The sequence below is a fragment of the Hippoglossus stenolepis genome, chromosome 21 (genome assembly GCF_022539355.2).
Source record: "Hippoglossus stenolepis isolate QCI-W04-F060 chromosome 21, HSTE1.2, whole genome shotgun sequence".
NCBI classification, from domain to species: Eukaryota; Metazoa; Chordata; class Actinopteri; order Pleuronectiformes; family Pleuronectidae; genus Hippoglossus; species Hippoglossus stenolepis.
In genome coordinates, this window is record NC_061503.1 from 16,422,311 (window position 1) to 16,494,399 (window position 72,089).

The 72,089-nt window shown below is 44.6% G+C and overlaps 2 protein-coding genes across 2 annotated transcripts; both read left to right on the plus strand.

Annotated features, from left to right (window-relative positions):
• Positions 1 to 7,203: 7,203 nt before the first annotated feature.
• LOC118100866 (protoheme IX farnesyltransferase, mitochondrial) lies at positions 7,204 to 36,767 on the plus strand. Its single transcript, XM_035146373.2, has 7 exons — positions 7,204 to 7,341; positions 8,573 to 8,715; positions 8,822 to 9,209; positions 9,370 to 9,494; positions 29,902 to 29,972; positions 33,076 to 33,308; positions 35,665 to 36,767. Exons 1-7 carry the CDS (start codon positions 7,311 to 7,313, stop codon positions 36,099 to 36,101), a joined length of 1,428 nt encoding a protein of 475 aa, XP_035002264.1. The 5' UTR covers positions 7,204 to 7,310; the 3' UTR covers positions 36,102 to 36,767.
• Positions 36,768 to 40,333: 3,566 nt separating this feature from the next.
• hs3st3b1b (heparan sulfate (glucosamine) 3-O-sulfotransferase 3B1b) lies at positions 40,334 to 58,301 on the plus strand. The gene is made up of 2 exons (XM_035146529.2): positions 40,334 to 41,178; positions 55,947 to 58,301. The coding sequence occupies exons 1-2, from the start codon at positions 40,598 to 40,600 to the stop codon at positions 56,563 to 56,565; spliced, it is 1,200 nt and encodes a 399-aa protein (XP_035002420.1). The 5' UTR covers positions 40,334 to 40,597; the 3' UTR covers positions 56,566 to 58,301.
• The last annotated feature ends 13,788 nt before the right edge of the window (positions 58,302 to 72,089 follow it).

The following is a 72,089-nucleotide window of genomic DNA, read 5'->3' on the forward strand; positions in this document are numbered from 1 at the left end:
GAGATAACACAGCAGCAAAGCTGATTTCAACAACCACCTGTATTCTGTCAGGTGCAGATAATACTTCCAGATGCAAATGTTGTTTTTGTCAAAAAAGAAAATATTGATCATAGATCAGAGAAATGTGGCAGCAGGCGGGAAACTCAGAGGAGAAGCGAGGAAGAGCCGGGGCCGTTTTTAAATGAGAAAAAGCAAAATGAATTACGTTAAGTCTCTCACACATCCACCCTTTACTCATTATGTGGAGCCGTCTGAGTGCTAATTAAATTCATGCACTGATGGGGTTCCCTCGTTTTCTGCCGCCATGCTTTTCTTCTGCACTTTGTCATTCTGGCACCTTCCAAAAAAGGTGGAGGGGGCGGGGGGGGATTTAGTGTCAGAGGGCTGCTGTAACAATGGAATGTGCTTCGAGGTTCATAATCTTACTTTCTTTACTCTTCTTTCTGTACTTTCAAAAATGTAATTTCAGAGAAATTAATAGAGTTCTTGCTTTAAATTGCAATCAGGAACCAAATCTATTGAAGTAGTCAAACGTGGATTAACTATCTTTGCAAAACAGATAGTTTAACCTCATTCTAATGCATTAAATGGTTTGTTGGTATAATTTAGACGTAATTTGTGTTTCATTTAATTTCAATCAACTGCTGTTTTGCAAGTGAAGAGTGCCACCAAATTAATTAGTAATGCTCTCTATGCTGCATCCCTGTATGGGCTGTGGTTTGGGGGGTTTGAGGAGTTGATGAGAAACAACCAGCAAAGTACAAACGGCCCCCGACGGTCACAGAAATGAGTGGAACAGCTTTGTTCCCACAGACAAGAGCAGCATCCAGACTTATTCCATATTATTCTCCCTTTTAAGAGACCACAGCTACCAGGACTCTGTCACACAACCAGCCATGCACAGTGACCTGCACTCAGGAAGTTCCTCCTCCGGCCTGGCGACTGTGTAAAACTCGCTGGTTTCCACTGGGAGTTGAACACTTTTTTTCGCAGAGACAAAAGTTCCTCGTCATTACAGAGACGGTGCAGCACAGGGACGTGAGAAGTTAAATGTGCTGAAGGTTCAAGCCAATTTATTTGACAAGGAGACTGGGATAAATTAGCTTTTCATAAAAAATTTAATAACGTGTTCGAATGACTCAGCCCATTTCAGCTGGATTTTACTGGATATATGAAGTAAAACCTTTTTTACGATGTTTAAAGATGAGGTTTAGTTTTATTGTATATATCTGTGTATTCAGTAGAAACAGCACCTTATAGTTTTGTCTGCTTTTTGTTTTCCAGAGTTCAGTTTGCCAGAGGGGGGAAGGGCAAGCCCACATTCATATTTTCCATCTTCTCCAAGCGGGTGAGTTCTTTTGAAGATTTGTTTCCAGCATTGTTGACCTAAGAGATGCACATTTTCCCCATTGATTCACAGAGTTCTTACTACAGGGACCGAGCTGCAAATCTGCATCTGATTGTATGAAGAAAACGCCTCGAAACCCAACATTAGTTCAGTGGGGACGAAGAGACAGTAGATTTTGCATATTGACTCCTTAGGGAGGCTGGGGTCTCGATATCCTCGCCTCCGCCCGTGTGCTCCTCTGTTGGGAGATGCACACAAGGCAGGAAACCGATCCTGTGAAGGCGGCCGTGGATTTATGACGCGGAGGCGAGAGCGACAGAACAAGGCCCATTCCCATCTGGGCTGGGAGCCACTGCCATATTTTTAAGATTTATAGCGAGGATGACACAGCTGATTACTCTTGGTTACTGAAGAGAATTGGACGTGGACTGGCTTCAGCCCTTTTTACCGTGTGGATTTGTGTTCACGATGGGGCAACCACAGTAAACCCAGATTTGTTTGTGGTCGTCGTCAGACTTGATCTTCACCAAACCTCCAGGGTGTCGATCACGGAAGTTTCCAATGGACAAACATCAGGAAACTCGACATGTTGTGGAAAAACCAAGGAATGAAAAGTATTAGAAGAAATGAAGGAAAGGAGAAGTGAAGGGATAAATAAATAACACACCCGGACTAATGGGAAAAACACATGGAGTGTTGTGCATGATGTCTCTGGATGTGAAGAATTGTGGAGACTTTGCTGTGACCCCACAAACCGCATGTGCTGTGGACTTTTTCTTTATTCCTCTTGACAAATTTGTGGGTTCGGGCATTATGCTGGGGCCAAATCCTGGACTTTGAGAGTTCAGCCAAACCAAATAATGGCTGAGGAGTTGTCATGACCCCTCCGACCCCGTCTGGATAATGTTTCTGGGTTATGGTCCCTGACACTCTCAGCCAACATAGTGTAGCACCTTGTTGAATGTCACGTGAAATGGCTCTCCGCCCACCTGCCAGGCACCGCCGCCAAACCGAGACAGTAAAGCTGAATGAAAGAAATTGTCTTGTTCTCACCCGCACAATAAATCACAATGAGGTCAAGTTCAAGCGAGAACAGCAAAGTGAAGCCAGATGTTTGTCTGTTTTCCTCTAGTAATGAGATTCAAGCTAGATGCACATTGAATGTGTAGAGCATCCTGAAATAATCCATATCCCTGAATTTTATCCTAAACTGCTATATATTTATATTTTCTTCTTGGTTTAATGTTCGGGGTAAGTATGTGAGAAAAGACAAAGGAGAGATGCACGCATTGGTTGACACAAACTTGGAATAAGTGTGGCTTTCTCACAAAACACTTTTCCCTCCCAAAGCCTACTTTTAGGCCTTTGGGAGGCATGGAGTCCATTCCACGGATCTCATTTCCCTGAGCTGTTTGGATGAGACTTTGGGTGAAAGGGGTTGCTCTGTGTGATTGATGAGCCATGGCCAATTAGAGGCTTAGCCTCAGAGGCCCACAAAGACACCCGTGATCTCAGACATAAACATTGGCCGCCATAGGGCCTGAGAATACCTGTTTTCCGTGGAAAGAGGGCAGGCCTTTGGCCAGCAGCTGTGGACAGCAGCAGCTCTTCTCTGGAGGTTTTGGATGCTTCACAGACTCAAAAATAACTTTAAAAAGATGTCGTTAGAGGAAGAACAAGAGTCTGTCCCACAGAAATTCCATTGGTGATGTCAGTATTCCAGCGTGGTGCCATCCCGGTGGGGGGTAGGGTGGTGGGCCGCTGCTCCATCAGACGCCATGTGGTTGATGAGCAACAGGGCGCCAGGCAGGGGCTTGTTAGACAACCTTTGACAACAAGATGTTGCCCTTGAAAATCAATTATAAACAGGGAAGCATCCCTGCATCTGTTTCTGCTTGGAGTTATGTGGTACTGTCTGTTTTTTTTAGGAGGTCTGACTCCACTGCCATTCAGATGGTCATCCCTGTGGGATTAGTGATGGCACTAAAGCCTGTGGGACAGTGCTTGTAAATCAGAGCAGATGAACTGGGGCGATGACAGGCCTGGGAGGCCTCCGTTATTTCACTAGGCCATTTACTGGGGCTTCCAGGGAGGGGGTGTCTCATTATAGGCGCTTAGTGTGTTCCCCAGTGTGAGACATGTAAAACTAGAATAAAAAATTATGTGGCCATTTTGTGAGGGCCATATGTGGGCGGCAGGCTGTTTGCTCGGAGTAACAGGGCCTTTCTCATTACTGTCTATTAATGGCCCTTCAGCACTTTGCTTACACAACCTGGGGCCCATGCTACCTTCAATTGATTCAACATGTCACCTTTTCACCACTAAGTGCGAGGGAGCTGTGTTTTAAATAGAAAACTGAGTAAATTCCTGGACCCTTGAAATGACTTAAGAGACCTGTTTTCCTCCGGCCACACCAGCCTCGCAGTAAACCAGACAGCCAGAGACCCTAATCCACCAATCTCACTGACATCTGCTCTCCCCTTCAGACTCAGTTTGCTTTGCTTCCCCTGAATGTAAAATTGTGGCATTTTGAAAACATTTGGCTAAGATAACAAAGGACCATTATTTATGTTGACAGGGAAAAAAAAACATGGACCCATTTCCACTGTCTTCATTCTGTCTTTTGAAAGTTGTCGTCAGTAAGTTGCAGTTTTTTTTCAAGTTCATTTACTTTAGCTATTCAAATTAAAAGTCTGACATTGTTTTCTCTGAGCCCTATTTTACTAGTACTCCAAATACAATAACTGTGGATCTACTACTCCAGGTCGAGTATCCTCCGGCTGACATCAGCCTACTTTTACTCTGATAAACTACACGTCATCACTCTCGCACAATACGAGCCTCAACTCCCTTTGTGTCTTTGTTTCCCTCTGGAGAGGATGTTTTCAGCCATTTCAAATTCTCAAGATGCAGTGAAAGCACCGTGATAAACGGCCCCCATACGGAGACCACCACCAGAGGTAGTAACTGTAAAGGTCCTCTGAAAGACCCCTTTGGGTTGAACAGGCCTCACAAACTCCTCCTATTGTTCCTGAGCCATTCCACTCCACTCTGCCCATCTGTCCCCCAGGTCCTGCTTTTTAGTCCACCTTATGGAGAGAAAGCTTTAAAGGCATGTTTACCTTTGTTTCTGTCCAATGGAGTGAAATGTGGAATTATCCAAACAAGTGGAGCTTCCTGACTTTAGGAGAACAATTTACCAAATCCCGAGAAAAAAGAGTGTCAGTGTAGCTGTTTTGAAGTCCAGAAAAAGTCTGGGGAATTGGATGTGGTGGAAGAACGCAGCAGGAGATTGTCTAAGTCAAATGTAGAAACTTTTGGGTTTCTCAATAACTTTCTAAGGTCTCATTTTGGGGCTTAACAAAATTTTTTTTATTGAAAATTAAATTAAAATGCGTTCACAACAACAGAAATCGTCTGGATCTTTCAGGTAAGGGTGTCAGGGCGTTGGTTAGAGCGGGACATGATGTTTACAGAACATTGACTCCGGCATCGGCCCTTATCACCAAAACCTTTTGAATCCCGTCTTTCCAAGTTTAACATCTTCGTTGGCAGGATAATGTCCAGGCTTCAGTGCCTGTCTGAAAGCAGCTTTATGTCTTATGATATTCCATCAAACTCTGAAAAATACATTCTATTTTCCACCTTTAAATGAAAGATGTACCAGTAACAAATAAAACACCAAATGATATGTTAGCCTGAGCTGCCAGCCTAATGGCCGGGCACAGGGATGTGGAGAGCTGCTCCTTGGAATTCATTACCCTGAGCTACTCACACTCATTGGCAGAGGATAAACTATTCCTTGATGCAGTAAACAAATATTATTCCATTCCAGTCTCGAGGAAGAGGGGCGGCCGCCTGCTCATGAATGAGCCTGTTTGTGAATGCGAGGCCCGTGTCAAGGATGTCAGTCATCAGTAGTAGTAGCCTGCAGATTGCTATACCCTACCCTACCTAGCAACTGTGGAAGGAAAATGAAGTGACCGTAGAAGACAAAAATTGTATTACACTACCCCAGAAATAAATAATATAGTGTAAAACAAGGCAATAAGCCTCCTTTTCAGCACTCGCATCAAATCTAAACCTATAGAGGTTGACCTGGGTCAGTGCAGAATGAATTTGTGTACAACGGCACATAACGGTTATCTCCTGTAATAAAAGTGCTGTTGTGCTGGATCCGCGATGGCCTTGTGTGTATTGTTGGCATTCATCAGCCGCTGCATCTTGATGGTGCATGAAGATTACACCATGTAATCTTGGCAGGGAAGGAGGCGCTGGCAGTAGAGGAGAATGACTGAGATGAATCAGGGGAATTGGATGCTCGGCTCGGGTTGCAGCGGGAATTAGAGTTCATTGACAACAACTGTGATTGTAAAGGATATTTGCATCATGCCCATTCATAAAAAACAAACCATACGTCGTATGATTCTCTGTAAATACCAAATAATCAACCATGTGACGACTGCAAATTTAAATGACCTTTAAATAAAATTAGAAGATAAACAACATGGAGTGTTTTTCTCATATGTTGAATATGATCTCGCCAATCAGACAAAAATAATAATCATCCTCCCGGGTCAGTAAATGTTATTGTTCAAGGAAATGAAACACTGAAACAGACAATCATACTGTTTTATTGTCTTTGTTTGAATAAGCTCAGGCTGCAAAGTGAAACCAGTGGTGAGGGTATTAATCAGAAGGGTTCCATCTTGTCGGCCGCGGCTGCCAGGGCCAACAAGATGATCATACACATAAATAACGGGCCAAACAGCGGGGCGAGTCAGAGGACACACAAGGGCGGGAGGCAAGAGGCCAGACATTGAATTAGACAGCAATTTTGAATTAAATGAAACCCATCTTCAGCTCAGATTTATGGCTCCACGACAAACTGACATCGCAAAACATAAAACTCCAACTGGTGTTTGTTACGAGGGACCGTGTTGGGTTTCACGTTAAGTCTGAGCCGAGCAGACTGAAGTTCTTCAGGTGCAGAAAAAAATGCTTCATCTTGAAACTATAAACTTGAAAAAAACCCTCAGTTGTCACTAATGTTATAAACAATGGCTCCATTCTATCCCATAGCCACTCTGTGAAACAACCCATTTATACTGTATTTCCACACGTTTCTAGTTAAATCCCACATTTATAGTCTATAAAAGACGTAATTTTAGAGGTACTCTAAGGACTCTAATTATCACATTATTACTTCACAACAGTTGTGGATGAAGTACTTTAACTTTGCTAAAAATAAAATGACCAATTAAAGACTTTAAAATACTCTATTATTACAAGTAAAACCCGTGAATTCCATGAAGTACAGAAATATCACAATTTAATCAAATCTTTTTATTCGTTTTGCTAGTTTTAGGCTTTTATATAAGTCTTTGTTTTATTGCTAACGTGTTGTTATTGATACATTTTATTTCACGTCTTTGGTTTTATTGTAAAGCACAATGAGCTGCATTTTATCTATGAAAGGCGCTGTATAAATAAAATGAATTATAATTATTACTCCTATTCCTTGCATGTTGATTGTTATAATATATTATATTATTATATATAATATATATATATATATTATATTCTTATAAATAATCAAAAGAAAAAGCAGAAAGTGGTTGTAAATGAATTTATACTGAATACTTTCATCAGCACCTGCAGCCAATGGAATGTATTTTATTTATGACTAAAACATCACATTTGATAAGTTCACATGTTTTGAATAAAGTAGAAAGTATCAGAACAATAAAATACCACTTAAACACAGTAGTTAAGCAGCTCCGTGTACTTTGCTGAGTACATTCTACCTCTGATACTTCAGATACTTCAGATACTTCTCACTGCTGCTGCTTCCCTGCGGCTCACAACCCGGAAGTGCTTCTCCTCTACCCAACGAGGTCAAAATGGCGGCTCGCTGCATGTGAAGGGGACCGGACGGGAGCCGGCTGAATGATCGGAGAACATGTATAAAACGCCGTGTAGCCGGCTGTCAGGTACCCGGGGGTTTTCTGCTTCTTCCTCTGACGCCTCGTTGCTTTTTTAAAAGACGTTTTACATGTTCGCTCGCCTAAAACAGCCTTTGAAGCTAAAGCCGGAAGCTAGCAGGCTAGGCTAGCATGTGGCTAACCGGTGGGGATGTTTGGCAGAGAGGCAGTGACCTTAAGCAGAAGTCAGCCACATCTGCAGAGACTGAAACAACACGATTACTGACCCGGGTTCCACTTCTTCAACGCTTCACCTGTGTTATAATCACGTTGTGTTTTCTAACAGCAGGAAAAGTTAGCTTCAGGGTCACGGATATACAGTAGTTAGGGTTGTTATTGATGCTGTCGGTATGCTAAGGTGTTGCTTTCCTCCTCTGCATTGAACTGGTGGGACATTTCAGTGTGTCCTCACTATTGCATATGTTTTATGTGCAATCATACGAACATGATGTAGAAAAATGAACTGAGTGAAATGACCTTTCACGTGAAATCAAGTCTTTTTCTAAACAGTTTCATCTAAAGCTGAACATTATAACCTCAAGGAAGATGGTATTTATTCAAATTAGTGGTATAACCCTTGTTTGAGGTCAATACTCTATAGAAAACTACCATGGGCGTGTGTTAAGTTTGATAGTCAAGTAGTTTGTTTTTTATAGCCACTTAACTCAGTTGTTTGGAATTTGCCCAGGACAAGACAACAATCACAGCATAACACAAAACCAGAAAAGAAACAAAACACACAACCCCCTCCCCATAAAAGCATGACATACATCTGCACTGTCTGTCTTCACTGAGGCTTATTACTGTCAGCTACCCCATGTTATTATACCACAGCAAAATCAAAGTGAGGAAAGAGGAAGAGTGGGGATGTATTATTATCAATTATCAGCATCAAAATGAAGTTTATTGCCAAGTAGGTCTCCACATGAAAGGAATTAGCTTTAAAGAACAAGTCTTCTGAGTGTAAAGCGAAAGATAAAGACAAGAATATTTAGTACAAGAGCAGAATCAAAACATTTTAAATATATACTGTCAATTCAAGAGAACAGAAAATGGGCCTGATTCAAAAGCCTCCATCATGTTGTCATGATTTTAATCTGGAAAGGCCAGGACCATCATGGGAATCAGTATTCTCATTGGTTTCTATTTTGTTTCATGCACAATTAAACATGTTTTTTATAGAACTGAAACGAAAGTATTGACTCTGATAACAAAGCATCCTGTCTTGTGTGTCCTGTAGGTTTGATCGGTGCTAGTGTGAAACAGAAATTAGCTCAAAATATCCCTCGATGTGATCAGACGGCCCGGGGCCTTATTCAGCTGCACAGAAGAGATCCATCAAAGTGGTCGACCTATCAGCAGCTCAGCTTCCTTAAACGCCAGGTAGCTTTCATTGGACTTAATATTTCATTGTTTTTAGATTTTAGTAAAAGAGTACCTGTTGCTTGTTGTTAATACAACAGTTATTTATCCCCTGTTTTCCTTTCAGTATGTAGCAAAGAACAACACTGAGCTTCATCAACGGGCCGTCCCGAAACGGGCACCGGTCCTGACCATTGTGGATGAGAGAGATGACAGCATTGAGAGGCAGGTGGAGAGAATACCAACCATCGCTCCTGTGGTGACAGGCCCTGTGCCACAGGTAGAGGATGTCACCAGTCAGACGCAGCCTGAAGCAAACACAGCTGCAGCAGATGTGGCTGCGCAGAAAGATTCTGTGTCCGGCACAGCTGCAATTTCAGATGAGACTCCACATATCCAGGTGGAGACGGAGGAGGCGAGGGAGGCTCGTCTGGACAGACAGTGGAAGCAGGTGAAGGTGGATGTGGCCGACTTACCGGATATCTACGCCAGACTGGCCAAAATCAAACTTACAGGTATTGTGCATTGTACATTTTGACAACAGGCCATAATATTAATTATTTAGAGAGATGTTGATACTAGGATAATATGCTTCTACAGCAACAGAGCATATCATTTAAGGTGTTCTGTACTTTTTTAAGTTCCCTCTATAATATTCTTGCTTGATGGTTTCAGCTCTGGTGGTTACGACTGCAGCAGCTGGCTATGCAATGGCTCCGGTGCCGTTTGACCCAGTCACCTTCTTCGTGGCCTCTCTGGGAACAGGCTTGGCCTCTTGCGCTGCCAACTCCATCAACCAGGTCAGTTATCCTCAGAACAAGGGCTTTCATGTCTACCTCAGCATGTTTTTAATTAGTTTGTGTTTTGTCTTCAGCTTGTTGCTCACCACATGTCATGAATGCAATTAAACCCTCACTATTTGATCATGGAGTTTAAATCAGCACCTCTTGTACACAAAGTCACCAACGATGGAACATTATGGGCTTCACATAGATGGGAATTACTGCAGGATTATAATAAACCCTGTGTATCTAATAAACTGTCCACTTTGTATAAATGTATGATTAACAACAGCTGATTGACTCAAACTACAAAGACGCCATAAGCCAAGAAATATTAAACACTCGGCCTGTGTAATTGTTTCAAGAATTGCAGTAAACACTTGAAATGTTTCTGGGCTTAAATCTGTTTATTTTTAAGAACCAATTTCCTTTTGGAAAGAGCTAAACGACGACTAGTCACAGAGCTGGCGAGATGTCAGTATAACAGATTTTTGTTGACGTGTTTTACAAATATGAACATTCTTGTTGACAGACACACCCACCCACTAGAAAGAGCCAAGAGACCCAGAACACATCAATTTTTTAACCACTCGACATTCCTCTTTTGCTGCACAGCTCAAAAATGCATTGAGCTAACTGTAACGCTGTTATTATTTCCCTGCTGAAAGCTTTTCTTGAAGCTAAAGACAAAGGGGAGCTCGTGCACCTACACACTTAAAATACCTGGAATAAGTAGGGCCTCCCTCTGCAGTCTAGTGTTGACATTGTGCGTTGGAATTTGCTCCGTGACTTAAGAATATTGGTATAATAGGTGACCTCTCCCTCAGCCGTGGATTGAACTCTTCTTAGTTGTGTCTTTGGCCTGTAATTTGGCAACGATCATGATTACACTGCAGGTTCCTGGCCTCGGGGGCAGCCCCAAGCCTACCATCAACGGGCATGTTCTGCACTTTGTGTGTTTTTGTTTTACAACAATGAAGTGCCTCACCAACCCACGCATAGTTTGTTCAAACAGCGATCATTCTGGACCTGAACTTGCATCTGTCAAATACGTAGGTGCAGTCAAACCCACACACCCCCCCTGTGCTTGTCTCTATGGATACGCATGTGCAAATGTTTACACTATGGTGTTTTTGTTGTCAGGTCTGAATAGTGTCAATCAGTGCTCAAGTTAAAATTGTGTGGTCTCGTCCGTGGCGTTAAACAGAGCTCTGCCCCGATTCCTCTGAGCACCTCTACTGCACACTGAGCAGGTGTGTAAATATTCTTCAGGTATTTGAAAAATGTCCCCTTCTCCTCACGCTGAGGAGAGTCGCCCCGACTCAAGCTCCAAGGCGTTCAGAGCGCTGAGTGATGTAAGAGGCGGCAGCCACTGTTCGTACCCTGGGTGTTCCCTAATCTGTGGGCCCACCCTCACATCAGGCCCGTCACTCTTCATTTTGTCCACTAACTCAGCCCGAGCTTAGGGTATGACATAACTTAATATTTCATAGAAACGGTGTTATGTGGCTTTCAGTGCCTCTGTCTTGGTTTCCTCCGTCCAGGTCTGGTTACACGCCTACAGTCAAGGTGAAGCGTGGGCAAAGTTCACCGCAGATGTTGTCCCAATTAGACAAGTGTGGAAACCTGCAGGGGCTTCTATCACTTTGAAAGAGTTCATCTTTTCCAGACTTTTTGTAACGGGGCCTCGCATTTTTAGAAAAGCCTTTTCTAAGACAAAAATGTATAATCACAATGGAATTTAGAAAAAATATAACAAATGAAGCTGGTTCAAATCAACAATAATATATTTAAGTGATTTTATTTTATATTTTCACCTTATAACAGTTATAAAAAGTAGGATTGAAGTCATGAAAGCCCTCAGATGATATTAAAGGGGCAATATGACAAGTTTGAGGGTGAGTGAAAAGACAGAGATTGAAAGTTTATTATACATGTGGCTAAAGTTTGCTTTGGTAGGATTTATGGTATTTTCGGGAATGCTTCACATGGTTACTGCAGATAAATGTGGAGTGAACAGAAAAGAGATCCTGATGGAATATCACTTCAACATTTCTCTTTGTTTTCACAAATGGCCTTGTGTCTCCTTGGCTGAAAGTCATCAGCGTTTACGCCGTTTGAGACCAAGAACTCCTTTTTTGTGGCTAGTAGCTGGTATGCGAGCCCGAGCCTTCACACAAGTCAGATCCATTCTGCTTCCTCGTTCCCTCTTTCTCTGTGGGTACGTGCTGTGTGTCATCATGGCCGTAATTGACAAGAGTTAGAGATGGGAGTATTGTTTCAGGCAAATTAGCCACATGTCTTCAAGCAAGGCCGACTTTGAAGTAGGTTATAAGACAAAGACACGCAAGGGCTCCATTCTTTCATTAAAGAGGTCATACGATCATCACCATTAACAAAGTAAACTTGTGTATTGTTGGTATTGTCCTGTCTCCCTCTGCTTGTCTGGTATGGAAAGTATATGTCTGTAAACATACAATGTAAGAGAAGTTGTTCGTGTTGCTTTGTTTGGAGAAGAATGTCATTTTCCTCAGTGTAATTACACACACAGAAGGACAGGGGCTGTCATGTGTGACAAGTAATTGCCTGTTGCGCTGCCTCTGTGGCAGTACTAACACATCCAGGATCGTCTGTCAGGTCTTCTTGTCAGAGACACACCCTCACCTGTGTGTGATCTCAACACTTTGTTCATCCATTTGTTTTTCATAATCCTGTAAAAAAGTGGAATGGTGAAGAAAAACATCCGACCTTCAGATCTGATGCCAGGGTTTTTTCCTCTCTTTCATCTTAAAGAACTGGTGCATTAGTGTGGCTGGTTTTGATCAAAGCTAGATGTCTTTTTATATGAAACATCTAACGGAACCTTGACAAACGAAGATCACTGCCTATGGATTGTACCGCTCCTCCCTAAATCCATAATTCTCGGCATCTAAAAGGGAGTGTGCAAGCTTGTGACCACACAACTGTCAAATTACCTTGAGGAAAATGTCTTGAGGGGGTGAAAAATACTTTGGCTCTTGAAAGTGGCAGCCAGGCCATCAGTGGAGCTGTCAAAAGCCAAGGCTGCTCTTTGTCCCATCGGGAAGTGCCCGTAGGGCAAACAGAAACGTTGTGGTTTCTTTTCAAAATGTTACTCTACTTAGGAAACTGTCGGAGAGATGTAAGCACTTGGAGTCACGTAACAATGGCAAGTCAACATCTAGAGTTTCACGCCACAGTCCAAAACCGTAACGCTGTCATCTCCGTCTTGCTGTCTGCAGAAGATAATCAAGTCTAACAGCTAAGGGATGTAATTATTTCATCTCCCAGTCCAAGTGACTCTCATGCATTGAACGCAAGAACATTTTAGCCTGTTAGTTTTAGTTTTTCTTCTGCCTCCATCTTGCTGCTCATCCAGCCTTAAAAGCCTGTGTAGAGGTGTTCGAGCGTAAAACGGTTAATACTCTGTAGAGAACCTAGAAATAGCTCAGCCTGTTCAAGGCCATACCTAAGGTTTCAATACAGAGTTCCCTCTGTTCCTGCAGGACAGAATTGAACTAGGTAGCATTAGATGAAAAAAGTGCTGGTCTTTATGCCCCCTGGGCCCCACACCAGGCACAACCTCTGCAGGTGTTCCAGCCGTCATCACCTTCCAGTTTGGCCACTACTTCGACTAATTGGATAATTGGGTCAGATGAGACTTTTAGGCTGGAGCCTTAAAGACCCCGGGGAAGTCTGAGGTCCCCTGCGGTGCAAACAAGACCCGATGTGGCCTTTTACTCTCAAATAAGCACTGCTCGGCTATTTTGACAGCAGCTGGTAGTGTAAGTCACACCGTGTCTGCTCGCGTGTTGGTTCTGATGAACTCTCAGGCAGTTTTTTTTTTGTGGCTGCCTCGTGTCATTTGTATTTTCGTGACGGTGACAGCAAGCTTGTGTGTCTGAGTATCTCCTGTGGTGAGCCGTCTCGAGGCTGGCACGCAAATGCGAACCCCCACAAGCCCCCCAGCCCGTCCTGTCCTACCACTCCGAGCTACACCCTTCTCTCCTGTCCTGTGCAGGCATGCATTATTTACACTCCTGCATGTTTCCTTCTGAGTTCATCCTGCTCATGATCATCCAGTGCACAGGTACATGACTAAACATGGGTACAGGTTATGCAGACCAATCGTGTGTTATCAGAACATGATGATAACATGTTTGATATACTTCTTTTAAACCTTTTTAAAAGCAGAAATACTTTGGTTTACCAGGTTTCTTTAAAATCCTAGATCTCCTGGTAACCAGGGTCAATCATCACCCACTTGACGGGAGGTCATTAACCAGTTGCGACATATTGTTTCTTAACTTGTGTACAGATGATCAGCAGAATAATAGGAATCGATTAAAATTCGTAGCAGTTGAATCTTATTTTAATCTGACAACACAGTGTAGTATTTAAACTCTCTACTCTTAGCTGAAGATCATACTTTCAACTTTAAAAGCATTGACAAACTCTGCTGACATCACAGTCTGCTGTCTGAAGCACATGCTCGTACAATGCAGGCTTGTTCTCGCAGCTGATCTCTTTATCTCTGATCTCTATCTTTATGTTGTTTGCAGTGGCAGTCATCTTGTTAATCATATTTACCCAAGTGTTTGGAGGTCAGATTGGTTCGCTGCCATGTGAACTTGTTTCTAAATCGAGACTGGAAATTCCCTCATGTTGTTATACATATTAAATAATCCCTTGAGGCATATCTAGTTTTCTACATAAATCTGTGTGTTTTTGAACTGTAGTGATGCTAATTTATAGGCCGGTCTCAGTGAAAGTCACACTTGGTTGAATTACAGTGGTATAGCAGTGTGTTTTTATTACTGCAGTCAGAAAGTATTAGGGTTGCGACATATTTTCTTGTTTTATCTCTGGACTGAAGCGTGTCTAATTGGAAATGGAAGTTTAAAAACTGACTCTGTGCTTTGATGACATCTACTATTGAAGGAAACTAAAAAGTAATCGGACAAATTCACAAACTTATGTTGAGTCAAAGAGTTCACGCAGTAATGGAAAGCTCCAAATAATGAGCCAACACACAATTAACAGGATAGCATGCACTTTCTATGTAACGTCACAACAAGGGCAGCAAGACATACAGTGAGCTTTGTGTGGAATACTTTCTTAAATTGATTTATGAGATTCTTTCTGCTGTGGATATTTGTTTCTAAATCATGTTGTCAAGTCTGTACTTGACCACTACAATTTCCAAAGGTAGTAAGTATGGCCATAAGCAGACCTTGCCTTCTGTAGGTACTTTTCTTCAGTGTACATTCCGTGTACTCCTCTTAGTTCTAAGATGGCCGTCCGTGATTATGTTGCTCTTTGCCGATGACGTCTATATTTCTGTTGCTGTCTCGGTAGTTGTCCTACTCGTGCTGGGTTGGCGGCAGACTCGATGGTCCTTCACAGTCAAGGCTGCCTAAGCAATTTTCCAGAATTGGGCTCCTCATGTTGTACTTTGGGGTACCTCACAGGGCATGGTACCTCTGGAGAGAATCATTAGTTGTAACAGGACCTCATAGCCACTGAAGCCCCTCTTACCATTGCACTCTTCAAAGAGGGTGAAATCCTTCCACTGGATTTGTATCTGCCGCCTGCTGAGAAGCAGCGACAGAAGATACGGGTTCAAATGGACACCGTAGAATACCTCCTGCGTGATGACATTGCTGTCTATTATGTGCAGTTTATTTTTATTGAAAATTACCCCCCCGCCACCCTTGAATCCCTTTTGATGAATTGCAGTGGGTGTCTTTCAAAATGGCCCCAATATTGAGGGGGTACTCTATTTGTTTTTCTTGTGTGGAAAGCTTCAAAGATACCGTCAGGCAGCTCGACTTTTCAAAGGACGACATGTTGGTCATTTTTTGTGGAGTGCCTTTTTTGAGTTAAAGGTCAAACACATTAGAAACTAAGCCCAATGGTCCATTTGACTCGAACGTGATCCCTCCCATTGTGCAGATGCTGCTCTCAGGATCTTGTTTTCCAGCAGCTTAGTTAAAACAAAAAAGGGCCGAGCTGATCTTTGACACTGATAGTTGTCTCACGTTTTGTTTTGATTGTCTGTACCGAGCGCGGATGAAGGGATGGAAATTCCTTTTTTAATTGCCCATCAAGATGGCACGAAAAGGACACGATGGGTATCTCTCCTTTTGGTGCAGGATTAAAATGAATATTTAACCAGACAGCCCTGTTTAATAGTTAATTTCTTTAAAGCCTTTTGTCTCTGTCAACCACGGGGTGCCAATCCGTTTCAAACTGTACAACTGGGTCTCTTGCAGCCTCAGATGGGAGACAGATGCTTTCCTCTGATAAAGTCATGAAGGGTAAATCCAACGATTGAAACCCCCAGAGATGATGCCTGTGGGGAAGCGAGAGCAAGGACTGTTGCCAGGCAGGCTTAAATACTGGGATGTTAATAATAATGAATTTGTGTGTGTGTGTGTGTATATGTGTGTTTAATTTACAGCCTTTTTAAAAGACTTGCATCAGTGTTGCACTTGAGTGGCTCCTTTATTCATTATCTTATGTCACTAACACTATTAACTTCAAGTACTTAGTCAAGTACATTTAGAGAAATACTGGTAAAACACAGCGAAGAATGTTCTTTCTCAGTATCTGCTTTTAATAATTGGTCACAAAATTCATGGATATGTTTTATCAAGCAATGTCAAATATATAATACAATGAGCCACAGCTTAGTCTTTAACACTCCATATATAAAACAGGTTACTCTAATAAAGAAATATATGCTATTGAAATCAAGAATCGTGGACATTTTACGGTGTCTGTATTGGTTACTACTAAATCTTTTGTCTTGGATCAAAATACAATATGTACATTACATTTCCCCTTAAACTACATATTCCTTTTGATCCCAAACTAAAGCCTTTACAAGTACAGGGTGTCCTTACTTCAAAAGAAGAGGAACACAACACAGCGTCCACAACACGTCTTCATCTTTGTGTTAAGATCACACTCAGGAGAGATGCACTTCTGCTCACACGCAAAGTGTCTCTCTGAGCTTTCAATGTCGTGGCTTGTTTGGGCAACCACACCTCACCACAATGGAGTTGCCTTCACCCGAGGGAAGGAACATGACTGACTGATGGGCAGGTGGGGCCCCTCCTCAACACCTCCCTGATTAGCCTTTAGTTTTTCACAAAACACTGTGATTATGGGCTTCAGTGACCTACAGGGGCGAGATGCAGACACTGTTGAAGCTTGAGTCAGAAGGCGGAAACCACCCACCTCACTGTCTGGCACCAGTGAACCTTTCTACACCTCGCACTGCATTGGGCAAAGACTCATGCAAGCTGAGTTAGTGCTGTTACATCAACCCGAAGTATTTTTTCTGTCTTGCTTGTCACCGGTTATGTTTTCACCAGGATCACACAAAACTACTCAGTGGATTTTCCACAAAACTTGGTGGAAGAATGGAACAAACGTGGCACATTTGGTGTGTAATTTAAAAGGGCTGTTAGGCATTGATGGACATATGATCTTTACTTGGTGCCATTCTAGTTGTTGCTAGTGTTGCTAGAGTTTTCAGCAGGTGAAAAGTAGGAGATATTTATGGCCAACAGGTTAGGACTGTGTTTCTCTGAATCTGAGACACTCACAACACCAACATAGGCAGTTTTTCTCAGTTTCTTCTCAGTGTCCTTTTCCAGTTTAAAAAGAAGCACGTCAGCACCTCCAGGATTCACCGTGAAGGTATCAGTGAATAGAGACACTCAGTCTAGAGGACAAACCGTCTCTCTGGTACTAATGTCACGCTGAAGTAGAATGTGGACGGGGTCGCTGAAGACACACTCATCTTGGAAGTGGCCCTCTCTGTTTGTCATCAGCCCTTAGCACTGTTTGAAATTAGCAGAGTGGTGCCAGAGGTTTGCATGCCTATACAGTGGATGTAATATCGCTGTGTTTTGCCAAGCCTCAGCCCCGAATGTTTTTTTGTTTAGTTGAGCAGCTCAAAATGACCCATTATACAAAATAAGAAAGTTAAAGTATTATGACAGGAAATCGCAATGACTGGGCAGTAACGCAGAACGTCTCTCGTGAGGCTAACGATAGTCAGATGAACACACATTGTGTTTTGATTCGTGGCACTGTATTACATTAAAGTCAGCGACAGAGAGGTGGACAACAAATTTCATGAACTGACCCGCTGTCGTCTGTGGCGCTGAAACTTCATAGTCAGCTTGTTTTATACGTTTTTGACCTGCCTGCCTCTGTTAAGAGATAATTGTACATGTGGGCTTGTTTTACAGTAGCTAAACAATGAACGAGTGGAGAAATGAATGTGCATGCAGGGATGATTAGAGAAATACTTCAATTTTATTTCAGGAAAGTACGAAATCACATTTATGTATGTGTTAATTGTACAGTTTTTTTCCTCTCTCCATGAACTCAAGCAAGTTCTACCCTCTATCTGAAGGTAACTTGGCCAAAGGCAAGTAAGGAACACTCTTTGTAATACTGAGATCCGTGGATAATTAACAAAAGCAGCCCTGTTTATGGCGTGCCCGTGAGCCAACACTGCATGCTAATTTTATTCAAACCGAGAAGCTTCGGGGGCAAGAGCATCATAGCCGGAAAACAAAATGGTTACCAACGAGGACCAAGACTTTTCCCGAGCTTTGGGTGTATATCACATACTCAAAATATAGGTACAAAGTTTTGATTTACTTGTTTGGCCTGAAATTAAGTTTGTCTCATTGGGGTTTAGAGGAAATTTCTATGATATATATATATATATATATATATATGAGTTTTAAACTTTTCAACTGATTAGCAGGATGAAGGGTTAATTCATTAAGCTTTTCATCTTCTCATTTGCTGAATGAGGGACTTATTATCTTAAATCTTGCTTGTGGCAGGATTAATTAAACCCAGATTAGCATTTCATGTGGTCAGCTGGTCACGTTTCTTTAGGCAAATTGACACATGAAGACAATTTGACTGTTTTGTTGTCTATTTGCCATAACGTCTTTCTTTCTACTTGAGTATGGTTTTCTAAACCCCTCTAGACTGTAAGTAAAGGTTCTTCTGAACAAGTATTCATTGTAGTTCATGTCATCCATTGAAACTAATCCTCAGAGATCCTTCTGCCACACTGCTGAACAGTTCTGTCTTGTCAGAGCATTATGAAGACAGACTTCATATGTAGACTCCAACTCCTCTTGTAGTTTGAGTAATTTTCTGTGCTTCTTAAACTTAACTTCAAATTTTAAGAAGGGATCTTGTTTTCTTTTCCACTCATTATTATACAGACAATATGTCCTTAATCTTAACTGCCAACCAAGACCTTCATTATGCTATAACACGGCTTATCTCAAACACTTGAAAAAAGCTCATAATAGTCTCATTAAAGGCTCTATTGTCGTGACAGTTATAACCATTTTAAAACTGTTCTTTGTTTGTGTCAGGAGACAGTTTTGGGCATTTTTGTAATACTCTTAGAGGTGATTTTGTAATATTTTTGTACGGTTTTGCTTTATCTCCTTTTGTGCATTGACTCCTGCAAACTGATCTGATTCTTTAACATCACATAAAGCTTTTTAGTGTCTTACAACATCTATAGTGATGCCGCCACTTCACATGCACTGAAGTAAGTCTGCCTTTGTCTCTCTTGTTGAGTATAGTATTACTTGTGCTCTGTCCACATGTCGATTCCACCTGTTCTTCGCCACCACTCATTCCTTTCTCGTGTCTGAGAAAGTCATCCTGCTGGATTGGCTGTGAACACGCCTGTCTTTGGTTTAACTGGAGAAACTGCAGCTAGTTTAAAAGATTTTCAGACATACTGTGTGATGGCACGACTTAAACTGTACCTATTTGTGTCTCCTCTTTACACGAGGTAATGCTTCTGGATCACTTAGGGATTGTAAAGCCTCACTTTGTTGTCTTTCTGTGTTTATGCTTGCATGTCTTAATAACTGTTTTCTGTTATTGCCATGGCTCCTGTAAGCCAGGAGCCAGCAGAAACATCGCAGCATTGTCAGCCCGTAAACAAAACTGACGTATCCCCTTTAAGTGAGGCTGTATAACTTGACACTGCTTTGAAGCGGCTTCTGTCATTAAGTCCTGTGTTGTTGTTTTTTTTTTTACATTCCCTAAATTACTGGGTGAAGGTAAACTGCATTTTATTTTTCCATCTCATAAACATTTTTTGGCCGTGATATAAAAGAGAACCTGTGTGATGCTTTAGACCCAATTCAGCAAAGACTCGCAACTCACTCCTTGTGGTGTTATCTGCCTCCTACACAACAGCCACGCTCACACAACAAAGACCTCGAAGGCCCCACATGTGTGTTTTCACCCTGAACACAATAATGTCACTGTACAGTCACTCGTTCAAGTAGCAGGAAGTAACCACGGCTGTGGACCCATTCATTTTACACCCACACAACTTTAATCAATATGAAAATGTTAAACAGCTGGGTGCAGTGGTTATACTGGTGGGTTTGTGACTTTTTCTCAACCTGGGGGTCCCGACTCCCACCGGGGTCGGTAGATAATGTTTGGAGGTGGTTGTGGAGGGAAAAATAACATAATATATATTTATAATAAGGTCACATATTTTAGACTAGGAATTAATCACTCAAAATATATGTGCACATGTGATGGTGCTATAAAGACTTTGGCAAAACAAGCCTGATTATAGTGGTGGGAAGTGACTCAAAGGTTGAGTTCCACTGGTCTGATTTACCCAGATCTGAGGGATTAAACATCTCTACCGTCTGAGCTGTGCTTGTCGCACTGTTGAGTGGGGGGTCCTCATGCTTTTGCACTTCTATCCGTGCTTCTGTTGTAGTAATTGCCTATGGAGAGACAGGATGGTGAGGAAAAGAAATGGCTCCAATTCCACTATCCCACAGTTTTAATGGCACTTAACCACGTTCAAATGGCTGTCTTTGTTTAAGATGCAAGGCTTTTATGTAGTATACTGTAAAGCAAATATAATACTCTCTTGAAGCACATGCAATAAGGTTGAGCTGTTCTCTCAAAATTTTAGTCCCCCCATTTTTTGTTCTATAACAAATAAACCTATATATGATGACACATCATATATATTTAGATGAAAGACGTAAACATTGTGCTTCAGTGTTTTGTCAATCTCATGCAAAGCAGTGTCGTTCCTTTTATTTGTGCCAATCCTCGCGACTTCTCTCGGAGGAACTGTGCCAGCACTTACTTCTCCCCCATTCAGACACACTGGAAGCTGTGACTTGCCACATCCTGACAGAAAGAATTTCTGTTACTTTCGCGGGGACAGATGGTTGACAGCTCACTCCTGGAACCCGTCGAGGAGCTAACTGGTTGCTTTTCTACTTGAGAGGATAGCGAGGGAGGCGAGAGGATATACGGAGAATATGGCAGAGGAAAGGGATGGGTCTCGGGGGGGCAAAGCTCTGGCGACGGAGGACGACTGACTCTGACAGGAACTTTGTTACCCTCTTCTTACAGTCTCCTCCCATTTGCTCCGGCAAACAAGATTGAAACTCATGGATAAATTATTTACCCTGCTGCTTTTTTGCCACTGTTTACCATCTGCTCCCTTGTGTTGGGTTTGTCAGCAAGTGTTCTGCCTCCATATAAACATTGTTCAGATTTTTCCCTTATTCTGTTTCCCGTCAAGTATGATACTAAAAAGAGAGGGTTAGCACAACAGGAGATGTTTTAAACAGAGTTTACAGGCTGGAAACCACAACTCTATAGTTTATAATCCGGAAATCCAACTGTTGGAGTTTTTGGTTGTTTTTGGTTTTAAAACTCTCACCCTCTTCTTCTTCTTGAGGTTAGATCAGAGCAGACCCTCGACATTAACCCTGTGCTCTTTGTCTTTTTGTATTTGGGTCAAGAAGAAGGTGACTTTGAAGCTCTGTAGGATGTGATTCAATCTTTTAGTAGGGAAAGAGACAAAGACTCCATATCTACATAAAATGTTTTTGCATTGGATTATAGGAAGAAAGCTCGACAGCTTCCCTTTTTTTTTTTTTTTACCGTGTCCCTGAACTAAACAGCTCTGCACGGCACCACTTGAGCTGCATCTGTTATCAGACGTCCGGTTTACAGAACATGTTCGAGTGGGAGAACAAAGATGCTGATAGAACAATGTAAAGCCGATAATGTATACTATAGAACTATGTTAAACTCTCTTATCCAGATTCACACACAAATTGAATGGGTTCCTCTGTTAAACATACTGCACCTTTTCCCAGTTTGGTGGAAAAACCCATCCGGTAGTGTTTTATGTAATCTTACTAACAAACAACCAACAAATGGACAGGGGTGATAACATGACCCTGTGAAAGCCATTGGTTTTAAACATTGAAAAGGTCTGTTTTAGTCTTTGCTCTACATGATATGATCGGCATCTTGGGGTAAAGCTGTTTAGAAAGCGTTTGTTTTTCCACCAACTTGACTTATTTGATTAATAGGTAGTTGACCTTCTTCCAGAATTGAAATTGTACTTCTTTATAAGGTAATGCTGTGAGCGAGTGGCTAAAACACTGGCTGCACACAGATCCAGACCTCACTGCGCTGTCGTCCTCTTCTGGGGCCCTCATTTTGATTTGAAAGGCTTGTTGAAGGAGCCTGCCGAGATGAAGGGGGGGATTTTGCTATGGGTCACCGCTGCAAATACAAATATTCCAGAGGTGCTGATGGCTGCTGTCATGTTTGAGAGAACAGTGCGGGCCTTCATAAGCGTCTGCTGCTTATCACTTCCAACTTCCACGGGCTACATTTCTTCGAAATCTTCACGAGCAGCCCTATCGGAGCTGTATTGAAGCTGACACACATACATACACACTCATTCCAGTCTCCTTGTGGTCAGACACAGCTGCGGACCAAAGAATCTAAACACCCACATTCCCTCGAACATACACATCGACATGCACATGCCTCGTTTTCAACGGCACCTAAACTGTTGAGAGGCTTTTCAAACTGCTTGTCATGTCAGTCGCACCCTCAGTTATTAGCAAATGCCCACTGATGGCGGAAAGGACTGTTTATTTCTCTTAAAACAATTGGCCACACACACACACAGGCCGGTTCTATGTGTTCAACATTTCACTGATATGGTTTTCCCACAGTATGCGAGAATGAATAGAAAGCACTTAAGTGTGTGCACAGTACATGGTGATCAGGAACTGGAGGGGAAATACCCTCATTAGTAAGAGCGTTAACTTATCAGGCTGAGACTGGAGATATGGTCGGCCAGCTCTCCAACAAAGGAATTTGTCTTGTTTGCACAGTCGATGTTTACAGTGGAAGGAAAATGAACGTGTTAGCCAGTGTGACCCAATGTCTGGGTCTCTGGCAAATTATATCAAACCACTTTTTAAAATTAGTCTCATTATTTAAAACCCATTTCACCAAAGGAAAAAATTATAATAATTAAAATAAACACGCCCTGGAACGAAATATATTTTTAACGTTTTTTATCGACATGAACTTGAAAAAATTGGGTCCAAATATTCGATGGAGTTTGTTCTTTACATATGAAGAACGCAGCCGGAGATCGTTCCGATCAGACACGTTGACAACAGCATGAAAATGTCTGGAACACTCAGACGAGGGGGGGGTGCCTGTGTAGAGCACGCAGGAGACAGGACATGACGTATAAATCCCCTGGTTTTTGTTAACAGCTTTCAAGTTTCACATCGGTTCTTATCATCAAAAGCTCTCCAATCTTGTTGGCTTTCCAATTTGACTTCCTATACGGCGTCTTTTACGTGCATGGCACCTTTTTCATCCTGAGGTATTCTGGTAGGAAAAACTCTGTCAGGAGAATGTTAGGAGCAACCGACTCGGACATTTGTGTTCCCACTTCACAGCCCCTCCGGATACTTTCAGGACAAAGTTTAGACCAAGTGTCCTTGTCCATAAGTCCATCCTCTCTGCCATCTACCAAGAGCTTGGCTCGAAACCTGATTCCTCCCGCACACTAGGAGGCACTGTTGCTCGCTCACAGTGCGGCATAAACGATGAGAACGGTGATGTGATACGACACTCAAGGCATGCGTGATAAACTGCGGCATCACTTTTAAACAAAAGGCACATATTCCCCACCAGACTCCCCTGCATTAGTGATTTAAGATGTTCCTTTGTGCAGAACAGAAATAGACAACGCTCATTTATCTTAAGTTTCGCACCAGAAACTTTTCTTTGTGGAGGTAAAGCAGCAGCTGCCAACAGCCTCCTTTTGATCAGACGAGCTGGAAGAAAAACACGGAAAGCAAAATGTAAGAATGATGCTCTACCTTTTGCCTTTTTGGGTTTTTTTTTTCTCCATTTCATACTTCATCCCTCTTTTGTCCCCCCCCTCTTTGTGGCCCGGGCAGCGAGAGTGAAACATGCTCCTGCCTTGCGGTAAGCTTTCCCATATCTTCACAGGCAACGGGACTGATTATCGGCAGGGCAGAGGTAATGCGGCTCTGCACGGCATTAATTGGCTGATTAACATGAGGACAGTTTAGCGCTTCACTGTCTCACTCTCAGGCCATTAATCAAGAGGGAAGCGGTGCCAGCTGAACGGCTGCCAACAGCTCCACACAGCCCACTATAAAGAGATGGAGAAGAGGTGTGGGTTCAGCACACAAGCTGAAAGGGAGACGTGATCCACTCTTTGGCCGGACGGAGTACTGCAGTCTTTACACCGCTGCCTGGAGGGAACGACGGGAGACTTTAATATATAGTAGTGGGATAGAGCGGTTCTGGAATTTTAGAAGACCAAGATGTGGTGGTTGCTTCAACTTGGCTACTTGCATTCGACCTTTGAAGGTCTGAAGTAAAATGTAATGATCACGTACACATGCATGAGTCAGCGTGGACTCCCTCAATTGTGAAAAGATGTCTGGCTCGGAAGGTTTTTTGATCTTAGTTTGTGCTGTTTTCTTTGATTTCTTCCCTCCTTGAATTCAGCAGTGCAAACAGTCCTGGCTTTTCATGTCTAATCACCCACCAGCTGATCCCCTGTCATTTCATCACAGCACAGGAATCGCAGAGGGCAAGAATCCACAGCATCTGCCAGCTGTTCATACTCAGCATCCCAGACTCCGGCATGCTTCCTGTTTTTAACTATAGACTATAAAAGATGAACAATGCATGTTACCTTCCTCCCATAATGCGCAAATTAAGCATCCCGGGTACAGACGCTGCCACCTTGTGCTGTATGTGTCATTTGGAATTCAGAGTCTGTGCAGTAGTGATTGTGGCGTGGAGCCGCGGTCTCAAGGTCCTGCCGTCATGTAGTCGTCCAATCGCAAATCAGTGTCATATAGCTTAAAGTAACTAAAACTGAGCCCTTAAATGTTCCTCAATGTAAGAAGAACAGAAACCATCTTTGAGAAATTTTTATTTAACCTTTATTTTGACTTTATTGTTTGGCCCATGTCCAATCTGCTAACATGGAGGAGGCTGGGTTTTTGACCGGCCAGCTACCAGGGGATAGCTTTGACTTCACTTTTTGGGGAGCTGTCACATTACAATGCACAGTGTTTGATGACTGTCTACATTCGACCTCTGCACATTATCCCACGTTTCCTCCTTTTTGAGTTAATCTACTTGCTGTTTTTTATCATCTCTACCATCCACTCAGGTTCATTCTTACAGTTTAATGAGTACTTTGCATGTGTTTAACAGGTTCTTCAGGGAATTGGTGTAAACTCACAGCATTGCTCACATAACTCCAAAACTACTCATTTGGCTTAAGAGACATCAATAGCATTTTTGGAGTTCGAACAGCCGCCCAGCTTCCACCGTGCAAACACCTTGAAATAACGTTGATCTGCTCTACCAGTGTTTTTTTGGTGTGTTATGACTAGTCAGGTTGCACGCGTTGTCTGTTTTGTTCCATTTCTTTTCTTTGTCATTCGACTTCAAAACGTTGTGAACGTCTGCCTGAACCATCGACTTGACTTCTGAGGGCGGCCTAATCTATGTAAATCTGCGCCTGCTTGTTTGTCAAGTGGCTGATCAGAGACTGTTCACAGTTGGAGTTGAAGGGGCTTTGAGAGCTCTCGAGCCTTTTTTCAAGTAGACTTGGCTTCGCATGCGTCGGAGCACCACCCACCCCCGTGGAAGTCTGAGTCTGCCACTCTGCTCGCTGTGTGCAAACAGTTGACAAGCCGACAAGTGATGACTCGGTCGTATTTTTGGGTTCAGCCCGCGCACCTGGGTTTCCCTCAGCAGAGTGAGAGAGACGCAGTGTTTAGGCCAGCTGATGGTCCTGTGAGCCAAAGCCATCCAGCTGCTCGGCTGTGTGTATTCCTCTGCCTGTGTTGAGGCACACTCTTGCCTCTCGAGTAAACACAGTGAACGCACAGTGTGTAGTTGCTGCATCGCTCCTCTCCGACCTTCACCTCACTTCCCGTTGTTGTTTTTCCTGGCTGATAGGAGGTGTGCTTATCGTGTGGGCTCTGTCAGGCACAAGCACTAAAGGAGGGCAAAGATTTTAAATTACACACATTGCCAAAATGTACAAATAAAGTCCTCCTAAATGATTGTTTATTTGCAGATACATTTTATGGGTAAGCGTCACTATAAATCAAACCAGGATACAATGCCAAGTTATCCTGTTTAGCTTCAACTGGAGAGTAGGAAATGGCTCCCTGCAGCCTGTTATCAATTGAGCCCTGGTGGTTGGCACTGGATCACGCTCTGTCTTTGATAGCTCGGAGGATCTGGCAACTAAACACTCCCACCTCTTTGCTTCACACTTTGGTCTTGCCTGTTTTTAGCCCTCATCATCTGGCAGATAATTGCCCCTACGGTTATGGGGTTTGTGTGTGTGTGTGTTTCTGTCCGTAATTGAGAGCAGCAGCCATAACTTCCGGTTTCATTCTCTCCAACCTCTCTGTGTATATCCAGAGCTGATCCATAAGGCTGGGATTGGTATTGTTCCAGGCAGTTTTTTTTAATGGATCTGAAGCACGATCCATTTTCAAAGCTTTGTTTGCACGCCACCTTTTGAAAAGTGCCACACTCGGCTCTACAAACACTACAGCCTGCAGTTTCAATAGGCTGTCATTGTGTCAGTGATGCGAGCACACAAATATATCAGGAACAAAAGTCTGTTTGCCTCTATTTCCTGAACATTGTGCACATTCATTGTGTTGTTCATGCTGAAGATGAAGGCTGTTGAAATCATGTCCAATCCCTCCTTCCACAACCAGCCCCACTGACGCTCCCGGCCTATCTCTCTTTTTTACCAATAATATTCAAAATATCAAAGCCTAGATCAAAGCTGTAATAGAGGCTATATTATTAATGTAGAGTTGTTCAGCTGTCAGACATAAACTACTAAGTTTTATATACAATTTAATGAGATTTGTTTACATTTGATATTCAATATACGAGAGTAAAGAGACATTTTGCCATTTTGTTTCTTTGTTTTAGCTTTTTTTTTTTAATATTGGAAATATAGTATTTATATTACACAGTGTAAATACTATATATATTTGCCTATTGATAGTAATGGGGTCACTTATTAAGTATATTAAATCATTCCCTATATATTCAATTATTAACACTTTATTGATGACATGTATAATATACTGGTCAAGTTTCCCTGCTGGAAATTGATTTTATTGCCAAACATCCACCAAATGCTCTGTCAGTCAGTTTCACAGTCAAGTTACTTCAAGTCAACGCAGGTGACGACCTGTGAAACTCTCATCAACTCTAAACAGATCCACTCTGAACCTGGAGACCTACCTGTTAGCAGCAGACGTGCACGCACACAAACGGCCCAATTATTTAAATGCCATCACTGTAACACCGTGGCCGTGTTGGGGCGGAAATAATGACAAGGGCTGATGTGAACCAGATGAGGCGCTCTGACTTAAAAGGCAGAGACGGAGGAACGCGAGCAGAATGTGACAAACTGAAAAGACGGGGCAGCGCGCACACAGTGGGAAGGACTGAGTGACTTCGACGTTCACATCAAATCATCCATACACACTGACGACAGGTTCACCCAAACAACGGCAGTGCTGTGGATCTTGTGTTTTGAAATACTCGTCTCTCTCCTCTTTGTTCTTGCACATGGTGCAGGTGCCTTCTAATCCTGTAGGGGCACAATGCAACGGTCCTTTTTTCTCACATGTGGAATGATGTTCTTGGAAACTGAGTGGATCCGTTTTATGTGAGCCGAGTTGCAGCGAGCTTGGCCCTCGGCCCGCCTGCGCCCTGTTTCAGCACTGCTCTGGCCACAAAGTGCATTTCTCTCTCATGCGGCCCCTGACCTCCTGACGCATTTCCTGACCCAGGAAATAGAATTAACACCTCAGCCGGGGCCTTGGGGTCCCACAGCCGCATACACAGCTGCGCTCTGCCCTCGCCCAGTCCACTCAGCCAGCTAGTGCTCCATGACAACTCCATGAAGCCAAGATGGAAAAGGGAAGCGGGAGATTTTCTTTGGAGCATGTGAAGAGCTTATTCCACCGCTATTTTTAATATCTTTGGTTGGTTGAGGAGTTTTAGTGCTGCAACTTCAGCAGTAACAAGAGCCAAATGAGATATATTTACCTACTTTATAATGTGTGGCCGGCACCACCATGAAAGGCTCCGCTTCTTTTATTACTTATGCTAATTTTGTCCTCAAAATAATGTAAAAAGAGGAAGGCAATTCCTCTTTGACTAAATGTCACTGTGATCCATTTCTCGCCTGAAATGAAATCCTGAGAAAGGGCAATAACAGCTCATGCAAACCACGCTAAAATATAACACTAGCAACGACCAGCAACACATTCGACCCGGACGGAGATTCAAGGTTGGAATTTGGAAAGACGTGGAATCCCAGTCAGGTGACTCTGAGCAGCCCACTCTCCTAATGCTCTTCAAAATAAAAAATCTATATAATATGAAATGCAGTGCCTTCCACCAGGGGTTTTCTTAATAATGTCCAGTGTCATAAGTGCAGTAAATCTGAGGACTGGGCTTTAAGGAGAGAAAAGTGGATTATCTGTTTATTAGACATTTTATGTGAACCATATATCAGAAGAGATGGATCTTGATATTCTGAAGCCTTAAGAGCTTTATCTGTTTTCTTCATTAGTCGAAGGGTCTTATGCAGGCAGGCAAATGCACACACTTTCGGTCGCTAACACACACACACACAAAGAGGGAGAGGGAGATTAGCCAGTTCCTGCATATAAGCGCCCCATGTGTTTGCATTTAAGTCACACATTGCCAATCTCATGGGAGCACTTTGAAGCATACTCCTCCAGAGCAGATCATAAAACAGGAGTATAAGTAGTTTTTCACATAGTTGTATCCCAGAACACCCCGCCACCAGCGCCACCTCCCACCCAACAGCTCGCCGCCACCGCCTCCACCTTCCACCTCCAGTCCGTTTACTCTCCCGAGTGGTGGGGCGAGCGTTTGGCTCAGAGGTTTCGGATGTGACCGTGCCCCGAGCCGCTCCTCTTCCGTTGTTTCTCTCCACATGTGGCAGGGAAACACTCACAGAGCCGGAAGTGGTGGAAGTCTCCCATCTTTGCTTTTCCCTGTACATTTTATGCGGCTCTTACCAAGCTGACTTAGCAGGTCTGTGCTAACAACAGAGAGCAAGGAGGCAGAGAGAAGATGTAATGTGTCATAATGGCTGCTTGCTTTCAAAAACTGATTTAAAAGAGAAAAAGGGAATGAATGGAAGAATAAATTATCTAAAAAAAGGAAGGACAGACGTACCTTGGTTAATGGTCCCTGGTTTTGAGTGTTGTGAATATTGTTGTTAAAGCAAAAAGCTGCAGATGAGTTGCAAATGTATAGAATATTTGTTTATTTTGATTATGTTCAAGTAAATAAAGATGCTGTAAATATATTTCAATAAGTAAATAAGAGTTAAATAATAGGTAATAAGTAAACATTTGATTTTGAGAGCAGGTGTTTGTGTACATTATCTTTTTGTTTCTTTAAAATGTTTCAAACTTATCAACTCACTAAAACCAAACTGAAACAAAGACCAAAGCAACGTAGAAGTGGTCTGAAAAGTAGGAAGTTGTCGTGTGTGTACTTTCGGGTGGACCAGGCTATTTTCAACTTTGTGCAGGACTTGACATTTGTTTTTTATTTGTTTGCATCTGCAGGAATATTGCAACACAAACATCTGTGTCTTCGACCTGAACAGCTCATTGTTGAAAACAGAAAATTAGCATCTGTACCTTTTAAACGTTTGGTGTAGGAGGTGTGCAAGAACTGCATATGAAACACACACCCGGTTAAAAAGTGTTAAATCTAAATTCAGCTTTAAACCACAAAGTGATGAGTTTTCATTGCTGTATTATACATAATGTGATGTGTGGGCATGAAAAGAAACTGAGTACGTTTCCTCCCTTTTCTTGTCTGAATGTGTCTGGAACAGCATTTGACCTTTTAATGTGTTCCTCTGTCTCTGCAGTACTTTGAGGTGCCGTTTGACTCCAACATGAACCGTACGAAGAACCGTCCACTCGTCAGAGGACAGATCAGGTACAGCTTTCTCTCTCTTCTCCTTATTTAACAGCATTTTTCCCATGATGTTGTGTATCAACTATTTAGCGTAGCAGGCCCATCTGCACTTTTTTATTGCTAAAAAAAAAGAGCGTGACGACGGACTGGAGAGTGCGAGAGGCACAGAAACAGCTCAGCATGTTTCGAAATTCAGCTCAGTGCAGACGAGCAAACAACACTAGCAAACTGAATTCATACTGGAACGAATGACAAATTCTGTGACTGCTGCCTTGCTCACTGACAAATAAAACACTAGTGAGCACACATCCAGCACTGATTTAGAGTCTTATTCTTACTTTTGCATACATGTTGCAGCTTTAGTTATTGAGTCATTATGACACTGGAAGACGAGGACTGTAGCTGCCAATAACAGAGATACATGGCAGCAGTGAGGTCCCTCTGCGTTACACCTGTAAGATGTAATGTGAGCTTGTTACCAGGCTGTGGAGGAGGAGGCGGGGGGGGAGGTTGAGGTTACTTGAGCACAATTCGCTTTGTTACCTCCAGTATTTAGATGAGAAATTAGCTCTGCGTTGGTACTCGATGAACTGCCTGCATCACCGTGTCGATACAAATCTTTGTAAAACTGCCACAGGTGTTTCACAAATGCCCGCTTCACCAATCGTCAGTGGTTGTTTTACTTCTCTTACAGGAAAAGCTCCACATCTCCTCTTTCATTTTTATTCAGGAGCAAACAGCTTATTATCTCACAAGCAGCCAGCAGGATGCTAAATACCCGCGTTGCCTGCTAATAGCAACGTAGTCACTTTATGACTGAACACTTTGTCAGTATCATAACAGCTAACTCATCCCAAGTTCAGGGATTCTCCCCTGACGTGCTGTTTAAAAGTGGCCTCTCCTGCTGCTGAGCTGGTAATTGAAGATGTTCTCTCACTGTCTAAACACAGCCTCTTCTCCCCGGCTTTTAGTGTGTCGCTGACAAAAAGAGGTGTGCGTCTGTATGTCTGCGAGACACATGGAGACTCTGTGTCTTTCGCCCTGTCTCCTTCCCTCTCTCACACATGCGGTGTAGAGTCGGCGAGCAGATGGGAGGCAGGGACCGACCTGTCAAACAAGCCGTCAGACGGCCGTATTTTACACATTTTCCATGTTGTTTTCAGGACGAGGCTTTTTATGAGCCAAATGATGTTCCTCCACTACATCTGCCTCCCCGCGCGGGACTCTGTCTGCCCAGTGTGATGTAGCAGCATCTGAAATAGTTTCTCGTTTTTATGTCGAGACTACAATAGTGTTTCCCCACCTTTTATTGCTCTTCTGTAAAATGTGAAGTACAGTTTCCCATCCTCAGTTGTGGTTTTTTTTGTAGAGTTTGAAGCTTCCACATGTGGTTTGATGCTAAATAGCTTTCAGATTCGTAAAAGGAAGGAAACACAGAAGATACATTTTCTTTAAAGACAGACTGTGACACACAAATCATGAGTCACGACTGTTGACCTTGCTGGATCAGGTCATTTAGTCTGGAACAGTTAGTCTCGTCAGTTTGGAGACAAAGTGATACGTGTTGTTTTGAATGATTCTTATCGTTTGTGTTCTCATGAACTATCTGTGTTTATTAACCTTTGTCTTCTTTTACAAAGATAGAAGAAAAAAACACTTTAAGGCATTTGATTTTCATGACTGCAATCGTGATGATCTGAATCATTTAACCAGGAGAAATAATGATGTTCTTTAATGGCTGAAAATGGAGAGCAAACAATGAACCAGTGCAGCGTGCTGTGAATAAGTATTTAATTATCCAGCTCTTAGTGCAAATGTATTAACTCACCTTCAAGTCTGGGATTTGAATTTCTTTGTCTAAACTTTCCAGACAAATCGCTGCAAACACTAAATATTTTCACTAGAATCTATAAGTTGTACATTAGTCCCTAAAGGCAGCGTGACGTAGTCCAGACGAGTTTGTTCTCTGCAGTTTCTTCACCTCGTCCTCTTTTACCTCTTGATTATTTAACAGTTTTAAGTGGATTCATCCGGTTTCTTTAAGCTAATGGGTAAAAATCCCTCACGTGTCACATTTGGATCCAAGTCCTTGATTGTTTTCTAAACAGCTGCCGACTTCGCTGGCGTTCTGTGTTGACTTTACCCACCTGACGTTATGACTGCGGCTGCATCCGACTGTAAGCAGAGGACAGTAAACCCACCTCAGGCCATGTGACACAACCCCCCGCCGAGCCAGCCCACAGCCAGACTGTCAACAGCCCATAGCCAGCCTGCACGGCCCCACCTCAGCCCACATAAAACAGACATAACACCACTAATCACATTAATGCACCAATCTCTCTGCTCGGCCGCGCCACCAAAATAAAAGCCCCGTTTGCTTTTTGAAGAAGAAGGCCTGCGTTTGGTCAAGATTTTAATCTGCCCTCTCTTTAATTTATGGAGCATTTACTGGTGAATTTGAACCAGACCCGACCATCACTGCTTTCAATAAAAGATGAGGGGAGGAGGAGGAGGAGGATAAAGGAGGAGGAGGTGGAGGAGGAAATCTTCATCCGGGGTAAAAGCCTGAGCCACAGCGGTTTTCTTCGGCTAGTTTTGATCTCTGGTGTGTGCACATGCTATTCATCTTGCAGGGCTACTTTTATCCCCGACAAACTCTTATCAGATGAGCTTCCTCTAAGCCTCCCGTTTTGAGATGCAGCCATGCAGGGCGGCTCACTGTCAGTGTGTGGCCTGGGTGTGTGTGTCTGTGTGTGTCTGTGTGTGTCTGTGTGTGTGTGTGTGTGTGTGTGTGTGTGTGTGTGTGTGTGTGTGTGTGTGTGTGTGTGTGTGTGTGTGTGTGTGTGTGTGTGTGTGTGTGTGTGTGTGTGTGTGTGCGAGAACAGGTTTGACTATCTGGTGCCTGCACAAGCCCACAGACGTTCATCATTCCGTAGTTCCTTTGGAAATCAGAGGCTTTTGTCCCTGCCTGTATTTTGTGTACTGTAACCTGTGTGTGTATATATATATATATATATAAAAACATCAGAATCTCATCTCATAAACCTGCTTTTGTAAATATTGAATGGTTTCTTTGCTGATTTAGCTGATTATCATATCCTCTCTCCCTCCTGTCTTCCATCAGTCCCCTCCACGCCGTGTCCTTTGCTCTCGCCTGTGGGATACCCGGGGTCGCTCTGCTCACGCTGGCTGTGAACCCGTTAACAGGCTTCCTGGGCGCCCTCAACATCTTCCTCTACACCTGCTGCTACACACCTCTCAAGAGGCTCAGCATCACCAACACCTGGGTGGGAGCGGTGGTGGGCGCCATACCTCCTGTCATGGGCTGGACGGCTGCCACAGGTTGTCTCGGCCCAGGTACGACCACATATAGATGATGCCACTGAAACATTAAGTCCACTGAAGCATTTTCAACACATTGAAGTCATTTATGAAGCAAAGAAACCAAATGGGTGGATTTGCTGCTTTTCTCTGTTTTACATCACTGTAAATTAAACATCTTTGGGTTGTGGACTTGAGATGAAACAAGCACTTTGAAATAAGACACCACTCAGGACTATGAAAATGTGAAGTGGGGCTTTTCAAAGTATTTAGAAATTCAATTAAACCAAATGGTGGATTAGAACAAACTGCCAACATTCAAAGTGAATGAGTAGCGTTTGGGTCGGAGCCTCCAAACCCAAACCTGTAGAGTCCTGAGTTAGTGGCAGGTTTCGTTTTAATCTGCAGCTGAAGCCAAGAAGCCATTCAATCTATTGAAAATACTTTTTTCGATTTAACAGGTTGTAGTTTTTCAAAGGAGAATAATGTGCCATCTTATTTTTCTTATACGATAGTACATCGAATATATTTGCGGTTTTTGAGGCAAATAATTTCAAAATGTTACCATTAAACAATTAATAGAGAAAATGAAGAGCAGATGAATCGATAATGATGATAATTGTTGCCGCCCTTGTTTTATCTCACGTCACTGTCTCCCTGCTCAGTGTGAATTGTTGTTCTTCACTGGGTTCACTGGGACGTGTCGAACCAGGCTGGATATCACACCACACAAAGTTTTATTTACACACAGGCCAGAATCCCTGTAGTGCTGTTAGTTGTCCTTGTTCCTGCAGAGTTCGACGGCACTTATTCTAAGTGGCTTTGCACAAAAGCATCTGCCAGATGAATGTTAGGTTAAGTGAAGAGACGGAGACTTATTCAGCTTGTTGGTTGCACACATTTAAGTTTTCTGTTATGGCAACTGTATGAAATGTGTTTTCTCATGTTGCTGCCATTGCCCAGGGGAGCACTCGCTCAACTTAATATTTATATTAGTGGCTTCATTCAACATCATGTTTATTGAGTTTACTGGCTTTTCATCTATGAATTAAAATACTTTTATTCCATTCCATCACTGTGTTTATAGGAGAGCCACTAATTCCATAGCAACTGGTCTTCTTCATTAAAGCCACAATCTAGTCGGCACCGAGGCTCGGCCTTTGACATGAAGTTGCCCTTTTGAATGAACTGCATGTTATCAAATGATTAACGTCGGTGGAGGAGGGAGAGAAAGAGAACGAGAGAATTTGAATGATACGGAGCCGGCTGCGGTGCACACGCAGGATAGTAACCGCAGTAACAGACGAGACCAGAAAGACAACACGCACACTGCAAATTCACTAATGCAATAACACAACGCTAACCACCAGTAATGGACAAGCTAACATTAGCCCGCCTGTGCTATGCTACAAACTGAATATAATAATGGATGAACAAAGTGAAGCCAATGCGGAATTGCCAGTTTTATAAAATATGCCACAAAAGGTATTTTATTGAAGCAAATGTTCCCGACTGCACCTTTTTAAATATAGGAAAAGTATCTTCCTGTCACTCTATGCACTGATTTATTTAATAAATAGTAACTGTTGTAATAACAAATAACGAATTAAAACCAATGTGCACTTAAACGAACGTCAGTGTGATGAGAACAATCTAAAACGACAGAATCCATCTTTGAGAAAAATGAATGTAACCTGACTTTTTAGTTTGGTCCATGTCCCATCCACTAACATGGAGGAGGTGGGGTTTATGATTAATAGTGCAGCCAGCCACCGGGGGGCGATCAACATGCTCATGTTGTCCATCTTTATATACGGTTTATGACTGAGACAATATTCGTAGTAACTGTACGTGTTGGGAGGTTTTTCAAAAGTTTTAACTCCATAATTGAATTTCCATGAGTTAAAATTTGATTCAGCTACTTAATCAGTAAATCATTCATTAAATAGCTGTGACACCGAGTTTTAAATATGAGATTATACATGAAGACGACTTTTCTGGCTCTGAGTATTATTTTGAAATACTTGTTTTTCCTTTTTAAAATAGACCAAAGTGTTGATGTCTCCCACTGGGTGTAATCAAACTTGTTTTCAGAAAAAGTCAAAGCACTTTGCTAAATATTGTTTGTTTTTTTTTAATTAAAAACAATGTTTTGCAAAGTGGTTATTTTTGTGCTTTGAATATATAAATGTTAAAGTTCTCTGTCTTTTATTGCATTGTGAGATTAATAAGAGGAACTTTTATCCAGACATTGCAACATATTTCAGCACTCGGTGTAATATTTGGCAGCTGAGTATGAATTAAAGAAGCGGCACATTAGTTTGACTCCCTCAGACTCTGCTTCATTAATCCTCTCCCCCTTCCTCCTCCTTTTATCTCCCTCTCCCCCCAGGTGCTTTGTTGCTGGGTGGTTTCCTGTACAGCTGGCAGTTCCCCCACTTCAACGCCCTCAGCTGGAACTTGAGGGAAGACTACTCCCGCGGCGGCTACCGCATGATGTCCGTCACCCACCCTGGCATGTGCAAGCGGGTGGCCCTGCGCCACAGCCTGGCTCTGGTGGGCCTGTCCACCTTAGCACCCGTGCTGGACCTCACCACCTGGACCTTCCCCCTCATCTCCCTGCCCATCAACCTGTTCATCAGCTACCTGGCCTTCCGCTTCTACCGCAAGGGCGACCGCAGCAGCGCCCGCAAGTTGTTCTTCTGCAGCCTGTGGCACCTGCCCATGCTGCTGCTGCTGGCGCTCACCAGTAAGAAGCCTCGCAGGGAACCGGAGGAAGCGGCGGCTCTGCCTGCGGCCGCTGCTTTAACCGTCACCCTGCAGAGCTAACTCCTTTAACGCCCCGACGCCTCTGACTGAACTGAGCTGCTCCCTCAGTGTTGCTCTGACCACTCGTCCTGCCGAGTCGGGGGCCGGATGGTGGCCACCTTATCTTACCTGTTTAGTGGCAGCCAGTGGTACTCACTGCAGATCAGGAATGATTGTGATCAAAAACAGCGGATTTACAGAAAAACACACTGAATCATTGCACCAGTTTGTGATCATTTCAATGTGTGTGTACTGTGTATATTCTGTATTTATTTGTGTAGGGGCCCGACGGTTCCTCTGTGTTGTACAGCGTAAATTGCTCCTATGGATCCACGCAGCAGCTGCGTCTGCAGATTTATCCAATGCATCGTCGAAATGCAATTAAGAAGATGGACATGAAACCAAAAGATTTATGTTTGATTTTAGAAAATGGGGGCAAATATAATCATGTTCAGAAGCAGCTATATCTTCGCACCAGATGTGTGTGTCACTTGATCCCGGCTACTTGACAGTTATAAAAGCCTCGTCGCATTTGTCCACTCAGCAAATGCACCGATGGGTCTTTCTTTAACGTAACGGTTCATGTCAACACGGTTCACCGGCACCAAAACGAAAGGGAACAGTTCCCTCCTGTCGGAAAAACAAGGGCAATCGTTCTCTTAACAATAAACAAAGTGATGATTGTGATTCTGTCTGTTGTGTCCTCATTGACTCGTTCACTGTACCTGAAGTGTGAGCCTCGCTCTCATCAAACACACAAACCTTGTTAGGTGCTGCTGAACCAGATTAAAGTTCACTTATAGCCTTAGTGGATGTGTTCGCTTTAAGCACAAACGGCCATCCGTCCAATAAGCGCCGCACCTGTCAGTCAACATGTGCTCCCCTTCCGCACTTCACTCCTAGTTTTGGTATTTGGTTTCGTTTGCGTCGCTGCACTTGAGAGAAGCAAGCGTCCCCCCGTTCCCCTCGCCGCCATCCTCCCTCCATAAAAAGGGCTGAGGGATTTAGTCAAGGCCGGGAGACCTGAAGCGGATCGACATCCTCGTAAAGTGTCTGACCGGACACGGCGTTTCATATCGGAGGGCGAAGGGGGGAGAGATCCAGCCACCTGTTGCAGTCGGGCGGAAAAAACACACACATGCACCAAACCTGTGTAGAATGATGTCACCATCCTCCATGATGTCACACTATCTGCACCTCTGGACCTGCAGCTGGAACTGCTGCCGTCTTTTAGGAGATTAAATATGCACACGAAGTATTCGAGTTAACTGAGTTTTCAACCGTTGAGTCTGGTTCTCGAGGTTTCTTCTTATTAAAAGAGTTTTTCTCAACAGTTGACAAAGCGCGTCGTTGGAACTGTTGTGTTTCTCTATAATATTGTGAGTCTTCGACATTACTATGTAAAGTGCCTGGAGATAGTGTCTGTTGTGTCTGGTGCTATTTGGAATAGAATTGGAATGAAGACACAATCTGAAGAGGTTTGTTCTCCTGGAAGTAAATTCATCCTTTTTGAAATTCTCATTATTCAAAGTTAACTGTGAAAGTTTGGCTGAAGTTTATAAACTTAGGAATTATCCAAAAACTCCTAAAAAAGAATTACTTTTCATAACTCTGCTTGGACGTTATTCTCCAGTTTCATGTGCTCACCCTAAATCTGAGTTTATATCTAGTTGTATCTCAACTAGTTTGACAGATTCTTCACTTGTGCTCATAGGAAAATTGGTTTGCAGCGATAATGACATAACCAACTCTTACGTTAAGCATTTAACATTTTTGCATCCATCAATTTAAGTTTTGAAATGAACATCTGCATTTTTATAAAAAAAGAAATCTGGATTTTTCAGTAGTTTGAGAACTTTTTATTCAGGAGGAATATTTTAACATATTTATCTTCAGAAAAAAGTATTTTAATGACTTACATCATCAGCTAATACACAAAGTGGCAGTTGACCACAAAATAATTCGGCATTTTGTACTTTAAATTTATCGCATGAACTCTCGTGCAGGGTGAAGAAAAACTTGAGAAAGTTCAGTGTGTTATTATTTCATAAGCCAACAATATTTCACGAGCTCTCTCTGGTTTCCGTGCACGGACACATGGAGCTTTCTCTCTTTCCCACTGATATCAGCCATTAAATCATTGATGTTATTTGCTCCGTCTCCGAGTCTCTGAGCTTTTTTTCACGCCAGAGTCAACAAAACTGAGGAGGGGAAATATGCATCTGTAAACAGGGGAGAGGGTCCCTGAGCGGCAATGAGCACTAGAGGACCCCCACCACCACCACCTCCACCACCATGTGCTTTCATATCCGCACACATCAGATGAATGTGGGGGGGAGAATAGTGAGGAACAGATCAGATTCCAGGAGTCTTCAAAAAAAAAAAAGAAAAGAAACCTATAGGCAATGAAACCTCAGGATGACGGATGACCTCTGGCCTCTCCTCAAAGGTCGGCTGTTGCCAAACAGGATCCAAAGAGCTGCAGTATAATCCTGAAGCAACATTTAACACAAACTACACAACGAGACCGGCAGCAGCAGTAAAACACCCACAAGTTCCTGCAGGATGAAGGACAGGAGGAAAACTCTGTGGTGGGAAAAAACGGATAAAGATAAACTTCAGGAACACAAGCAACAGCAGCCCTTTATTTTGTACGTGTTTCAAATTAAATATAATATACACCTCTGATTTAAAACATGCTTTTCTATGGGACTCAGTGTTTTAGGTTTGGGTTTTTACATGTTCATGCTCGTGCACAGTCCCAGTGGATGGCGTGCACGTCTTAAACATGAACACACTCTTCGTCAGTGGATCTATTTTCCTTCAGAAGATCCCGAGGTTGAGTCATCTCCATGTTTCCCATGAAAAAACCTCGCTTTATATTTATTTCTCCTCCACATTTGAACATCAAGTGCATCTTCCCACTTTTCCTTATTCCGGAGCTTTGCAGGACTCGTCCTCAGATATGTGGGGAAAAGTTTAACGTGTAAAAGTTTGAATGACGAGACCAAACTATTATTTACCAGCTATTAATCTGATTCTATTTGTTGTCACAATTTTTAATGTGAAATAACCTCAGCGGTTTTAAGAAGAATACAAATTAATTTACAGCCTATTAATAATTAAAAGCTCTTAAAAACTTTGTTCTGCTTGTTTGCTGCAGAACTTCTTCGAGTTTAGAATCACAACACTTAATAAATAAAACAATACAAAACTATAAAACCACGAGACTTTGTTCAGGGTTTAAGTTTTAGTTTGTTCAAGTTCAATTTGAAGTAAATTCCAGATCCACGCGAGCACGGAAATGGATTTTAACTTGTTGACGAAGTGATTTCAACTTTACACTTTTACACCAGAACACTTTCATTTATTTTAGCGCCGAGAAACAGAAGAACACTCATATGTAAAAAAGTACCTACAATTATTTATAATAATTATTATAATAATTATTATTATAATCATAATCAATTAAGACTAAATGAAATATGAACCTAAATAAATAAATACATTATAAACAGTCTCTACTATCGCAAACTATTATTATTATTATTATTATTATTATTATTATTATTATTATTATTTAGGCCTGTTACTGTTCCTCCAGTCGATTCTTCAGCCGTCAGGGTGAATAAATACAGTAAATTAAATGATTATAAATTAATTAAGTAATTACATAATTAACATGAATTAATGAATCATCTGTCTGACTTTACTTTGACTCGTTTGAATGTAAAATTATAAAAGTGAAAGTCTTGACCTTCGCTTCAGTGTCAGGAGTAAAAACTCAAACTTTGTTTTAACACATAAAAGAGACAAACTCGTGATGAACGTGTGTTTGTGGAGAAATAATTTAAATTCTTCTGATGTGTTTTCATGTGATATTTTATTATTTATTTGTTTGTTTTGTTAATTAATTAAAAGTTTGTCCTATTCAGCAGAAACGCGTCAGAATAACTTCGCACTAAAACCTGAACTCAGTCTAAATTAAACCGAATCATCCAAACGCGTTAAACTTCACTTTGTTGGTTTTTACGTCCAATAAGAAACTTTTCCAAACTTCCAGTCGCACGCGCCTCTTCCACGCTCCCACAGCCGGGCCCCGCCCACACGCCTCCCTCTGATTGGCCCCCTCCTCCCAACACTCAGCCGCTCGTGCACCATCCTCGCGGTGCGATTGGCTGCCGCCGCTGTCACTCTCCCTCCCTCCCCGTATAAAGCCTGGATCTCCATCAGCGGCTCTAACGAACCTGAGATGATCCCGGAGCAGCGCAGCAGCAGCGGCGCGTCTGTCGCAGCTTCCCCCGCGTTACCACCACAACCCCGCTGAAGAGTTCCTCGATGCGTCTCCATCCCTGGATCTACCGCGTCCTCAGGTCCCACGTGCATTAGTGGTGCTTATTTATATATCGTCAGTTTCAGGAGAGCATGTGCGTAATTGCGCGCGGGTCGCCGGGGTGCCACCGGGAGTGAGTTGGGCAATATGCGCCGCTGGGATATGATTTTCACCCGAGAGGCTTATGGAATATAGGCCGGTGTGTCTCAGCCTGCATGCCCTGTGCTCCAGCCCCGTGAAGAAGAAACTAATCCTGCTCAGCATCATGTTTTTCATCTGGGTGTACATGCTGTACTCCTGCGTGGGCTACTGCTCCACGATGCCAACTTTGGCGGTGGACGGTTACCGGGGCAAGGAGGCCGGCCCCGCGGTGGGCAGGAGGACAGAGAGCGGCGGGACGGACCTGGTGTCCCGCCTGCTCGCCAAGCCGCAGCCGTGGGAGGATGTGGAGAGCGACTACGAGGAGCCGTCCGTCCGCACCGGCGCGTCCCGGGACCTGCTCAACGACGAGCCGGACGCGGACCGAGCCGAGGAGTGGGACGAGACGCGCGGCGAGCAGCAGAGAGCCCCGGAGCCCAGCGCCATGTCCAGCTTCTCCAACGGCTCCGGGAGCAAGAAGCTGCCGCAGGCGATCATCATCGGGGTGAAGAAGGGAGGCACCCGGGCTCTGCTGGAGTTTCTCCGGGTTCATCCGGACATCAGGGCCGTGGGAGCGGAGCCGCACTTCTTCGACCGCAACTACGAGAACGGACTGGAGTGGTACAGGTACAGACTCATTTAGTGGCTGATGGGTGCATGAAATAAGAGAAAAGGCTTCTTGGATCATGATGGATGATTTTATTTCTTTGATTAATCGATTTATTTGGCACCGCAGAGCTGCAGTTTATGATCCAACTTGTATTGTTATATTTATTTGAGGGTTTTTATAGTTTTCTTCAGTCGATCACTCAGTGACATTAACTCCAGATTAGTTCACAATGAAAATCATTTTAAACTCGTAAATGTAGCGCAAGTTTATTTGATTATTTTTCATTATTATCCAGCAGGAGTTTGAGTTTATTCCAAACGGATCCACGAAGCCAGTAAACACGGTGTGGACACTTTGTGCGTATTTACGCACCAGGCAGATTACGTATCATTAACTAAACATCTTAGACGATTTTTTAACGTTTGATTGCAGACAGATTTTTTTTTGTTTTAATCATGTGTGTAATTTAATTTAAAATAATCCTGAAACGTGTCAGACTGAAGCAGCTTCAGATCCCGGTCCTGTGTTTCTGCGACGTGCAGTGATCTCTATTGGACACAGAGCAACACTGCACCTTCACCGTGACGCGTCTTCCAACGGGTTTCTGTCAAGTTAAATTCCGATTCATCTGCCTTTTTAATATTTCAATTCAAATACGTTAAATTTGTATTAATTATATGATATTTCTTGCAACAAAATAAGATTTCGCCTTCTTCTCGAGTTGTGCTGATTCCAGCTCTTATAGCCTGCTGCGTTTATTTTGACAAAGACCCAGCGAACCGTGTTAACTTCAATTCATTTGTAATATGAGGTTTTGCGTAAATTGTACATTTGGCACAAATCTGACTGATCCAGGTTCGATAAAATCCAAATCCATGAAACCATCCAAACTTTTTCGTAGCCATTTTTGATAATTTAAAAAAGACAAATATTATATGCTACAGTTTCCTTTAGTAGAATGTTAAACTAAATGGTTTTTACAGATGTGAGAGGTCTGTTCTCATGTCAATGGGCTCTCGGGCCTTTAAACGCAGCCAGAAGCGAGATCTGCAAGACAAAGTGCGGATCCTGCTCCGAACAAAACCCGTCAAACATCCTCAGAGGTCGACAAACTAACATTATCCTTTTCATTAACATCACAAAGTGTTGCTTTAACGAGCAGAAGGACAGTGATGGCTGCAGGTCACAGACTCGTGAAATGAAACGAAAGTAGCCACACGACAGTTATTTTATTTTGTAAATGTCCCACCTGCTTTTTTTTTTTACTGTTTCTAGTGATAATTGTGTCTGAGTGAGGTAATTGTTTAATTGTTTCTTAATTGTTTTGGTTGTTATGGCTCATGAATTGCAGATTTATTAGCCATAATTAATTTACTAATTACTTTTATCAGCCATTTCCCTCTTTTAACAACTTAAAATATCAAGTCTTGTGCCTCTAGTTTGGTTTCAAGTTTTCACAAACTTTTAAAAGTTGATTAAAACTTCTAAAAGTTACAAATTCATGGGGGGAAAAACGGATTTGGCCCAATTTTCTCCTTCTGCACGTTAAATATGCAGAAACCTTGAAGAGGGCCCCAGCAATGTTGGACATGATGAAAAAAGAGGAACCCCAGTGTTGGCAGCGTTCAAAATAAAAGACTGCTTTGATAGAAGCAAAGATTTACTGCAGGTCTTTTGTAGCTTTGCTGTTATTTAACCCGACTTCCACCAGCATTTCCAACTTTTTTCTGGACTGGATGAGGAAATCGTGGAAGCAATTTGCCGTCTTCTAGTTTTTCAGAGCGTGAAATTTACTACTTCTTCAGCCATGTCAAGGAGTCGTGACTCAAGGTTTTCTGTTGGGATAGAGTTGAACCGTCTATGCATCAGAGTCTGAGGCTAAAATCAAGTTCAGTCATATTTTCTGTCCTGTTGGTGCCAAAAACTGCCTCCTCACAACTCACACACAGAAAAAAAACACATGGTGGAGTTTAACTTTTCATTCTTCTGTGAAAACTGAAAAAGATCTGAAAGAAAAATCCACTCGCGTGCGATTTTTGGTATTATATTCATTTTATGCTGCAGCAGGATATGTAAACAGAGGCGGTTATGCAATAATCGATTAACTATAGTGTTTGGTAGAGGTGCACGCTCAGAATGTGAAATGTGTCTCGCCATGCTTCTCTACGGAAGAGCTGCAGTTAGAAATGTCTCAGTGGAACAGCTGGTGGAAGCAGTCGCTGCAGTGGAGGGAAAGTAAAACGTTCCCGTCGCTTCATAGTTTGTGAGGATGGACAGAAACCAGTCAGAGCTGATGGTCCAAGGTTTCCCATCAGGACCAGAAACACAGAGACAACGCTGGAATGTTCTAAATGAGCAAAACATTGCAGGGCATTGAAGTTTATTCTGTGGGAACATGATGGTGTGTGTGTGTGTGTGTGTGTGTGTGTGTGTGTGTGTGTGTGTGTGTGTGTGTGTGTGTGTGTGTGTGTGTGTGTGTGTGTGTGTGTGTGTGTGTGTGTGTGTGTGTGTGTGTGTGTGTGTGTGTGTGTGTGTGTGTGTGTGTGTTGAGCAACTTCACCTCCATGTTTGTTCATTTGCACAATCTCCCTGCGTTTCAATTGTTGTTGCCAGCTTGCATCATGTTGGCCTCTCCCCAGTGGACGCACATTTAGAGCTGGAGCTCCACCAGGGAGCGAGAGAAGAGCCGAGGAGGCAGCAGAGAGAGAGAGAGAGAGGGGGGGCGAGAATGAATGGAGGTGGTGATAACAAGTTTTATTGTGGATTTCTGATGTTCTTTGACAGTTTTTATTTGTGCCAAAGACAAACGCATGATTCATACTTTTGACCGAGGGGGTCCTTGAATCAGGAGGTACACATTTTCACTGTGAGGTCATGCATGAACGTGGGCCCGAGGAACACACACACACACACACACACACACACACACACACACACTGAATGTGAACAGAAACTTTGTATTTGTTTGGTGGTGTGGTGAGAGTGCAACGAGGGTTATCTTCAGCACATACGTTTGAATTCCTGAAAAGATAAATCCCACTAGTCGAGCAGGACGAGCACCTGGTGATGAGGCTATGACCTAAGTCCTGTTGTATTTATATATTTTATTTTCATTAAAATTAATGTTACAAGGAGATCTTTGCACTTTTCAAACTGCAGAATACAAACTGTTTTACAAAGAGAATCAGAAAATTAAAGGTAGAGAAGATGAAGGAAGACGATTATAAAACAAAATCACAAAAAACACCCCAGAGAAAGTAAAATGGGATTTAACTTGGTTTGAGTTTAGCAGTTGTGTGTATATCACTTTTGAAGAAGTTAAAAGTTCTCTCTTTTCCCTGTTAAACACGAGGTATTTTATTTACTCCTAACCCTTGTTGACTGCGGCCCTCGTCTCGTCCTGTCAGTCTGTGGTGCACGTCGCTCCCTTCATATTCCATTTAGAGCTATTGGCTATGAAGGGGCTTTGATATATAATGACTGTGCTGTGGTTTTGCTGTCGTGTCGCGGGGCTCTGGTCTCGGCTCGCCGTCACTCCTCCCTCGGAGCGGCTTCGGAATTAAACAGGAAGCTTACAGGAGCATGTTGGATAGAGAGCTTAATGGAGTTTAATGCCATATGGTGTTGTGTTATATTATGGTGAAGTTTGTTCAAGTGGAATCCACGATCGTCCGTCATTCCTTGATCTCCGTACTGGGAACTCACAAAGCAACTTCAGTTAAGGCTCCTTGAAGTTCCACACGACCAAAGAACAAGTGGAGCATTGTTAGAACGAGGACTCCCAAAAAAATAAACACATTTATCAGACTTGGGATGTTTGCGGAAGTTGTTTGAAAGCCGTTATCTAAAGTTCACGCCCAGTGGTGGTTTCTTGAGTCAGTCTGCTGCTCCCTGTCAGGCACAGTTCTGGATGGCTGCACGTCCCTTTATCTGCTCACCACAGGGGCGCTCCTGTTTCCACGCAGGTGACCCGTCCACTATCTGCTGCCACTGACCTCGCCCTGCTTCCTTCCTCTGAATGGCGAGAGAGGCCACCTGGTTCTTTAGGACGCCAGTGAAAGGCATCAGACCGAACAGAGCGTCGACACACGGGACGCTGCGTAGGAAGCCTGTAGGTGGAGAGAAGTGTGATGTGCGCACCAGGCTCAGCTGCGGACTCACAAATCATTTTCACCTCCTGCCACAAAAGAAGGAAACGCTCAGACGGCCTACGCAAATGTCGCCATGGCCCCGGCTCCTCTGGGAGAGCTGGTATTGATTGGTCAGGCCTGATTGGAGGGAATGCGGAGGGATGGGTTAAGGGCCTCCGGCTGGGGTCAGGCCCACGTCTGTTCGCTGACAGGATCTGCGTGTTGACCATCTGCAGAGCTGCAGAAAGCTGCTGGAAGCTACAGGCCCCACTGGGGATTTTATGGCTGTTCCTTGAAGAAAACAATAGTATGACAGGACAGTTATGTAAATGAGGACGATGGTTTGGTTTTGTCTTAAACACGTCACGGAATCACTGAAGCTCTAAGTGGCTCTAACTCGGTTAAACTTCTGGAGAGGACCATGTTGAATTTGGATGATTAGATACTCTGGCGCTCTGATTGTTGCCTGATTCCTGGAACTCGGCGGCTCCTCGGGGACTGAGCGCCCGGCCGGCCAACCGTACAGCTGACAGCAGGTTCACATCCTCCGCTTAAACCCTCAGCTGTAGCGGGCCAACATAAGAACAAGCATTCTCAAGCCGCGCCTGTGTGTTGGCCAAACTCGCTCCCTCCCCACTTCTCCTCCTCCTCAAATCCCTCCCTCGTGAACCGCTTCTCTCCAGCTGTGCATTTACGCCGTATAGTCGCACGTCATGCTCAGATCGTCCAATCCCCGGGTCAAGCTCCCTGCAGGCCTCGCTGACCACGAGCGGGCCCTCTTTTCCCGGAGAGGCCTTTGGTCAGCGTGCAGCGACGGAGGAACTCTCTCCCTGCTGCCTAAGCTGCCGTGGCCCATGTGAGAATAGAGAGTAACCGGGGGGTGGAGGAACAGTGAAAAGGCGGCTTTCATCCCCAAATTACGAGCGGTTAATTGTGAAAGGGGAGATCCGTGAATAGGGGAGTGGCTGCGATGCACTGTGGCCTGCCCCCCCCCACCCCCCGCTCCCGCCCGCCACCCTTACTCCTCCTTCGGTGTCCAGTGAACACTACCCGAAGCAGCGAAGACAATATGGCTGCCACAGACAGGAACCTCCTGCTGGAGCTGAGCACAGAAGCCACGGGGCTTCACAGGAACTTGCTGTCACACACACACACACACACACACACACACACACACACACACACACACACACACACACACTCGTGAATTAATGCGGTCGATGGAAACAGAAAAACACGAGCACACACACTCGTTTTAGAAAAAGCTCGGACTATTGTTTGTGCCCGCTCGCACACAGAGGACTCTGCTACAGTACGTCTTCATCGCTTTATGCTCTCATCCCTATGACAACAATGACAGCGAGAGATCGACAACAATGAACGACTTACAGAGGAGTGTGTGTGTGTGTGTGGAGGAGGAGAGGAAGCGTGGGACGGAGAGAGCCGGGTACAACCCCCCCTCTGTGCAACCTGTGAATCAGGCCCTTCTTTAACAAGGTGATAATTTGTTGTTCCACAAGTCAGAACAAAACCAGACGTCCTCCCTCCAGAATTAATGGTCATTCATTGCCGCTACACAAACACGCTTTGGCGTATTGTTAAAAATGTTCCACCCCCGCCGAAGGCTGAGAGAAACAAACACTGGAATTATGGCTTTGTTAGTCATTCTGCTTTTAAAATACACTCATAGAAAAGAAAAGAAGGAGAGAGTGTTGTGGCGGAGGAGGAGGAGGAGGAGGAGGAGGAGGAGGAGAAAGTGATGACAGTAAACCTGTAAATCCTCACTTGTCCCAGGTATTAAGTCCCAGAGGCAGCCATTAGAGTGCTGAGGAGTGTGCCTGCCTCTGGGAGAGAGGAGGACACACACACACACACACACACGCACACGCACACACGCACACACACACACACACACACACACACGGTGAGAGAGAGAGAGAGCGAGCGAGGTCTCCTGAGGTTTCCATTAGCCTGGCGGTAAAAGAGCAGAGCTCATTAGAAGCCCCGAGTTGTCTCACTGCACCACGGCGGCTCGACACTAGTCACTCTCTCCATTTAGATGCACTCGCTCCCCGAGCGGCTGTAAGAGCTGTGAGGACACTTCAGCTCAACTCGGAGACGACGCGGCCCAAACTCCTCCATTCCAATTATTTTCCACCGCCTGTAGTTTTTCTCTCACGTGTTGCAATCAATGAAATCGGGAGGCAGTCCAGGGAACTACACCCGAGAAACTTCCATCAAACGACGGCCCTGACTTTACATTTTTACAAAAACAGCAGAATAGAGCGCAAACCTTTTTCCAACATTACCCTTATATTAAAATTTCACACACAGATATCAATTTGTTTTCCATCAAGATCCATGAATCTTGCGTAATCTTGTTAACAAACAAACATTTCCTTGGTGGAGTTAATTCAACAACCCAGTGACAGTTATAAGTGAACTTTGGTTGAAACGTCAGATTGTGGGTTTGAGTGAACATCTGTCGACAGATGTGTCCGCAGGCTTTTACTTGTGCCTATAATCAAATCCAGGTAAGAATGAAAATAGACATTGTGGAGTTTTGGTGGAGTTCTCTGGATACGAGTGGATATCTTGTGAAAAAGAGACAAAAAAAAAACCTGTGGTGAAAACAAACTTCTTCTGAAGTCCTTTGGCCAAGTGCAGAAAACTCTGGCATTTCTCAAACATCTTTTTTTTTTTTCACATGCTTTTTTTTTTTGCGCCTGCGTTCCATTTTCTGTCGGCTCCCTTCGCAAAAAATAGCTTGTCTTCCTGGCACGGAGTTAAAGCAGATCCTGTTTCACTCATAACCAAGAGGCTCACTGATAGAGATACAGCGGAGGGGTGAAAACATTTGTCATCGCGCTCTGCAACTCGACTGAAACAACGCATCCCCGAATCAAGACTCTGAGCTCCAGGGACGTCTGTTTGTTTGGCAGCAGAAATAGTTAAAACTGAGCCTTGTTGTTCTTAACAGCAATTATCTTGTCTGTGGGACAACGGGAGGAGATATTGCAGAAGACAACATCTAGGCTCGAGTCCAAAGAAAACAAAAGGGCGGCCTTGGGATCGCTCGCTGCCGCTCTAACTTTCTACGACTTATCGTTCCTCCTTTTAGCTAATGACACGTTAGCGCGGGAGGGGGGGGGACGACTTCGGGAATTTGTAAATCATTAACCTGCAACAACAGCTGCAGTGTGAGGACACACAGGAAGATGGTTTTCTGCTCAGTGAGTGACACACAGAAGAAGAGAGGAAATCCCCCTCGTTCTCTCTCTCTCTCTCACACACACACACACACACACACACACACACAACCACAGACACACACACACACTCTTTGTAGTTCACCTGTCTTCACAAAAGGTGTGCAGGCAGTTACGGTTGACAGCAGATTCAAACAGGATGCAAAGCAGCTTGCTTCTCATTGTGTGTGTGTCTCTCTGTGTGTGTGTGTGTGAGTGTGTGAGTGACTGTCTCTGCATCTTGGGAGTGGGGGTGGTGGCATGTATGTTCTTCTCGAGTCTGTTTCATCTTTTATTCATCTTTTCGCTGTAGATAGATCAAGGAGTCGTGGGCCTCTTGGTGCGTGTCAAGTGTCAGGAAATCAGTCAGAATGGCTGATTCTGCCTACACACACACACACACACACACACACACACACACTGGCCGAGTCCTCACCTGTAACACCTCAATATCTGCTCGGCCTGTTGTTATTATTTATTTATCTATTCATTGTTTTTCATCCTCTCACGGTTCGTGGGTTAATTCGGTCGGAGCTGTCAGCCGCTCACGCCCTGATAGACTTCTGATGGAGCGCTGGAATGTGGGGCCAGCTCCGAGGCTAACACCCTCGGCAAACACCCAGAGCAAACACGCTGATTAGTGAGGATTACTAGCGCTAAACAAATTCTGGGTGATATCATCAAGTGTGTGTGTGTGTGTGTGTGTGTGTGTGTGGCACGCAGAGTGACTACAGCCTGGTTGCCGGGGACGTGTCAGGTGACTCCTCTTGTGTTGTGGTGAGAACTACGGGAATCTTTTGAGCCTGAGAAGTGAAAATGAAATGAAGCCTCTTGGACGCCATCTTTGAAAAACCCTTCTCTAGACGGACTGTTGCACATTCAGGAGAAGGAAGGGAGGAGGTGTTCCTGCTCTCCTCCATTCCTTTCACCAACTCCTCTGCTTTATTTATACCACATGGTGGGCTCCCTCGCTCCACTGCGGGGTTAGTAGCACTCGGTAGTGTTCCAGGCAGTCGCATTTGCCACGAAGATCCAGGCTGCACACATTCCTGTTTGCCAAAAGCTGCCAAAATCTCAACAAATATACTCAGAAGCAGATTTTTTTTTCCCGGTTAGGAAAAATGATAGTTGCTTATCGAGTTGAATAATGTGCGCCGGTCATGCCGGTCACGCCTCGGCGACGCTGCCCGTCACCGAGCGACCGCAGTGACAGGGCGGGCAGAGCGTCTCGGGCCTCGCTCACATATTTTCAAAACACCGCAGAGGGGGGCTGTGGCTGCACGGGTGTGAGAGGCTGTTGGGGTGTCTGACGTGTCGTCCATGACTTTATCCGCGGTGGTTTCTTCTCTATTTATTTATTCTACTGTACTGGGGTCTGATGTTGCCTCCAAAACCAGGCTGGGTATGAGCCTGAAACCATTCTGGATGGTCTGTGACCGCAAGGCGCGACTCCCCCTCTCTCCCTCTCTCTCTCCGTCACTCACTCTCCCTCTCCTATGATTGACGCTACGATTTAAAAAAGAAAAAAGTGCTCAACGACTCCCTGATTCCAGTGGAAAGTGATGAATGGACGGGTTGCAGCCGGTCGGGTTAACTGTTTTGTTTACGTGGAGGGTCAGTGGATTCCCAGGCTGCTCTGACATCGCGCAGCTTCATGATGGAGTTAAAGGTCTGGGAGTCGGCGTTTATCAACCCCGACCAGGACTCCGGCGCAGAGCTGCGGTGTCAAAGTGTCACCGAGCGAGAAACAAGACAAAGGCTCCGAGCAGTTTGACGAATCTGCTGAGTCGGTGTTGCTCTGGAGACGCGTAGAGTGGAGTTTTATTTAAGCTGTGAGCAGTTTAACCACGGCCTGATATTCTGGTCTTCTCTGCAGGTACAAGTGTTTCACATGAAAAGGAAACGCTCGTGTTGCACTAATGGGTTTTTCTTCATCTTTCCTCTCTTGTCAATCATCTCGTAACGCCTGCAATTTATCTCTGTCTCACCACCGGTCAAGGCTAATATCCAGAGATACGAGCTTCTAAATGTGAGGTTATTCATCTCTTTTGCACCAGAGGATCTATAGTAAGATTCCTCTTTGAATGTAGTTCAAGTAGGGGTGTTGATTATCTGCATTACTGCGTCCATCCTTCTACCAAGTTTCATTGAAAAATAATCAAGCAAACGGGCAAGAAAAGTGAAAGAGACTTTCTACCATAGTTTATTGAGTCAAGAAACAAAGGTGCAGTTGAAAAACAGGCTGCAGGCTCGTTCCACAGCAGCATTCCCAGTAATCTAGAGGATGAATTCATCTCTCCTCCCTCCTCGCTACATGATGTGCACTATCCCATGCAGGACCCCGCCATCCAGGTCAGAGTGTGTGATACTAGGCCAGCCTGCATTATTCATCCTTCTTAGCAGACAGATGATTCAGAGGGGCTTCCACTCAGCCACCTCCCAGTGTTCCCAGTGACACCGTTACCCAGTGAAGCCTGTTAACGTGAAGCCTCAGTCTCCTGAGGTGCGCCATCGGTTGACTCAGATCAGGTGGATCACCGCGTGGTACGTTTTTTTTAAAAGTTTGAGTGAAAGATGCAGCTCGCGCAAAAAGCTGTGCATGTTTAACTACACCCAGACACACTGCAGCACCAAACCAGAGATGTGTACAATACAGATACACAAAGACCCCCCCCCCCCTTCAGCATACGCTCCTGCAAGATCTCACGTTTAAGCAGCGATCTCTGGCTCTTCTCAGCCAGGAAATGAACTGTCAGAAAGCTCTAAGTGGCCTCACACTAACACCTGGACCCGGCTCCGAGTGCTCCAAGCAGAGACCAGATGCAGCTTCTGTAGCTGCAGCCGGAGCTCGTCTCCTCTCCCTTTGCATCTGAGCGGCCCGACCGACTGCGTCATAAACCGTCGTCCTTATTCTTTTAATTTACAGCCAAAGCCATGCTCTGTGGTTGAATATAATGTCAGGGCTGCAGGCTCACACTGGAGTATATTTCAAAATGTCTGGCTTCTGTATGTGCTTGAATGCTGCTTTGAAAATACCCAGTGAGCCGGCAGATGCGTGCATGCGTGCCTCCCTCAGTAGCAGCCGTGTAGCATGTGTGTGCCTTTATTTATGTGCATTACATAAATACGTTGGTTACTACAGATCCATTTGGTGCATGTAGGCTCCTCCTTTGAAACGCTGCTCGGAATCCATGCAACAAACCTGAGACATCTGCATCCACCACCATCTCCGAGATTCGTTAATGAAATACAAAATGCATGTGTTCCGTTTGAATTTGCACATCACACTCCTGCTTCCTCGAATTCAACCATATGAACGAGTGGAGCGCAAGATCCTTATCATCAAATAAGGAATAAAGATGTTTCTTTGTGTTTCCCCTAAAAAAAAAAATGCTTCTCACATCGGTTCATGCGGAGGGCTCGGCTAAGAGGCCCTTGGAAAAGAAAGGCAGCCTTTCACTGCTTCATCCCTCTTTCGCTCCCTCTCCTTTATTCCCACTTGTGAAGTGTCACTTTGCTATCGCTCCTCGGGGCCTGATTGCCGGGGGTCAGAGGAGCTTGAGGGATCAATGGGGGGAGAGAGCAGGGTGAAGAGTGGAGTGGCCACTGTGGAGTGTTTTTAATGTAAAGGAGCGAGTCGCCGATAGCGAACGTCTGCGGGATTTTTTTCCCAGAAGAGCTTATTTGTTTGATTTTCTCTTCCTGGTTCAGTCAGAAAGGTTCAATCATCCTCTACTTAGAGCGACTTAAAGGGCTGTTTAGTGCATGTTGTTGTTTCAGGTGGTGTCGCCTCCCACGGGGGGGGGATAACGCTCGCTCGAGGGTCCTCAAACCTCAGATACCAGACATCTTCAGCTTTAAACGCCCGCGGGGGTTAAAGCCGCTCCCTCCCCTTCAAACGAAGATACAAAATGCCCCTCTGATTTGTCTGTATTCAAATAAACAAACGCTCATTTGCGATTCAAATCCTTTCAACATCCAGACATGGGAGACAATTGACGAACCTTTTGTATCAAACAGGAAATCGACAGGCACACGCCGAGTGCTTTTTTGCCCTCTTTTGTCTGCGAGCAAACTAGACATTTTTGTCAACTGCTCAGCGGCAGCCCGTTATCATCAGATCAAACGTGACAGGAGCATCAGACAGAAATAACCCTTTTCCTGCCTGCCATTTATCTCCAGCAGGACGAGGGCTCTTTTAAAACGCAGGCCAAAGGGCCACGCGGTCGGCCCCCGTTTGATGCCGTCACGTGACAAGGGCCTCTGCTTAGCGTCTTATCACTGGGTTTTTGTCCTTCAACTGGGAAATATCCTCAATGGACAAAGGTGCAGGGGGGGGAAAAAAGCACTCGGATACGAATCGTAAAAAGGAGGAGCGAGCGAGGAGGCAGTTTTCTGTCGTTATATCTGAGGTCAGGTTAGTTATTTACAGTTTTTGCTGTTGCTGCTTCCCAGACATGAAGGTTTGAGGAGTCCTCTGGTATCCAGGGGGGACAGGGAGGATGTTTACAGGGCGCATTTTGGCACAGGTTCCCCCTCAGGATCTCTCCAAAAGGCTTTTCTCCCCCTTGAGTTTGAGAGGGACGGAAAAAGTGCTCCACTCAGCCCTCGATGAGCACCCCCTTCTTCCTCCATCCTCCACCACCCTCCTCCTCCTCCTCCTCCTCCTCCCTCCGCGCCCGTCCCCGCCTCCTCTGCCCTGACCGCTGCCCTGCTCACCCCTGCGCTCGGGGACAATGGCTCACTTTCAAAGAAAAGCAGGAAAAAAGGGGAGCGCGGTGTCACAGAATTGCCTGTTTGCTGACGGAATCTTTAAAAGCAGCACCTCATAAATCAAAAAGGAGCATAATGGGCATTGTTTCTCCAAGAGCCACTTGTCCCACTAAAATCCCCCTCCTCTCTTTTCGCTCTCTTCCCTTCTCTTATCCCTCTTCCTGCCTTTTTGGCTGGAGCACAGTCAGAGGTGGAGATCTTTTTATTAGGGGGGGGTGTTTCTTGCAGATTCTCTCTTCTTTCTCTCTCTCTCTCTCTCTCTCAGTTCTCTGCACCACTTTCTTTCTCCCTCGCTGTCCAACCATCCCCTTGTTTTATGCGTTCTTTTTTTTTTTAAAACAAGAATTCCACGAGCTCGGATCAGCATAATCTATCACTATGCACATTGTAGCTCGGGCCTCCTCCCTATCTGCGCGCTCCATTGTCATGTTGAAATCGGATTAGATGGGAAGCCATTTGCCTTCTCGGTGTCGGCTCTGGACTCTTTGTGCGTGTTTTCAGCGCGAGGAATGACAAAAAAGGCAGTATCGCCATTGTGCGCGGATGAGATGACGAATGGCATGCGGGTTTAGTTGGAGCGTGTTGGGTCCGTGTTCCTTGAAGACATCCAAGAGATGCTGTATAAACAGTTTTGAATGTGCGTGTGCTCCCGATGTGCTGTTTGCGTTTGCACTCTCCAGACATGGTTTGCTGGCAGGAGGATCTGTCATGCTCTTGCATAAAACCACATGCTGTATCTGTTTTGATTTCAATAGGCTATTAATGAGGTTTGGGAAAGGGCCTTTCTTTCCCTCTGTCTGCTCCACGCCCGCTGACGTGCAAGCAATCAAGAAGATATTATCATAATTAGATCACTGGCTCTTGCATTAGGATTACACAAATCTGCCAACACCATTTCCATCAGGCATTTTATTGGTTACCTTAACGCTGGTTCATGTTCTCTCTTCCTCTCACCATTCCCTCCCTTCTCGCACACAAATATGGGCATTGATGGAGAGACGGTGTTCCATGAATTAGCCATGAGCCGGACGGACATGAACTAGATTCCGGCTTTTAGAGAATATTTTTTCCGAGGAGCGGCTGAAGCTCAGGGGAAGATTTGAACGTTGCAGACTTGTGACGGTTCAGAATGTGTCCGACAGTTATCGTTGCCTTTATCAGTGCGTGAAAACACATTATTTGAATGTGCTCCAGTACAATAGAAGTGTCCACACAATGGTGTATCAGTGCTCGAACAACAAAGGTACGGTTTAGGGTACAACCTGAGTGTTATCTGCGAGAGCGGCTTCACCCTGACAGATCAGTGTTCTCGGTTATCTCTGCCTTCCATTGTTTTTTTCCAACTTTAGTGCTTTAAAGTGCTTATCTGCTGTTTTTCCTCAAGTGTCACTAATCAGCAATCAACAGTTTGAGCCGTGAAAGCCTCCGGTAAATAGTCCGATCTCTTCCCATCCAGCCAGCACCAGAAGCGCATTCGATCCAACGTGCATCACACTCTTGGCTGTACTTCCTGGTTCGGGCCCCACCTCCCCCTCCCAACGTCAGTCAAACCACTCTTATCGCCTCCACGATAATCCGACGCGGTGGTTGGCCACCAATTTTGAAACCCGATACCCGGAGAGCAGAGCGCATTTACTTTTCCCTTCAGAACCATTTGTTCTCGAGTGCTGCTTGATTATACGTCTGCGTGTAACATATCTGAGCGAAGGACCATCAGCCAACCCCCACAAAAAACCAGAACCCACTCTTGTCAGAAAACAGATTATCTTTCTGAAACAAGCCTCATCATCTTTCAGCACCATAGCACTTGGTACGGCTATGCCGAGTCAGCAGGGAAGTGTGTGTGTGTGTGTGTGTGTGTGTGTGTGTGTGTGTGTGTGTGTGTGTGTGTGTGTGTGTGTGTGTGTGTGTGTGTGTGTGTGTGTGTGTGTGTGTGTGTGTGTGTGTGTGTGTGTGTGTGTGTGTGTGTGTGTGTGTGTGTGTGTGTGTGTGTGTGTGTGTGTGTGTGTGTGTGTGTGTGTGTGTGTGTGTGTGTGTGTGTGTGTGTGTGTGTGTGTGTGTGTGTGTTCCAATGGTATAAAGAGGGAGGTGGATTTAACCACTTTGAAACATTACATCCAGCATTTGAGGAAAGATGAGCTCAGGGACGACGCGTCACACAATAGGATTCGTACTTACCGAAAGCTAAATCATAAAAAATGCATAATTAGAATAATCCATTATGGAAATTATTTAGGGGAAGCAGTTTGAGCGCTGCAGCTGCAAACAGAAGAAAGGGGGAATTCTGGAGTCTGAGGTGGGAAAACCCGGCTCCTAATTCCTAATATGGTGAAATGAAGGGTTTGCTCATGTTTGGAATTTCCTGTGAATGTTCCCCCCCCGTGCTTGATTGTGCTGTAAATAAGGGTTTTCTGTTTTCTGTCAGCGAGACATCACATGAGTGAGTGAGCTTGTTGATGTTGGAGAGCCGCCCGCACTAATAGGTTTTCAAGCCCTGTAATAAGGCCAAACGCAGGCAGTGAGTCGATGCGTACAGAACGCAGCACACTCCATCAACTTGATCACGTTATGTAAGATCTCGCTCCACCTTGCCCTTCTCCTCACCTCCATTTTGTCCTCTTTCTGTTTCTCCAGGGAGCTGATGCCCAAGACCCTGGAGGGCCAGATCACCATGGAGAAAACCCCCAGCTACTTTGTGACCAGAGAAGCTCCCGCCCGGATCTCCGCCATGTCCCGGGACACCAAGCTGATCGTGGTGGTGAGGGACCCCGTCACCAGGGCGATCTCCGACTACACACAGACACTGTCCAAGAAGCCCGACATTCCCTCCTTCGAGAGCCTCACCTTCAAAAACAGGACTACGGGGCTCATCGACACCTCGTGGAGCGCCATCCAGATCGGCATCTACGCCAAGCACCTGGACAACTGGCTGCAGTACTTCCCCATGGGCCAGATCCTGTTCGTGAGCGGCGAGCGGCTGATCAGCGACCCGGCCGGAGAGCTGGGCCGCGTGCAGGACTTCCTGGGGCTCAAGCGGATCATCACGGACAAACACTTTTACTTCAACCAGACCAAGGGTTTCCCGTGCCTCAAGAAGGCCGAGGGCAGCAGCAAGCCCCACTGCCTGGGAAAAACCAAAGGGAGGACCCACCCGAACATTGACCCCGAGGTGGTGCAGAGGCTCCGGGACTTCTACCGGCCCTTCAACATGAAGTTCTACCAGATGACGGGACACAACTTTGGTTGGGATTGATGTGAAGGTCCCGAGAGACTTGGTTGGATTTGTTGAGAAGTTTTTTTTGTTTTCCTCTGTAATTCAATGGCAAGATGTGGAAATATTGCTATATATATGTAAAATGTACAGAAATCTATTTTATAATAATTTATTTTTATTTCTAAGCAATTAATTCACTAAGCTGCCTAACCATATTTGTACATAACATCTGACCCATGTTTTTTTAACATTCCTCATTTTGATTTGGAGTTCTCTCGCTCCTCGTCCTGTAAACTCAGTGGATTTACTGGTGCTTCATGACGAAGACTGTCAGCGATGCCTGGAGAAGAAACTGGGGTGGAACATGTAAAAGCACCATATTACGGGTACAGAGTGGAGAACACATATCCATTGTGCGTCCTCATTTATATATGCATCACAACTTCATCCTGTTCGAACCCTGAGTGTGATTCTTCTACAAGTTGTTTCACTAAGGCTACGTCCATACTACCACGCTTTCATTTGGAAATTTAAAACAAATACGCCAACGTATACAAAGTTACTCTGGAGTTTTAGAGCCTGTTTTAGTTTAAAAACTCTGCGTTTTAGTCTGAATGCTTCGAAACTGTAATGTTTGATAACACTGACGCTCACAAACGCTTGATGATTGGATCCTTAGTTCCCATCACATGACGGCATGAGCCTCGGATGCATCTTACAAAGCTACAACCACTTGCATGTGTCCAACCCAGTGTACGTTGGCGGTCACGTGATTCAATTTCAGTATGAAACGGGATTTAAAATTGATCGGAGCCAAAATCCTTATGTTGACAGAGACCGTTTTAGTTTTTCAAACTCCATTTTCAAATGAAAACACAGTCGTGTGGCCGTAGCCCTAAAATACAGACCTTCCACTTTCTTGTACCACAAAATCTTTGTTTGTCTTCGGCCTGAGCTGCAGATCTCGTGTCCCTTTCCTCTCAGTAACAGGTAGATCAATAGTCCTAATTGATCCTCATTGTGTCGCTCATACTTAGAGAATACAGCTGCCCTTTCATCCTCAGTGCTCCTGCTGCCTGCTCTAATGAATGACCCGTCCGTCAAACGTTAAACCCCATCCCGGGCCCCATCAGTGCCCATGTTAACATTATGCTAATTGCGTAAAGGTAACTGGAAGATCAATCGAGCCCCCCCGCCCCCCCCGCTCTCTGACTCCCCCATTAGGAGCAGCGTTGACTCAGAGCCAGACTCCTGCTCTATCCGTCCGGTTCAAAGGTCACGCGAAGTCTCAATCAAATTTCCTTGAGCAGCATTTGATTTGTTGTAAGAGAGCAGAGCAGCGGGAAAAGGATGGGGGGTGCGGGGGGTAGGTGTATGTGCCTTGTTTTTTCACGGTAAGATGGAAAATCTTTTGCGTGAGGCAGCAGAGGCGCATCTCTCCGAAGTGGAGCTTGAAGATAGAAAAGATGAGAGACGGACGGCAGAGTCGGCCTCCAGATCTCCTCACTGAGGAGATCAAAGGGAGAGGAAAGGGGTTTTTAGTGCAGCAAGAATGGCCTCAGGCGGGGGTTTCATTGTCTAACCTCTCCGGTGTCATCACAAATCCTCATGTGCCGCCGATATACTTTATGCCTTACTCACCGCCGTCATCCTCACCCGCTGCATCCCCTCCCTCCCTCCCTCCACCGCTGATCTCACCTCCCAACTTGTTGCCAAAAAAGACAAAAAAAACCACCTTTGGGTTTATATCACGTTTCCATCCTCCTCCCCCACCCCCTACCATCGCTTCTGTGTTTTCGTCTTTCTGCCTGAATTCTTGATATGCAAGAGGGAGAGTTAAAAAAAAAAAAAGAAGAGAAAGATATCGTTCTTTGAAGTGCTGCTCCATCTCACTGCAGCGGGTGGCACGCTATTCCGGGAGAAGGAGCTGTACGCCGCGCTATGCACGCTCCATGTGGCGGCCTTGATGAAAACGCAGGGAACACGGGAAGGGATTTTTTTTTTTTTAGGCGTCATGTGCTCGAGACTGAATGTACACAAGCCGTCCTCACGCAGGAGACTTTCACACGTGGGATTGTCACTCAGCTTTAGTTGCGTTTTGATTGTGCGTCTTTTCCTTTTGAAGTTAAAGGAAATGTTGTGCCTCTTTAACCCCCGAAGCATCACAGTCAGCCTGCTCCTGTCATTGCAACGCACGGTGACCTTCAACCTTCATGGTGAAACCAGCTGCGTGGTTCAGCCTCAGACCGGCGGTAGCAGGGAAGATGGAGGCTCGTGACACTGTATTTTTCTTTCGCTCTGCCTGTGCAACCGTTCTTAAGAATTTGAAGCCTTCACCCCCCCTCTCATTAGTGCAATGTTTGAATATAATAAAAAAAAAGCATTTACGCTGTTGCATTGTAGAAGGAAAGTAACTGATGGAGTTCTGCATTTGAATTTGGGTCAGGTTCACGTGACTGAGGGAATATCTGAGAGCAAAGTACAGAACCTGCACTCGTGGGTTTACTCCACGTTGCTGCGTCTGTTACGGTTGAGTTTTATTCAACCTGTTCTGAGAATCCAAGGCGTTTGAAATGTTCGTCTCACCCACAATATAATATGTATTTAGACTAGCAGATCTGTATGTACAGAGAAAGGACATGTAAATCAAGTATTTTGTGGTATGTACAACAAAGGAATTAATTTTACACAATGCAAACGCAGAATGGAACAGATGTTTCTAGATGATTAAATACTGAACATTCATAATATTTCTTTGTATGAAGAAATAAATAAAAAAGTATATATTTTACCAAAAAACCTTGTGTGCCTGTTTTGTTTTTATTCTCTCTGTCGAGTTTTATCCCTCAAATGAACACAACCTCCGAAGGGTGCGACTCAGTTTAGATTTCATGGATGAGAATTTCAAATAAAAGCTGTAAAAATAGATTAACAGCTCTGTTGTTGGGGTTTGGAGAAATCACAGCGACACATCATCAAGATGCTGAGCGGAAATCTAACACATACACAGTAACATAAATGACTTTCAGAGGAAATGTGCCGGTTACTCTGTCCCATTGGAATCATCTCCTCTGTATGAACCATGAGCAGGAACAAGATGTGAAGTTACTGAACAAGGAAGCAACACAAATCAGTGACCTTACAATTATTTATCTTTAGATTACTGGGTTCTGTTAATAGATACTGTGGACAGTTCGGGGAAGATAGGAAATTTGAGTGTCCATCTCTTGATCTTTATGAAACCTTAATCATTTTTTACATATGTAAATAATATCTCTACACACGTACACAAAACCTTCAGACATGCACACAATGTGTCTACAGGCACAAAACTATAAGAGAATTTACTGTAAAACATAGTTTTTTTTACTTTCCTGCACTTCCTGAACTAAACAGAGGAAAATTGGTCTCTGCTGTAATTTAGGTGAAATGACCCTTTAATCTGGTGAAGACCACGTGGTTGATCAACCAGCTGCTCCAATCAGACAGGAAGTGGAGGAACATGGCTGCTGCTGTTACTGTGGAGTTTTACACAGAAACTAACTTCAGGATAAATCTGTGCAGGAAATCTTCATATGTGTGTACTCAAACTTTACTGCTTTACTTTTTATTCATGTGAATGCACAGTATGTACTTTATTTTAGATTCTGATACTAAAATAATCATTTGAGGTTTGGAATGATGTGTGCTGGTGTCATGCGCTGATATAACTCATGCTGAGTGATAAGATACAATTAGCAGGATATTCTCTCTTTATTCTGTCGTCAGCTTCTGTCTCTCGCTCAGTTTTGTTTGTTATCCTCATTCTCTGCTGTGCTCGGTTTGCCGTGTGCTTGCTTTGGGGGGGGGGAACATCAGCTCTGTGCTGTGCGTCGTGTACGTGATAATTCAGGTTCTCGTACCTTGCCTGGTGAATTGTGCACAAAATCTTTCACGAGTGCAACACTGATGCAACGGGAGGTAAGCACAGTTTCACCGTTCAGTTACTAAAGTGCTTCACAAAAGAGAGAGTAACTTCCGTACCTCAAATAACGAGCTGCAAAACTTTTCAGAGTTGAAACAGTTTGCTTTGCGTCTGTCTGCTTCGCACTGACGGTTCATGTGAAACGTGTTCAAATCCAAACATTTGGAGTCGACCTTGTGTTAAATACATGTTGAGGGATTCTGTGTGACGTGCACAGCTGGCCTTCAGGATTTCTGTCTTTTTGTGTTTGTGTTTTTCCGCCTCCTGCTCAGCCTGCCTCCGTGGCTGTGGGGGGGGGTCTGTGCGGTCTCAGGTGACCCCGAGCTGTGTGGGAGGTTCGGTGGCTGGTGGGTCCGCCTGCCCATCGGAAACGCCTCCTCCCTTCACCCACACCCTCGCTCCCTGTAAAAGCAGCGAGTGTTTCCTCGTGGCTCATAATGAGATACACCTCCAGGGCTGTTTATTTACACGGCTGTGAAACACGGCTCTGTATTAACAGGACGCTCATTCACAATATGAGAGGTGATGTGTTTACAGACCTGAGCCGGGACGCGGATGTTGACTTCCGGAGCGAATTGTGGGATTTGTTTTGCGGTGCTGTATATCCCAATAGATAAACACCACAGCTAACATCAAGTTGTAAGAGTTGGCACCAACGATACTGAGAAGACATTGTCCTGTTTGGTGCAATTTAATGTTTATAGACACACAATTTTCTAGATATTTTTCTTTCAAACATTGTAAAAATGTGCTAATTTCCATTTAAATGTCCTTAAACCTGCAGCTAAACCAATTAAGTGAAGATAGGAAGTGATTCAGCCACAACTAACAAGACGTATGCGATTCAGAAATCTAATTCTAAACCTAACATTGCTGATTTAATATTTCAATATTCAACAGCGGCCAGCAGACACTTGGGACTGATCTAGAATTCTTGAGTTGAAATAGTCTCTGAATCGTCGTCGCTCTCTTTGCGTTCTCTGGGGTACAGACGCTCTATATCTTGACTGACACATCCTGCTGCTTGTTTGTGCGTCTTCGTGTCAGGTCGCGTAAACAAAACCAACAAAAGAGTTAAATAAGTTCAACGTATGCAACAAATCTGAGTCTGTTTGTCCGAATTCACGTTTATCGGGGCAGGATCAGACGGAATTAAACATTTGTAATCATCCCTAATGTGTAATGGCTGAACACGTGAAATGTGTTTGTTCATGATTTCCTGCCCCTGAGGAAGAATGGGGGGTGTAATGAGTGGAACAGAAATCCCCACGGTATGCACGCTGTGATGTAGAGGCAAATAAAAAAAGGTGGGTAATTTCCCTGCTGTCAGTCACAGACGTAATCCTGAGGGAGTAGAAAAATATACAGTCAAATAAAAAGTATATCGGGGGGTATATCTGCATAGGATATTAATTAAAGACGAGTTGGGTTAGTTTTCCGTATTTGGATCCATCTCGTTCTAAAAAACCAGCAGCTGGTGATGTGACAGTAACATCGTATGTACTGTATGTTTACACAGAGACAAAGAGCGAAGTCTGCCACAACAGGCGCTGATGATGTCCAAACAAGGACATATCGGATAATACGTGTGTGTGTGTGTGTGTGTGTGTGTGTGGGGGGGGGGTTCTATGCGACTGGCACTTCTTCTCCACGGAGCCACTTAACCTCAGTGGAAAATGTGTTGCTCAAAGTAAACAACGCTCCGTGTTACAGCACAATGTGCAACAGAGCTTTCAGGGTCCTGTGGAGCGAAGCAGCCTGTGTGTGTGTGTGTCTGTGTGTGTTTTCAGTCTACACACACACACACACACACACACACACACACACACACACACACACACACACACACACACACACACACAGGTAGCGACTTGCTCCCCATCAGAGATCATTGCTGATATTTACAGGTCTGGAGCTGGATAATTGCTCAGCTGGAGCATTGACAGACAAACCGGAGAGGAGGACAAACAGGATGTGGTGTGATGATGGGGAGGAGGAGTGGGGGTCGAGCTTGGCAGGTTGAAGTGGAGCATGTTCTCTTGGCTTTTACGCCCCACCTCCTGACTCCATGCCACCTGTATTAACTTGCAACTAACCTGATTAACCTGTTCATAGATCTGACAGATACTGGAATGATAGATTTCTGGGCCGGCAGCCAAGCGAGCCATCTTGAAGGAAATGGTTTGTGTAATTAACAGAGTGACGGGGGGGTAATTGTAGCGTTGGCAGATGATGTCTTATTGTCATCGCCGGTGCCTCCCGGGTCTGTGACGGGTACAGGTGGCTGCTGCTCTGGGCTCGGGGACGTGAACAGACACCTGGCAGCGCTAGACACGCGAACCCTGTATTGACTCCTAGCGTCCCACCACCTCCTCCCCTCCTCCCCTCCTCACGCAAACTCCTTCTCCCATCCCTCGACACGGGGGCATTAAAAATGTAGCCGTCTACCCTGCTCTTCGTTTTTTGAAGCTCAACATGGAGCTCGCTTTCAGGAAGGAAATGGTGGACAGCTTCACAAGTGAGCTTTTTGCACATCTTATTCAATCTGAACCTGTTCACCTTCAGATGCTCCATTCAAATAATTAAAAAAAAACTCACCATAGCTGTTTGAATATATCCGGTAAATTGGGCCTGGACCTTTTCCAGAGTTTTATTCATTTATGACGAACGCAGCAGGAGATGTTATTCTTTCATTCTTGTGTCCGTTGAGTGTTTGAAACGTCATCGAGACGCCCACAGGACATTTTCCTGCTCTATTTTTCTTGGACTGGCAGGTAGTTCCAGAAAATCTATCAAGAGCAACTTTCTCTTTCCCCAAGTTTTGAGTTATTGATCCGGGGTTAATTATATTTGACATTTCTGAAGCGACGTGTGAACGGTGAAGCTGTTGGTTCATTTCCGGCATCGTGCAGCCATCAGTGTTCGCCCTCCTTCAGGGTCTGAACCAAACTGGAACATATATTTTATATTTTCATCTTTTACGTGACGTGACCCTTTGAGATAAATGCTGGACCGGGACCTCGTGCTTTGCGGATCCACAAAGAACAGACTGAATCAACATTATCCTTCTTTATCGTAGATATTCGATGGGTTCAGTGTAACTGGCACGAGAATAAATGATCCTACTTCAAATAATAGAAGTAGGATGCAATAAATCCAGACGTGCGTGTGTGTGTATATGTGTGTCATTGGGTTTAGATGAGAAAGGAAGATAAAGAAGGAAGGATCGTCTCGGTGGAATTCCCCAAAGTCTACAAAACAGCAGCAGACATCAAAACATGACCTACTGCTACACGGAAAAATACATTAAGTCGGTTTTCAGAGGAATTGGTGCATTTCTTTGATGGATACTGAGCTTAAATCCGAATTTAGATCATAAAGACACATGAAAGAGTTGACGAAACCGATTTCAAGAGGATGTAAGGTCCACTCTGCCAAATATAGCCCCTCCTGTACATCTGGGGGCCTCGTTGGATCAACCTCTCCTCCCCTCACCCTGTCTCCCTCCTCCCCTCACACTGTTTCCTCTGTCTGACACATGTCAGACATGCTGCGACAGGCTCAGCCCCTGAGATGTTGCGGCGAGAGGAAACACGGGGATCAAGAGGGAGTCTATCTTATCACCGCAGGTATAAAAGGAGATTAGTCGTCACACCTGAGGAGAGGCCCGTGCTGGTTTACACGGGGGGGCAACGATCGGTTAAACAAAGGTGCTGTGGCAGCCGAGCTCTGCACAGCTGCTCTATCAGTTCTGCTTTCCTCAGATCCAAGCCAAGATCAGGTTCGGACTTGTTCTCTCTTATAGAAAGACGAGGTGACTGTAGATCCCTGCTCCCAGGATCCTCTGCTATCAGCTTATATGTGAGACATGATCTGTTCCACTGATCGTAAATGCAGTGATGGAAAAGTGAGCTATTGAGATCAATTTGTATTTGCGTGCCTGGAAGACGAGGAGGAGAAGAGGCTGCCGAGCACGTGTTACAACAGCACCTGTCCCCCCCGGTCGCTCTTATCCTCTTAGTTATTAATGCAGATTCATGTTTGCCTGTTCCACCTCATGACAGGATATCTGACAGGAGCATTGTGTGCTACACCAGTGCTTCCCTTCTGGTCACATGAAGCCCCGGCTGCCTCCATAGCTGTGTCTCTATTACCAGAGGAAGCAGCAGCAAGCTATTCAACTCATGGTGGCTGAGAAGGGGTCATTTCTACTGATCAACATGTATAAAGAATAATATAGAGAGTAAATAACTTGAATGTAAGACAGATGCATCTCCAAGTCTGAGGCCATGATTCATAAAACGGTGGATTAAGGTGAAGATGGACAGGCGGGTCGGTGCAGTCGATGCTACAACCCTCACCTACGATCATGAGCTCTGTTTAGTGACCGAATGAACGAGATTTTGAAATCAAGTTGCCCAAAAAATGTGTTTTCTGTGTTGGGTGTCCTCGTGGGCTGAGCCTTGGAGATGGGATGTGGAGTTCAGACATGCAGAGGGAGCTCAGAGTTGAACCGCTGCTCCTTCACGTCAAAAGGGGACAGTTGAGGTGGTTAGGACATCTAGTTGAGATGCTGGGGTACCGTCCTTTGGAGGTTTAGCGAGTACACCCAACTGGCAGGAGACCCCGGGGATTACACATTCCATCAGGCCTGGGAACACCTCTGCATCCCCCAAGAGGAACTGAAAAGCATGGCCAGGGAGAGAGGGATGTCTGGGTTACATCTGCAGGAGCTCTCTCAGTAGGAGCGATCAACACCGCCAGTGATTTTTTTTTTGTTTTTTTTGTCTGGGTTTTTTGTGAATTTACGGCTCCCGGCTCATATGTGTAGCTTCATTGTTACGACTGCTCCGGCTCCAGAACAAAGGATTCCTCCTCCGGTGCATGATTTATTTGCCCTCAAAGCATTTTACACCCGCTACCTTGTTTGTGTCAGTGCTAGCGTGCCACTCAAGTCTATAAGTACTGTTGTTGTTCAGTGTGAGTTATGTGCTGCACACCGGCTGCATGCTGCATATACAGATGAAGCAGCGAGTCTGCCTCTTCACTGTGTGGTTATAAAATGCTTCTTCGACGTAAAACACACAAATGTTTATGCGCGGACGCAATAAAATAGGAATGAATTACGGGAAGAACTCAGAATAGATTTCACAACTTGTAGAATATATGCAACAAATCAAATTTATGATAATTTAATTTGTTTTTAAGGCTGAATTAATCTCTATGTTTCTTATGAATTAACTAGATAGCTAAAACTAGTTTGAGATGATTAAACTGGCGACTGCTCATTTTAGTCATCATTTTATTCTTATTCTAAATTATATATCAAAACAAGACATTTGAATGCTTCGCTTTGGGTTCTGGGAAATATAGATGGACATTTTCAGCACTTGTCGCTCACGTTAACATGGTGGGGGGGGTGACGGGAGGGGGGGTAAAATGGCTACGTTCCTGGTTCGGGTTCATGCAACAACGGCATCATCACAGCAACAGTCTCCTCAAATCTAAACGAGCCTTTTAGCTCCATGCCACAATGCATCAGAGTTAAATTATTGATTTCATCGTCACATTCTCTTGAATATATTTGCATTAAGGTCGCTGATGGGTGCACACACTCACTTCCGCTTTTACTTTCCGGATGCAACACTTTATTGGACGCATATCTTGAGATAACATGCGGGAAAAAAGAAACAGAAAAAGGAAATTGGCTCATCTTCTTATAGCAATGTTGTGCTTGCAGTGCAGTTAAATGGGTCAGCGAACGCATCACCGGGGGGGGGCAGCGTATCCTGTTTCCCTGTGTGTGTTTGTTTGCATGAACACATCACTTGTGAGTGTCAGCTCCAATGTGCCGATGCGCACGTGACGACGGACTGTGTGAGAGGGTGTGAGCGAGCAGGAGAAGGTGTGTGTGTGTGTGTGTGTGTGTGTGTGTGTGTGTGTGTGTGTGTGTGTGTGTGTGTGTGTGTGTGTGTGTGTGTGTGTGTGTGTGTGTGTGTGTGTGTGTTGATCACTGCACCAATGCCCCCCTGCTGAGGCACTTAAATGCGGTCAGACACACGCCGACTGATGGCCATCAATAATGCACATGGGGAGGGGATCCGGCAACTGGCGTTATCATCAGGGACAATCGGTCTGTCCCTGCTGGAGGCCCCCCCCCCCCATCTCCACAGACGGATGGCTTCAATTTCCTATCTGACCGAGAATCCTGGGTTGTCAGAAGAGCTCGGCCCCAAGTCTGTGAGCGAGTATCATCATCCCAATGCTAATGTGTTGTTATTAACATCAGGTCCCTGGTGTTTGTGCCGGGTTGCTCTTTATAATGGTTGAAGCATTAACTAACAGATGAGGCGATATCTCACAGTTACAGTCAGTGTGTGTGGGCGGGGGTCCTCGCCCAGCTGTTGGCTTGAAGTGTGTGTGGGTGAGAAGTTTTGTGTGCGTGTGGGAGGCAGGGGGACGGAGACGGGGGGACGTGGGGCATCAATCTGTTGGTGATCACAGCGTAGATAATCTAAAAGGATTCTGTATTTCAGCTTCAGTTTCAGGAACTATGAGTTTTATCTAACGTCCAAATGGAAATAAAGATCATTTGAAAGGGGGGTGTGGGCGTCTGGGAAGCTTTTAAGAGACTCTGTGGCAGATTTGTCTTTTCTCTGGAAGATGCGCATCAAGGAAAGATGTTGGCATGTCGGTCTGTGTGTGAGTGCGCACGTGTGGGCTCACATGCATCCGTGCACAGCAGCGTTCCCCCATGCGGCTGTGCTGCCATCCCCGTAAAAAAAAAAAAACGCTGCCTTGCCCCCGGGCAGGACAGAGAAACATTTCGTCTTTGTTTAGGTGATCTCACATTCAGACCTCAGCGGTAACGCTTCCAGCGCTGCACTGTCAATAGCTCCCACCCTTCAGTCTGGAAGCCATTTCTCTGTCACTTCCTGCTGCTGGTCCATGACCGACGGCCCACTCACATCCCTAATCACGCCCTAATGAGAGCCGCCTGCCGCCTATAGTGCATCATGGCTGTGGGGAAGTTGTTTGAGGTGGTTTGCTGGTGATGGAAACTCCGCCGCCGCCGTGCCTTCCTCGCTCTCCCATGGAACGAGGGCCCCATTTTGGGATTTTCCTCTGGAGACGTGCGGACGAAGCAGACGCGCGGGGAGACGGTCAATGAGAAAAGAATGGAGACGTATCGCAGGGCGAGACAATTTCTCCTGCATATATTTCCCCCCCCCCTCCTCTCCCTAATGACTCTTACATCAATTGCCTGCATCGCCGCGGCGTTTGAACGTCAGTTACAGTTTTAAGGTCAGTACATTAGTGTAATAAATTTATTCATAGCCTTCTCCCAGCACCAACGGCTGGTGGGCATCTCCTGTAATAAGGCACTGACATCTGTCTGCTGAGATTGCCCACTGAGCGTCTTCTTCCACAAATGGGGGCCAGAGACCCCAAGTGTGTGACTGTGTGTGTGTGTGTGTGTGTGTGTGTGTGTGTGTGTGTGTGTGTGTGTGTGTGTCATTGTTTCCTCAAACTACTCACACACACACACACACACACACACACACACATACATACAGTGAGACGCACAAATATTTGGCCGCATGCCATCAATGCAGCATGAACACGGGAATGAAATGAACACATTAGCTCAGGTCATTTAGCAGCTTCCCACCCACACCGGAGCCGTACCTGTTTTCACCGTCTCGTTTAACATACGATGGCTGATTCCTCCCATGGTGTTGAATACTTACACGTAACTGTCCATCAACAAGTTATATGAAACACGCGATCACGATTTCATTTCCCCCTTTTGTCTTTCCCCCATCCTCCATCTTTCCTCTGCTCCCCTCCAACATTATAATTGCATCGACACTGGAGGCAGTGTCTCCTATAGCAGAGGCTCGTAGCCCATACGTGAAGTGTGCAGATAAAAGTCCATTCTTCCTCCCCCACCCTGTTTCGTTAGTTACCATTCAGAGCAAGTGATGAGAGTCATGGAAGGTTCACCAGACTAAATTTATCCACTCCAGTGTTGAAGGCTGGATTATTATTTTTTCTTTTTTGTCTTCAGGGCAATGGCTTCTTCACACTTGTTCAAAGACAAAAAAAAAAATCATGCGTTTGATGGTATCGGCATCACAGAGAATCGAATCATGTCATCGTGCATGTGTGAGTGTGACAGCTCAGAATATATATGCAAGTGTGAAGCAGGTCACGTGGTCAAAATGAAGCCGTCGAGTTGCATTTTTAGGAGCCTGCTAAATGTTTTATGTGCTTTTTTATTTATTTTTTAAGATTGAGGAAATGGATTCATGTCAATAAAAAAAAAAAATCGAAATTTGCGAATGGATCCGAGATATAACGGTTGAGTTCAGCAGGAAAACCCGGAGAGGACGCCGAGGAGGACAGACTCACCTCAATGTCACTGAAGTCCATGTCCTTTTTTAATGAGCGCCAATAAAAGCAAATGGCCGCCTTCCATTGGGTTGTCCTCGAGCACGGCTGCAAGGGTGAAGGGGAGAGATAGAGAAAGTGTGGTTGATCTTTTTTTTTTTGTGTGTTTTTTTATAGGTGTCAGAGGCTGGAGGAACCTGCATAAAATGTGTCTCAGGCTGAAAAAGGAAAAAAAGATAATGTTCCCATGCATATTTTACAGCTGCTAGAGAGTGCATAGAGTTTACAAGGGTGAAAGTGGTGAGAAGACGCGGTCGAGGTGCCTCACGACGACTCCTTCCCTCCTGGGTGAAGTGGATAGTATGAGAGGTGCTCGAAAGAAAGGGGACATTACATAAAATGCAAGAAAAAGAGGAATGGGAAATCGGGGGGGGAGAGTTTGGAGGAGGAGAAAGTCCGCAAACCCTTTTCCCCCTCCCGCTCTCCCATATTCTGTCCATTAGTGTGAGTGGTGCTTTTCCACATTGTGGTTACCTCTCTCTTCAGGTTGACTTATCCCCCTTGAAGTGCGCCTCAAGTGGGGGGGGGGGAGGCGGGGGGTGGAGAGGGGGGGAAATGGAAGTGGTGGAAGCAGAGGTGGGTGGTAATTAGAAACATTACAGTCATCAGAGGGTTTATCCTTCCATCTTCGCTGCTTTTGATACCGGCGAGTTTTACAGAATGAAATTACCCCGGCAGCCAATTAAAGGAGCCTTTTCTCCCTCCCCCCGATAAGAGGGCTATTAATACTCTGGCGACGGTTGACACTTAGCGGGCGATGAATGGCCGTCGATGAGCAGTTGAAAGTTTATCAACTGCTCCCTGGGCTCCGGTTGTGTCGTACGGGAGAGAATCAACGGATTCCACGAGGGGGCAAAGCTCCGGGCGTCTTATCAGCTGATTACCCCCCCCTAAAACCATCAATGCATTTTTAATGGGAAAATGAGGGAAGAAGAGTTGTTTCTGCCGTGAAATGTAAAAACAGCTCCGGATGAACAATGTACGGAGTCATAAATTAAAACAACCGTTCTGTGGAGTGTGAATCTCATCTCTTGTGCAAGTGGCTGGTTTGAGTCGATCTGAATGAGTTTTCCCTTCGTCCAGGAAAGATTCTTCAACAAGCTCAAAAACGTTCTTCTTCATTTCCTTCTCTGTTTTTACCAGGAAGTAAAACAAACAAAACTGTCATCGACTAGAAGCTGTGGGATTTGCAACATGTCCGTTTAGTAAAAGTGACTCAGTTGGAATAAAGTGTTGCATTTCTCTAAATTCAGACGTGCAATGCAAAGGCTGTTGGGATTCAAAGTTCAGGATTCAAACCTAGAGAGTGAGTCAATCGTACCAACCGCTCTACCACCGTGCTGCTCTCTTACATGTGGAAACCACTACCGCTATGATGCACAGCTCAGCAACTGGCTGGTGAGTCTGGCTGTGACCACACAGGTTGTGATATTTAAAAAAAAACATCACATGTGATGTTAAGAACGGACACTAGGGACAGCTCTGTCCCTGAGACACTTCCGAAGGACATTTGTCGCTGCTGCTGATTCACAAGTCAAGCATCACTCAGCAAAGATGCTCATCTCCACTGGGGACGTCCACACTTAAAACATCCACTCACGGGCCTGTAAGTCACTTTGCTCCACTGAGGGTCCACGGCTCCTCCTCAGCTGCTGCAGGGGGGGGGGGACAAATGAGTCCAGATGTAACTTCAGTAAACAGCCCCCATCGAGATGGAGCTGAGTGTGTGCCGCTCGTTCTCCCTGCTCGCTGTCACGTGTGTGTGTCAGTGTGTCACCTGCCGCTGTGTGCGTGCCCGTGTGTGTCCACACTCATGCATGTGAGTGAGAGAATGAGGCTGCAGCCTTGTGAAACTTTGGCAGGAGAGAGATTCCCAGTAAAGCGAGAGAGAGAGCGAGAGAGAGAGAGCGAGAGAGAGCGAGAGAGAGTGCCCCTAAAAAATAAAAGAGAGAGGAGAGGAAAGCGAAAGACGGAGCCTGACTGCACATTTACGGATGAAAATTTCATGACGCTAAATCTAGACAGACTTTTAGTGTCAGTCAGGATTACGGCAGCAGCCCGAACATTCATGAATTATTAAACCGGGAGAGAGAGAGAGAGAGAGAGAGAGAGATCCCTGGGTGCTTGAACCAGGAGCGGAATGAGAACAGAGAACGGGCGAGCTCAGGACTCAGGCTGCAAGTAAATAAATAAATAGATCAATACATGCAAAAGCAAATAAAGTCGGCACCGGTGGCTGTAAAAGCTGGATTGCACCTTTTTTCGTGGTGGGATGGATAAAGAGCACAGTGTGTAAACCCAGGTCTCTGGGTGATGTCAGTGTCTGTCTGTGTTTGCTCGGCTCTCAGACTGTGAGCTCACTGTGACAGAACAGGGAACTGGGGAGAGCTGGTGCCTATAAACTGGGGGGAAGGTGCTCGTATCTAATTCAAAAACCTGGGCTGTAGAGGAAGTGGATGGTAATACGGTGCCATGACAACCATCCAGTTGTCTGAATCAAGTATGTTTTGAGGTAATAGTGGAAGAAAATTGTGTTAAATGTGCGTACGTCATAAAACAAAACTCCTCCTGCAGAAGACTGAGGAGGTTTTGAAATTGTTGATGTTGAGATTATATTTATATTTTTGGGTAAGAACCTCTTCTAAGCCGTTTCTAGAGATCACGTGATTTTCCTTTGGTCGTGTGCAGCCTAATTAAATCCCCAACCTTAACCATGACCGGTTTATACCAACCTCTAACCTCTAACCCAACCTCAAACCTTAACCAGGACCTCAGAAATACGTTCTAGCCTCATTAAGACCAGGCTTTGGTCCCCATGAGGTCCACTGGTCCTGACAAGTTCAGTGTTTATGCTGCAAAAGGTCCCACAGAGGCAAGAGAAACGAGACACACACACACACGCGCACAAATGTTTTCATATTTGGGTTCTAGTCTGACTCGCAGGCTCTGCAAACACGAGGGTAAATTAAGACGTCACTGACGCCACGGACAGCTAAACCAATATTGTGGACAGCCGCGCTGCTCCCCTACTGTCCTGTGCTATGCCACACAGCCAAAACCAGGTGAGATGACACCTCCGGATCTCTCTCACTGCTGGAATGTCAGAGGCTGCACTGTTGACCCAGATGGAGCTGCCACTCAGTGT

What these genes read in the sequence shown, in the direction of transcription:
- LOC118100866 (XM_035146373.2), top strand. Translation starts at nt 7,311, where the DNA reads ATGTATAAAACGCCGTGTAGCCGGCTGTCAG. An exon ending in GCCGTGTAGCCGGCTGTCAG is followed by an intron (nt 7,342 to 8,572) that starts GTACCCGGGGGT and finishes TGTGTCCTGTAG; the next exon opens with GTTTGATCGGTGCTAGTGTG. An exon ending in CTGCCAACTCCATCAACCAG is followed by an intron (nt 9,495 to 29,901) that starts GTCAGTTATCCT and finishes CTGTCTCTGCAG; the next exon opens with TACTTTGAGGTGCCGTTTGA.
- hs3st3b1b (XM_035146529.2), top strand. Translation starts at nt 40,598, where the DNA reads ATGGAATATAGGCCGGTGTGTCTCAGCCTGCATGCCCTGTGCTCCAGC. An exon ending in AACGGACTGGAGTGGTACAG is followed by an intron (nt 41,179 to 55,946) that starts GTACAGACTCAT and finishes CTGTTTCTCCAG; the next exon opens with GGAGCTGATGCCCAAGACCC.